At 45.2% G+C, this 65,235-nt stretch overlaps 1 long non-coding RNA gene across 1 annotated transcript; it reads right to left on the bottom strand.

Annotated features, from left to right (window-relative positions):
- Positions 1 to 9,714: 9,714 nt before the first annotated feature.
- On the bottom strand, positions 9,715 to 21,313 carry LOC125352431. Its single transcript, XR_007211169.1, has 3 exons — positions 21,304 to 21,313; positions 19,183 to 19,187; positions 9,715 to 9,768 (listed from the first exon to the last, which is right to left on the bottom strand). It is a non-coding gene; the product is annotated as an uncharacterized LOC125352431 (long non-coding RNA).
- Positions 21,314 to 65,235: the final 43,922 nt, after the last annotated feature.

Raw genomic sequence — 65,235 nt, 5'->3', positions numbered from 1 at the left:
GGATTGGAAGGGAGGGGGAGAAGGAGGAGAAATGGAGGAGGGGGAGGAGAGGGGTACAGGAAGGGAGGGGAATGGGAGAGCAGGGGAGGTAGGGAAGGAGCTGATAGGAGAGAGGCAGTTTTCAAGTGAAAAAGGGAATGTGATGTGTTATGATGTCACGTGATGTAAGGATGTGTTGTGAAGATGTACCTTGTTATGACGTGATTTGATGTCATGATGATGTATGTGATGGAGTCCTGTCACTTGGTGACAAGACTTGATGATGTGACGTGATCTGGTTATGTGAAATGATGGTGTGATGTGATAATGTGGTGTGATTATGTGACATGTGTAATTATATGGTGTGATATGTGTTGTGAGGCGATGCGTTGTGTGGTGATGTGATGATGTGACATGAGGATGTAATCTAATTTTCTAAAGGATACCCAAAAATTATAATTCCACCTAGTATCCTTAATAACACCCAACCTAGGGGCTGGGGATATAGCCTAGTGGCAAGAGTGCCTGCCTCGGATACACGAGGCCCTAGGTTCGATTCTCCAGCACCACATATACAGAAAACGGCCAGAAGCGGCGCTGTGGCTCAAGTGGCAGAGTGCTAGCCTTGAGCGGGAAGAAGCCAGGGACAGTGCTCAGGCCCTGAGTCCAAGGCCCAGGACTGGCCAAAAAAATAAATAAAGTAACACCCAACCTAAACCCTATCCTTAACATCGACAACCCCATACCTAAACCCTATTCTCAATCATAACAACCCAGAAAACCCCAACTCACTCCATGACTTACTAGACAGTGTTCTGTATCCCTGGAGGTAGGTGGCCTTCTTCTCTCAAGCATGCTTAAGGAGTGTCCAAGTTTACACACAGAGATACAAAGCACTTGATTCCCCCACCCATACCCTCACATGTGTGGGCATAGCAGGTACATGAGCACAGTGAAAGCACAGCTAACCATTTACTGAAATCTCCATTGTCAGCCAAAGTTAGGTACAGCGGGAGCACACCATCAAACATGGTAAGTCAAGCACTCTGATCAAGCAACCCCATAACAGCTGAAGGCCATCAAAGTGGCCTGACAAGCATTGTAAACCATACAGGTTTCGAATCATGAATACTAACAATTACCTCAAACATAAAATGTCTGGACAAAACAGAGAAGGGCTGGGGATATGGCCTAGTGGCAAGGGCGCTTGCCTCGTATACATGAGGCCATGGGTTCAATTCCCCAGCACCACATATACAGAAAATGGCCAGAAGTGGCGCTGTGGCTCAAGCGGCAGAGTGCTAGCCTTGAGCAAAAAGAAGCCAGGGACAATGCTCAGACCCTGAGTCCAAGCCCCAGGACTGGCCAAAAAAAACAAAACAACAAAAAAAGGGGGGGGGGAGGAGAGGGGAGGGGGGGGAGGATAGGATATAAAGACAGGAGAAGAGAAGACGACAGAATAAAGTTTTCAAATGAAAAGGGGAATTAAATCACATACTATTTTATTCTATAGGTCTCTTGCTCCTAAAACAGAACTAAAGAAGTGCCTTTTCAAGAACTAAATTTTAGGTCATAAATTTAAACCAGGTAGGGTAGCACATTCAGGTGAGGTTGGTGTGATGTGATGATGTGGTGTGATCTGAGAATGTGATGGGATATGAGGATGTTATGCAGTCAGTTGTTGGGATGATGTGATCTTTCTGGAGCATAACCAAAAACTTAATTGTAAATCACACCTGATTATCCTTAACACCAAACCTTAACCCTATCCTTAATATAGACAATCCTACACCTGAACACTAATCTCAATCATACCAAAACTGAAAACAGTAGTCCTAAGAGCTCCAACCGTTACCTCTAACCCCAGACACTAACAACCCAAGTACTTAAACTAAAGCCCAACCCACTCCATTGCTTAACAGTGTTCTGCATCCTTGGAGGTAGGTGGCCTTATTTTCTCAAACATGCTTAAGGGGTTTCCAAGTTTACACACAGATACATATCACTTCATCCCCCACCCATACCCTAACATGTGTATGCAGAGCAAGTGCATGATCACAGTGAAAGCACAGCTGACCATTTTTTCAAGTATGCATTGTCACCCAAAGTTAGGCGCAGCATGAGCACACCATCATGCATTGTATGTCAAGGACTCTGATCAACAACCCACACAACTCCACAATTGCTGATAGCCATCGGATTGGCCTGACACACGTTATGAACCACACGGACTTGGAATCATGAATGCAAACATGTACCACAAGCATAACACGTCTGGAGAAAAGAGAGAAGAGAAGGAGTGGTGGGGAGGAAGAGGAAAAGGAGTCATAGGCGGAAAGGAGAGAATACAGTTTCCAAATGAAAATGGGTGTTGGGATCGGTCTTTCTCCTTGATGTAAGGGGCTTGATGCCCCTCCCCCAGCCCAGACTTTCGTGGTAAGGAGACAGGCATACATTCTCGGCCAGGCCTCATGCGCGACAGGTCGGTGCTGACTCCCCCGCTTCACCCTAGCTTATCTTCGGGTCGGATGACTAGGGGAGAGGGCGTGAAAGGGAGGGTGGAAAGAAATAGGTAAGTGCCGGAGCCAGGAGAGGCTAACGAGCCCAACAAATGGGAATGAAATAACCTTCTATTTTATTCTATACGTAAGTTTCTTGCTACTGAAACAGAACTAAAAAAGTGCCTTTTCAAGAACTTTTAAATCACATTGAGCCAGGGAGGGTGGCAAATTCAGGTAAGCTCCACAGTTGGTAGGCAGAGGCAAGAAGATTGAAATTCAGACCCCACCTGGTCTAATGTAGAAATACATCGTATGGAGGAGAAAGAAAATAAAGACAGAAGATAGAAAAGAAAAGGGTGGGAGAGGAGGAATGGAAAAGGGGAAAGAGGGGAGGAGGGGGGAAGAGGAGAAAGAGGAGACGGGGAGAGGAAGGGAGGGGAATGGGAGAGCAGGGGAGGGGAGGAGGGAGCAGAGAGGACAGAGGCAGTTTTCAAGTGACAAGGGGAATGATGTGATGTATTATGATGACGGAGGATATGATGTGACCTGAAGTGATGGTGTGATGTGAGGTGACAAGATATGATGGTGTATTATGAAGATGTGATGTATTATATTGTGACGTGATGTGTTGTGACATGATTTGAGGATGTGATGTGATAGTGTGATGTTAAGATGTGACTTTATATGATGATGTTAAGTGATGTCATATGATGTGAGGGAGTCCTGTGACTTGGTGATATGATGTGATGTGACGTGATCTAATGAAATGAACTGATGGTGTGACATGATGTGATGTGACGTGAAATGATGTGATGAGATGATGTGATATGATGTTATGTGAGGATGTGACGTGTTGTGACATGACAAGGTATGATGAGAAATGTTGTGTTGATGTGATTGCAGGTTGTGAAATGATGTGATGATGTGACGTGACGTATGTAATCTAATTTACTGCAACATGAATAAAAATTGTAACTCCCGAGTATCCTTAACACCCAACCTTAACACTATCCTTAACATCGACAGCCCTACACCTGAACCCTAATCTCAATCATACCAATACTGAAAAGAGTAACCATAAGACCTGAAACCCCTACCTCTAACCACAGACACCGAACCCAATTCCTTACAAAAAAGCCCAACCCCAACCCACTCCGTGACTTAACAGTGTTCTGCATCCTTGGAGGTAGGTGGCCTTTTGTCAAGCATGCTTAAGGTGTGCCCAAATTTACACAGAGATAAACAGAACTCGATCCCCCACCCATACCCTCACGTTTGTAGGCATAGCAGGTGCATGACCACAGTGAAAGCACAGCTGACAATTTACTCAGGTCTCCATTGTCACCCAAAGTTGTGTGCAGCAGGAGCACAACATCAAACATAGTAGGTCAAGCACTCTGATCAAGCAACCCCATAAGTGCTGAAGACCATCGGAGTGGCGTGACACACATTTTACAATGGGTTTGGAATATGAGTTTGGAATCATTCAAACAAGTACCTCAGACATATAATGTCTGGAGAAAACAGGAGAGAAAACAGAGAAGAGAAGAAGAGGAGAGACGGAGGGGAGGGGAGAGGAGAGGACAAAAGGAAAGGAGAAGAGAAGGAGCAGAAGAGAGAATACAGTTTTCAAATGAAAAGGGTAATGAAATCCAATTCTGTTTTATTATACAGGTAAGTCTGTAGCTACTGAAACAGAACTGAAAAAGTGCCTTTTTAAGAACTTTTAGATCATAAAATTGAGCCAGGTCGGGTGGCACATTCAGATAAGGTTGCGTGATGTGATGTGATGTGATAATGTGACATGATGTGATGACTTGTGGTGATGTGATGTTTTTCTGCAGCATAACTAAAAACTTAATTGTAATTAACACCCTGAGTATCCTAAACACCCAACTTAACCCTATCCTTAACATCGACAACCATACACAAAACCCCTAATCTCAATCATAACCCTGAAAACAGTATCTCTAAGAACTCTTAACCCCAGACACCTAAAAAACCAATACCTTAAAGAAGACAAAGTTTTCATATGAAAAGGGTACTGAAATCAAATTTGATTTTATTCTTCAGGTGTCTCTAGATACTAAAACAGAACAAAAAAAAAAGTGCTATTTCAAGAACTTTTAGGTCAAAAAACTGAGCCAGGTAGGGTAGCACATTCAAGTAAGGTTGGCCTGATGTGATGGGATGATGTGGCGTGATCTGAGGATGTGATGTGCTTTGAGGATGTGCCATGATGTGGTGATGTGATGGGATGATGTGATCTGTTTTTCTGCAGCATAACCCCTACCTCTAACCACAGACACCTAACAACCCAATCCCTAAAAACAAAGCCCAACCCAACCCACTCCGTGACTTACCAGACAGTGCTCTGCATCCTTGGAGGTAGGTGGCCTTCTTTTGTCACGCATGCTTTAGGTGTGTCCAACATTACACACAGAGATACACAGCACTCCATCCCCTACCCATATCCTCACATGTGTGGGCATAGCAGGTGCATGAACACAGTGAAAGCATAGCTGACCACTTTTTCAAGTCGCCAATGGCACCCAAAGACAGACACAGCCAGAGCACACCATCAAGCACGGCAGGGCAAGGACTATGATCAAACAACCACACAACAACTGAAGACCATCAGAGTGGCCTGGCACACATTCTAAACCACATGCAATTGGAATCATGAATGCTAACATGTACCGCAAACATAAAATGTCTGCAAAAAAGAGAGAAGACAAGGAGCAGAGATGAGGAACTGGAGGAGGCCGGGGTGGAGGAGGTGGTGAGGAGAGAGCCAAGTTCTCAAATGAAAAGGGGAACGAAATCAAATTCTATTTTACTCTACAAGTAAATCTCTTGCTACTAAAACAGAACTAAAAAAGCACCTTTTCAGAACCTTTTAGATCATAAAATGGATACAGGTAGGGTGGCAAATTCATGTAAGCCCCACCGTTGAAAAGCTGAGGATGGAAGATTGAGGGTTCAAAACTGGCCTGGTCCTATATAGAAATACAATGTCTGGAGGAAAAAGAAAAGAAAGAGAAAAAATATAAAAGAAGGATGTGAGGGTAGGAGGAGGAATGGAGGCGGAGGAGGGGGGGGAGAGGGAGAGGAAAGAAAGGAGCGGAGAGGAGAGAGGCAGTTTTCAAGTGAAAAAAGTAATAATGTGATGTGTTGTGATGATGTGGCATGATGATGTGAAGTGATCTGGTGATGTGTGATCTGGTGATGTGATGGAATCTGGTGATGTGAAGTGATGGTGTGATGTGAAGTGATGATGTGATGACATGAAGTGATTATGTAATGTGTAATTATGTGACATAATGTGGAGATGTAATCTACTTTTCTGCAGCATAACTAAAAATTATAATTCAAACCAAGTATCCTTGACATCGCCTTAACCCTATCCTTAACATCGACAACCCTATACCTGAACCCTACTCTCAATTATACCAATCCTGAAAACAGCCGTAAACCCTGAAACCCCCACCTCTAACCCCAGACAACTAACAACCCAATTCCTTAAACTTAAGCCCTACTCCAACCCATTCCGTGACTTACCAGACAATGTTCTGCATCCCTGGAGGTAGTTGGCCTTGTTTTGTCAAACATGCTTAAGGGGTGTCCAAGTTTACACACAGAGACACAAAGCACTCGATTCCCCACCCATACCCTCACATGTGTAGGCAGAGCAGGTGCATGAACACAGTGAAAGCACAGCTGACCATTTATTCAAGTCTCCATTATCAGACAAAGTTAGGCACAACAGGAGCACACAATCAAGCGAGGTAGAGCAAGGACTCTGATCAAACAACACCACAACTGATGAATGCCATTGGAGTGGCCTGGCACACATTCTAAAACACATGGGTTTGGAATCATCAATAGTAACATGTACCGCAAACATGTCTGGAGAAAACAGAGGAGAAAAAAGAGAGAAGAGAAGGAGGGGAGTGGGTGGAGGAGGCAGGGACATAAGAGGAGAGGAGAAAGGAGAGAATAAATTATTCAAATGAAAAGGGGAATTAAATCCCATTCTACTTTGTCCTACAGGTAAGTCTCTTGTTACTAAAAATTGAGCCAGGTAAGGTGGCAAATTTAGGTAAGCCCCACAGTTGTAGACTGAGGCAGGAAGATTGAGAATTCAAAAGCGGCTGGGTCTAATGTAGAAATACAAATAGAATTTCTTGAGAAAAAAGAAAGGAATGAGAAAAGACAGAAAATAGGAGGAGGGGAGGGAGGCACAGGGAGGGGAGTGGGGAGGAGGAAGAGGAGGAACAGGAGAGGAGGCGGGGAGGGGGAGGAGGAGAAATGGAGGAGGGGGCGGGGCGGGGATTCAAAACAGGCCTGCTCTAGTGTGGAAATACAACCTGGAGGAAAAATAAAAGAAAGATAAAAGATACAAAATAGAAGGATGGGAAGACGTAGAAGAAGGATGAATGGAGCATGGGCGGTGACAACTACATTGTAGATTTGACCATCTGCTAATATAGCTCCTGGTTCACCTAGTTCAACTCAGATGACAATGCTTAGACCCATGCCTACTATTACGGCTCATTCCAAATATAAGGTATAGGGTTCAAATGTCTTTATGATGTGTTGCAAATAATCAATGATTAATAAACATAAGTATTGATAGAATGGCTGAGTAAGGCATTAGACTGTAAATCTAATTATAGGGGTAGACCCCTTTCTATCATAGTCCTGAGGTGAAATTTCATATTGAATTGACAATTCAAAGGAGCAGCTTCAATCCTGCTGGGACTTCTCCCGCCTTCTTTATTGAAGCTAGAGGAGCAGCTTCAATCCTGCTGGGACTTCTCCCGCCTTCTTTATTGAAGCTAGATGATTTAGGGTATTTCGCTGTTAACTAACATTTCGTAGGTTTGATTCCTATCAATCTAGTGAGGATTTAGCTTTAAAAAAGCAATTGGTTTGCGTCCATAAGATGTAGTATTAGTTCTGCAGTACTTAGAGACAGAAATTAAAATTGAGTGTTTACTTAAGGCTTTGAAGGCCCTTGGTCTTTGATTAACCTAAATTTCTAATATATTCAGTACAACAATGGAGATAGGGAGAGTGATACTGAGGATAGAAAAAGAAAAGTTGGGATGGGTCATAAGCTTTTGTAATTATTTAGTCGTCATATGAATTTGTTATTATTTGGAAGGGGAAATAATGTAAGGGCAGAGGAATACATTGGTAGAAGATAAAAGTAAAGGTTTAGTAGGGCTGATATGGCTATAAATATACTTGCTCTAATATTTTTGTTTGACACTATTTCTTGGATATTAAATCATTTAGGTAGAAATCCTGTTAGTGGGGGTAGTCCTCCTAATGATATGTATGACCAGCATAATTAATTAATGGGGTAGAATTTCATGCTATGGTTAGAGAGGTGGGAGATGAAGAGGTTAATTATAAGTATGATGTAAATAAGTTAAGGGTTATTGCAGTGGAATTATACATTATTACTACTGCTATCCATCCTCTATGGGCGATGGATGAATATGCTAGGATTTTTCGTATATGAGTCTGATTAAGACCTCCTCAGCCCCCAATAAGAATTGATGATATAGGGCTGGGAATATGGCCTAGTGGCAAGACTGCTTGCCTCCCCATACATGAAGCCCTAGGTTCGATTCCTCAGCACCACATATATAGAAAATGGCCAGAAGTGGCGCTGTGGCTCAAGTGGTAGATTGCTAGCCTTGAGCAAAAAGAGGCCAGGGACAGTGCTCAGGCCCTGAGTCCAAGGCCCAGGACTGGCAAAAAAAAAAAATGATGATATAGCTATAAACATTATGTTTACATTTAGGTTGTTGGCCATTTGGTATATAATTGAGATTGGGGCCAGTTTTTGTCATGTTAGTACGATAATACCAGAGAATAGTGGAATACCTTGAGTAACTTTTGGTACTCAAAGGTGGAATGGGGCTAAGCCAAGTTTTATGACTAGGGCAATTGGTAGTATATATTGACATAGGTTGTCTTTTAGGTCAACTATGTTTCATTGCCCAGATGAATCAAGGTTATTGAGGATATATCATATAAGGATTATTGATGCTGTTGCTTGTGTTAGGAAATATGTTGTGGCGGCTTCTGTTGAGCATGGGTTATTGTTGTAAATTATTATAGGAATAATTGCTAGTATGCTCATTTCTAGTACTATTCATATGAATATTCAGTGTGAGGTTGTGAGAACTAATATGGTTCCTATAAAGATTGTAAATATAATTAGTGAATATACAACAATATTAATTAGTATGGGAGGGCTAAAACCAACATTTTCAGGGTATAGGCCCGATAGTTTTAATTAGCTGACCTTACTAGAATTTAGTGTAATTGGTAGCATGAAGAATTTTGAGTTCTTAGGTAGGGTTTGAGTCCTAAAATTCTAGAAATAAAAGAAATATAACCTTTATGTTTTACTCTATCAAAGTAACTTTTGTCAGACATGTTTCTATATTGGCGGTGGTATGCTCGTTGTAAGATGCATAAGTTGGTCATATCGGAAATGTAGATATGATGCTCGGATCATTAGAAACAAAGTTGTTCCAATTAATGATTTTACAACTAGGTTTGAAGTTATCATTTTATTGAGTGTTGAGTAGGTTGGACCAAAATTAAATAGCACTTAGTCAATTTATTACGATGATATTTATATATTCTGCCATAAAGAATGAGGCGAATGGTCCTGCAGTATATTCAACGTTGAAGCCTGAAGCTAGTTCAGATTCACCATTGGTTATGTCAAAGAGAACTTGGTTTGTTTCAGATAGTGTGGAAATAAATCATATTATAGCTAGGGGTCATGCTGGGACAATTATTCAGATATATTCTTGAGACATTGATAGGGATAATATTGAGAATGGTCCAGCTAATAGTATTGTTGATAGTAGGATGATTGCTAGGCTTACTTCATATGAAATGGTTTGAGCTATAGCTCCAAATGTAGCGTATTTTGAATTGGATGCTCAGCCTGATCCTAAAATTGAATATACCGATATGGTTGATGCTCCTAAGATGAATAAAAATCCTATGTTTATGTTAATTAGTGGATGTGGTATTGCAAGGGGAATTCATAGGGATAGGGATAGGGATAATGCTAACATAGGGGAAATTGAAAATAGAATTAAGGATAAAGTGGCTGGGCATATAGGCTCTTTAATGAACAGTTTTAAAGCATCCGCGAATGGTTGAAAAACACCGTATGAACCTACGATATTAGGAACTTTTCGTAATTGTATATAGCCTAGGATCTTGCGTTCTAGTAGGGTTAAGAAGACTATTGGGGGGCTGGGGATATAGCCTAGTGGCAATAGTGCCTGCCTCGGATACACGAGGCCCTAGGTTCGATTCCCCAGCACCACATATACAGAAAACGGCCAGAAGCGGCACTGTGGCTCAAGTGGCGGAGTGCTAGCCTTGAGCGGGAAGAAGCCAGGGACAGTGCTCAGGCCCGGAGTCCAAGGCCCAGGACTGGCCAAAAAAAAAAAAAAAAAAAAAGAAGGCTATTGGGTAATAAAATTGGAGTAATAGAAGGAAATTTAAAATAACCATGCTGTTAAGAGGAGTTGAGCCTCTGATGATAAAGTTTTAAATATTTTGCAATTGCCGAGCTCTGCCATCTTAACAGTTCGTTATCTTAGAACTTATTTTGGGCATGCTAATTTAATTAAGAAATAAATCATTAATTAAGCATTAAGGCGCTTTGGGGAAAGTTGGCCTTATTTCTCTGGAAGTTGGCCTTATTTCTGGAGAAATAGTAAATAGATAGAAAAAGACATGGATTTCTCCGGTCTGAACTCAGATAACGTAGGACTTTAACCGTTGAACAAATGAACCTTTAATAGCTGCTGCAGTCCTGATACGAACATCGAGGTCGTAAACCTCATTATCGATAGGGACTCTTTAATGAGACTGCGCTGTTATCCCAAGGGTAACTTGGTCCACTGATCAGAAACTCTGGATCAAAGATGACGTAATTTAACCTCAACCTGTAAATCCAGGTCTAGGTCTTTCGGAGGATTTTTTTTTCTCCGAGGTCACCCCAACCAAAATTTTCTTCCTAGCTTGTTACTGTTTACCTGTTAGAGTGAGTTTGTTTTTAGTAGAAAGTAATTTAAGCTCCATAGGGTCTTCTCGTCTTATTAATTTCCGCCTCTTCACGGAAAGGTCAATTTCATGGATTAAATGTAAGAGACAGTTAAGCCCTCGTTATGCCGTTCATACAAGTCACTAATTAAGGAAGAAGTGATTATGCTACCTTTGCACAGTCAGGATACCGAGGCCATTTAACATTAGTCACTGGGGAGGCGGTGCCTCTAATACTTGTAATGCTAGAGGTGATGTTTTTGGTAAACAAGAGGGGCTTGTATTTGCTGAGTTCCTTTTACATTATTAAATCTTTCCATCGTGACATATCTGCGTTGGATTATCATTGATTTGTATGGGTTTAAGATTAATATGGAATTTGTTAAATGTTAATGTTAATTATCAGTGACTTATTTGTGCAGATATACACTTATGTCAAGAGAAACTATTCTTATTACTTATACTAACATTGGTGCATCTAATTAAACTGGCCCAGTGTATTTCTAGGAATTGTTATAGGTTTTAGCAATATTTATATTTAACTCATGTTGAGCTTCAACGCTTTCTTAATCGATGCTTGCTTTTAGGCAAACTATGATTAATTAAATATTTATTCACTAGAAAAGCTTGAATCCTAATTCTAAAGAGCTGTACCTCTTTAGATTAACGTTAAAATTTACATTTAATTTATTAATATTTTAGGTAAATTTTAAGTTGAACTAAAATTCTTTGGGGGCTGGGGATATAGCCTAGTGGCAAGAGTGCCTGCCTCGGATACACGAGGCCCTAGGTTCGATTCCCCAGCACCACATATACAGAAAACGGCCAGAAGCGGCGCTGTGCCTCAAGTGGCAGAGTGCTAGCCTTGAGCGGGAAGAAGCCAGGGACAGTGCTCAGGCCCTGAGTTCAAGCCCCAGGACTGGCCAAAAAATAAAATAAAATAAAATTCTTTGGCTGGGCAGCCAGCTATCATCAGGCTAGGTAGGCTTCTCACCTCTACCTTTAATTATCTCACTATTTTGTGACATAGACGAGTTGGCTCTGGTTAGCTATTTAAAGGTAGCTTGTCTGATTTCGGGGTGTTTGGGTAAAACACTTTTTGTCAAATTTATTCTAGTTAGTCCATTATGCTAAAGGTAAAGGGTTTTATCTTTGCGTTGTTATACTTTGTCTTTCCCTTGCGGTACTGTTTCTATAGCTCTAGTAATGAATTTTCTGTTTGTGGAAGGCTAGGCTAGCAATAGTTCAAAGCATTCAAGTATTTTAAAGTCTTCTGCGTGTAAGTCAGATGCTTTATTTCAGCTACACTTTGATTAATCCAAGCGCACTTTCCAGTACACTTACCTTTATCCAACTCATCTCCTCTTAATTCTTGTAGTTAAAAGTTATGTACTTATCTTTATCAAATACTGAGGAGGGAGACGGGCGGTGTGTGTGTGTTTCACTGCTCTATTCAACTAAACACTCTATTTTTAGTTTACTGCTAAATCCTCCTTTATCTTGTCCATTTCAGACAAGGTTTCGTATGTTCTGGACCAGAAAATGTAGCCCATTTCATGAGTTACACCTCGACCTAACTTTTTTATATAATTGGGCTTACTTGTGTGCCTTTTTAGGGTCTGCTGAAGATGGCGGTATATAGACTGAATTAGCAAGAAATGGTGAGGTATATCAGGGTTTATTGATTACAGGAAAAGCTTCTCTAGATGGATATAAAGCACCACCAAGTCCTTTGAGTTTTAAGCTGTGGCTAGTAGTTCTCTGGCAAACAGGCTTATTTTAAACCTATTTACGTTTACAACTATACATAGTTGGGTATCTAATCACAGTTTGTGTTATAGTTTGTGTTTTAATTAGACAAAATTTCTTTCGACATTGTTTTCCATAAAAGGTAGGACTTTTTACAGCTTAGCTGTACTTTAATTTTACTGAATATTTAATTCAACACTCTTCACGCCGAACGTTATTTACTTAGGTCATTCGTATGACCGCGGTGGCTGGCACGAAGTTTATCAATTCGTGCATAGCTTACTTTTTATCACTGCTGTAGCACGTGGGGGTGTGGTTAGACGTGGCGTTATAAGCTTCAATGGTTATATTGAGAGCTGAAAAGCTACTCCTTTCATTCTAACTGAATTTCAGGGTAAAATTCAACAGCGTACAGATATCTGCATGTATAATTTTACTTACAGCAAATAAAAAGGCCAGGACCAAATCTTTGTGTTTATGGAATTAAACAATTCTTCTAGACATTTTCAGTGCCTTGCTTTGCTTATAAGCTATATTAACACGGTGGCCTTCGGAGTTTGACTGTCAACTAGTCAGTTCAGATTAGGACTGTGTTGGTATTTGCATTTATTAATGTTTAGGGAAATGGGTGTTAATAATGTGCTAATCGGGGCTGGGGATATGGCCTAGTGGCAAGAGTGCCTGCCTCATATACATGAGGCCCTGGGTTCGATTCCCCAGCACCACATATACAGAAAATGGCCAGAAGTGGCGCTGTGGCTCAAGTGGCAGAGTGCTAGCCTTGAGCAAAAAGAAGCCAGGGACAGTGCTCAGGCCCTGAGTCCAAGGCCCAGGACTGGCCAAAAAAAAAAAAAAAAAAAAAAAAAAAAAATAATGTGCTAATCTCCTAAGGGGGGAAGAATAAATATTTCTGTGTATGCACTAGAGTACTATTTTAGTACAAAATTTTTTCATGTCCTCGAGCATTAATATGTCAATGGCTTGATTATTATGGGGTTGGAGAATGTTAGTTAATAAGTCCACCTAGATCAATTGACTGCGTCCATGCCTTGACAGCGTAGCTGAGTCACAGCATACCAAAAACAAAAAAATACCAGGGATATGACAGAACAGTTATGTTAGTCCTGGGCTGATTAGTCACTAACCCATCAAGATGTCTTATTCAAGGTAAACGTGTGGGTGATCTTAATTTTATGGCACTGAGGTAAGAACCAGATGTCAGGTATAGTATCACAATAGCTAACCCCAAGTTTTATGGGCCCGGAGGGAGAAGGGTAGGCCGAGTGGGTGGGTGGATGGTTTCACGGAGGATGATAGACTGAGAGACAAGTAGTAGGGGATATCCATGTGTTCAAGGACTAATGACATTTAATGGACTAATGTGGGTATGGTATTATTGTTGACAAGCATTAACTGTCATGTACAATATTCATATTGTGAAGCATTTAATGTGGATATAACATAGGATGTAAATGTACTTTACGGGGGTTATTACTTGCTTATAAGCATGTATGTATTAATAGAATGTGGAATAAGCATTTTATGGTTTATGAACGATTAATCATAAACGGTAATTCTTTTTTGGAGAGTTTAAGATTAAGCCTCATGAAACAGTTTAAATTTATTAAATCTCCCAAGTACAGTGAATAGTTTAATTAAGAATTCCAGCTTTGGGGGTTGGAGGTAGGATTGTATTCTTTCCCTGAATGCTTTAAGAAGATAAAATCTTTGTCTTAGGTTTACAAGACCTATATAATTCTTAAACTATTAAAGCAGTCTTCATTTAAGTATTTTCTTTTCAATTAATCCGGCAACAGGGAGAAAGAGAAGGAGAATGGATGTGATTCGACCAATAATGATAAAGGGTGGTTCTACTGGTTGTCCTCCAATTCAGGTTAGAATAAATAAATCTAAGGCTAAAATTAAAAATAGGATTTCACTAATAGGTCTGAATATTAATCCACGTTGGTTAGATGTATGGAGGAGTGGGAATAGGGCAAGGATTAGGATTGACAGGATCAGGGCAATTACTCCTCCTAGTTTATTTGGAATGGAGCATAGAATAGCGTGTGAAAATAGGAAATATCATACTGGTTTAATATGAGGTGGTGTATTCAGTGGGTTAGCTGGTATATAATTATCTGGGACTCCTAAGGCATCTGGGAAGAATAAAATGATCATAAAGAAGAAGGCTAGCAATGCTACACCTCGTACTAGATCTTTGAACGAGTAGTAAGGATGGAAAGGAATTTGATCTGAATCAGATAGGATGCCTAGTGATTAGATCCTGTTTCGTGAAGAAATAAAAGACAAACTATTGCCATTGTTGCAATAATGAATGATAAAATAAAGTGGAATGTGAAACCTCATCAACTGAAAACCCCCCTCAAATTCACTGTACTAGGTCTGAGCCAATATAAGGGATTGCAGATAATAGATTGGTAATTACGGTGGCTCCTCAAGATGACAACTTTCCTCATGGAAGTACATATCCTATAAAGGCTGTAGCTATTACTAGGAATAGAAGAATTAATTCTGATATTTCAGGTTTCTTTGTAGAGGTAGGAACCATGATAAATACCTTGTCTGATGTGCAGATAAAGGCAAATGAAGAATAATGATGCTCTGTTAGAGCGTATATATCGGATTAATCAACCATAGTTAACATCTCGGCAAATATTGGCAACTGAAGAAAATTATGTGAGTATATCCGATGTGTAGTGCCAAGTAGAAATTTGGATAATTAAGCATACTCCAAGAAGGGATCCAAAGTTTCATCATCCTGAGATGTTAGAGGCAGTTGGAAGGTCAATGAGAGCAGGGTTTACTATTTTTATGAGAGGGTGAGACTTTTGTATGATTGTCATTATAAGCTGTTTTTATAGTTGAATTAACAATGATTTTTCATGTCATTGGTCGTGGTTTAAGTCCATGTAAAAATTATGACAAATTTACTTTCCTTAACGTTAATCTTAATGGTTTTAGGTTTTGTTCGGGTGGCTGTTAAACCTTCACCTATTTTCACAGGTGCAGGATTGATTGTTAGTGGGGCTATTGGGTGTGGTCTAATAATTCTAAATGATAGCCCTTACATTGGTATGATTGTATTTTTTATTTTTTTAGGAGGAATGTTAGTAGTATTTGGCAATATAATTGCTGTATCACCTGATGAATATCCTGAAATTTGAGGCTCAAATTTATGACTATAATTTTTACTATTATCAGGAATCTTACTAAAAGTCGTTTTAGTAATTACTGTTCTGCATTTTGAGGGATTAGAAGGTGTAGATGGATTATATAATTTAGATAATATTTTAGCATTTGGTGAAGATGTTATTACTAGTTCAGAAAAAGATTCACTTGGAGCGGAGGCTATTTAAAGCTATGGGAGTTGAATTATAGTAGGTGGTGGTTGAACTCTATTTATAGCTGTTTATCTTATTATTGAAATTACTTGTGGCGTTTAGTTAATAGTTAGTAGAAGTAGGGTGGATAAGATGAATGATGAAAAATAAATTTTTAATAGGCCTTTATGATTTGACACGGAGCTAGAATCAGATGTATTAATGGTAGCTAGGGTATTAGGCATAATTTTTCCAGTTCATGTATAGTCTATAGTTGATGTTGCTAATTTTTGGCTAAATGTGACACCTGTATTAGGAACCAGTCGATGTGTGATGGGTGGAAAAAATCCTAGCAGGTTACAGGAGTTGAATGAATACCATTTTTTATATAATTTAAAATAAGATGATATAATGTTTAGTTCTATTGCAGTTACCCTACGATAGTTACTGTTAGAGCTGATAATTTGATTATAATAGGCATAGTTATACTTTGGGTGTTGGTAGGATTAATAAGGTTGGAAAATAGGAAACCAGTGAAGATGCTTTCTATTAGAAGGCGTTTGATTGGATTAATTAGGCTTGGATTATTTTCATGGATGGAATTAATTGGTAAAAATTGTGGATGTCCTATTAAAACGCAGAAAATAATTTGTGAGCTGTAGATAGCTGTAAAAGATGTTGCAATTAGGATGCTGATTAGGGCCCGAGAATTTGTACATGACAGATTTGTTGCTTCAAAGATTAGGTGCCAGTCAGTTAAAGCTAGGCTACCTACAATTAGAGCAGATGTTGTAAATGATAGACATGGGGCCATTCCTCCTATTTTTCAAATGTCTACTCCATCATTTAGGTTATGGATAATTGAGCCAGAACATATAAATAACATAGTCTTGAAGAATGCATGTGTACAGATGTGAACAAATAAGGCTGATCAATGCCTACAGTTACTATTATCAGACCTAGTATGCTTGAGATAGAAAATGCAATAATTTTCTTAATATCATTTTGGGTCAGGACACAGATTGCTGTGAATAAGGTTGTAATGGCCCCAATACACAGAATTAATGATATAATATCTGTGTGATTGGCTATAAAAGGATAAAAACGAATTGGCAGGAAGATTCCTGCTACAACTATAGTACTTGAGTGTAGTACAGAAGATACAGGTGTAGGACCTTCTATGGCAGATGGAAGCCATGGGTGTAAGCAGAATTGAGCAGATTTACCAGTAGCTGCTAGAATTAAACACAGTAAGGGTAAGGCAGTTTCATTACTTATTAAAAATTTTTGTTGAAGTTCTCATGAATTACAGTTGGAACATATTATTAGCTGTGACTAGGATGATCATAGTGATGAGAAATATAAGGAGGTAGGTCATAAATCAGTTTAGGTTTGGATATAATGTATATATCATGTAGAAAATTCTATGATGGACCAAGTGACGAATAGGGCTGTAGATAAAAAAAAATAACAGCATAAAGATCTAACTTAAAGCTTATGTATAATTCTATGGAGTGAATAGTTATTCGGTGATACAGATGACTGTCTCTTTATATTGATGCGTAGGAATATTGGAATCAGAATAAAAACATAGGCTCATTGTATAGTTTTAGTAATTTGATCAGGATAAGTTAGTGTTGGTTGACCAATTAAAACTTTTGTTAGGGGTTTTAGAAGAATAGCTAATATGAATATAAATGATAGGGTAAGCATTACAGGTTACTTTATTTTGAATTTACACCAAATTTCTGGCTCCTAAGGCCAATGGATTAATATGATCCTAAAAAAATTAATAAAAAAGCCATACTTTCATGTATGGGTGGAGGAGTTAGCAGCTCCTCTTTACTTTTTCAGGTACTTAAAAGAACTATAATGCTTTGTTTCTAGATTCACAGTCTAATGTTTTGATTAAACTATAATTATAGTATGTAGGGCCAAGAATAGGGCTTGGGTGAATTTTAAGAAGAATGATTGGCATTAAGTGAAGAAAAATTAAGGTATGTTCTTGTGTAAGCAATGGAAAGGGGGGGGGGGGCAGAGGTGGCAACGGAGGAGGCAGGGAAACAGGAGATAAGGAGAAGAGGGAGAATAATGATTTCAAATGAAAAGGGGAATGAACTCCCATTCTTTTTTATTATACAGGTAAGTCTGTTATTAAAACAGAACTAAAAGAGTGCCTTGGGCGGGGGGGGGGGGGGGGGGCCAGTCTTGAGGCTTGGACTCAGAGCCAGAGCACTGTCCATGGGTTGTCATTTTTCAGGAACTTTTAGATCATAAAATTGAGCCAGGTAGGGTGGCAAATTCAGGTAAGCCCTACAGTTGGTAAGATGAAGCAGGAAGATTGAGAGTTCAAAATCAGCTTGTTCTAATGTAGAAATACAATGTCTGGAGGAAAGAGAAAAGACAGAAAAAAGGAGGGGGAAAGGAGGGGGAGAGGAGGGAGGAGGAGGAGGAATGGAGGAGGAGGAGGGGGAGGAAAGAATAATATTGAGCCTGGTAGGGTGGTATATGCAGATAACCACAACAGTTGGGAGGCAGAGGCAAAAAGACTAATATGAGACCCGCCTGGTCTAAAGCAGCAATACAATGTCTGGAGAAAGAAAAGAGAGGAGAGGAGGGGAGGAGACAAAGACAGAAGAGAGGGAAATGGGAGAGGAGAGGACACTTAAGTGAGCCATTAGTTGGCACAAGTGCAGTTTTCTTCAGTGTACTAATATGTAAAAGCTGCTGGTCTCCAAGAATCCAACATCAACTGTATTCTGCATGGTAACAAATAACGCCAATCCTAGATATAATGAACCACCAAAAATGTACCTAAGAATCACCATCAACACAAGAGATTTGCACATGTTAATCAGAAAAAGAATGAACAGTCACGTGTACCACTGTTGAAAAATCAATAATATACAACTTATGAAGATTCAACAGTTACTTGCATCTCCTTCCATGTTCACATGTTTGGACCATGTGTCTCAGGTCATTCAGTGGTCTGTTCTTTTATTGTTGTCCCTCATGGGCTGTCGTTGAGCCAGTGGCACTTCTGGTTTTCTGGCATTTAATCAGATAAGTCTCAAGGACGGTCCTGCCAGGGCTGGCTTTGAGCCATGATCCTCAGATCTCAGCCTCCTGAGTAGCGAGGATTACTGGTGTGAGCCACTGGTGCATGGCTCTCTTCTTGATTTATTGACACTCTGTACTTAGAAATTAATGGGTACTTTGTCTCACGAGTTTTGCAGCTTACATTTGGAATCTTAGGAGGTGTGTACTGATTTCCTTTAAAGGATTTCAATTTATCAGACTTTTCTTTTAATGGCTTGTGGATTTTCTGTCACCCATGATAGAACCTGCTAATCTCCAGGCTTCAGCCTTATCCAGCCCAAGCATTATGGTGGCCTTTACAGCCTGAATCTACATTGCTCAGTGCATGCCTGGGACACCCCACACTCTCTACCATCACACAACACTCATGTTGATCAAATGAAGCCCATTGCTTCTGTTGCTTCAAAGGCAACAATGTCTGATCCTCAGATGTGCCTGAAGTGTCATCTCAAAACTCAAGACTGGGGCTGAGAATGTGGCGTAGTGGTAGAGTGATTGCCTAGCATTCATGAAGCCTTCAGTTCGACTCTTCAGTACACAGAAACAGAAAAGCCCGGAAATGGTGCTGTGGTTAAAGTGGTAGAGTACTAGCATGAAGCAAAAAGAAGCTCAGGGACAGCTCCCAGGCCAAGTTCAAGTACCAGGAGTAAACAAGCCAGTCCACATGGCATCCTTTATGGCTAAAGTGTGTGTTTTGCCAAGTCTCATTATGCATACTGCTTCATAGCAGCAATGGAGGCCCCAAGTATCTGTGTGGCTACTTAGGTGGAATGCGTGTCTTAAACTGCGCACTAATGAGCATAAGGGATAGCTCCCATGGTTTGAGAGGCCATTTGTCTGGTAACACCATGGCACTACTTCAGCACAGCTTTCAAGTCCCTCCATCGCCCAGTACTACCTTGGACCATGGCCAGCCAGGGTCTGGGTGCTTCAGTCCCAGCCACACTGATTGCTGAGCGCCTAAATTAAACCCAGTGGCCATCTTTTCATACCATGTCCTTGTTACCTTCTCCCTCATTCCTCCTCATATGATTGTGATTCAAAGATTAGAGGGGGCTGGGGATATAGCCTAGTGGCAAGAGCGCTTGCCTCGCATACATGAAGCCCTGGGTTCAATTCCCCAGCACCACATATACAGAAAATGGCCAGAAGTGGCGCTATGACTCAAGTGTCAGAGTGCTAGCCTTGAGCAAAAAGAAGCCAGGGACAGTGCTCAGGCCCTGAGTCCAAGGCCCAGAACTGGCCAAAAAAAAAAAAAAAAAAAAAAAAGATTAGAGGGTCTTAGAACCTTGACCTACAGTGATACCAACTTCAGAATGTTTTTGAATGGGTGTCACTTCTTCAGTGGAGGGGGTGTCATTCGAGCCACTTTTCTACATTGGGCCATAATTAAAGATACTACACTCAAAATTCCAAGTGTATTTACTCCATGTTTTCATCTGATACTAGACACATTTTGCCCTCAAAGTACTTACAGTCAGAAGAAATCAACAGGCACCAAAGGATGGCCATGCTGGAACTACTCCCCAGGGAAGCGGGATCCTATACAGGCAACAAAGGAAGATCAAAATGGAAAGTCACACAGAAGCTCCTTACTAGAAAACTTGAATAAAATCAGACTAAAGGAACTGACTGGGTTATATTAAAAGGGTGAGGGTCAGTGTTGAGTTACTTGCCTAGGTCATGGGAGGCCCGGAAACACAATAAATTTTAAATTCACCAAAATCAAATTTAAATACCTTGGTATGCTGAACAAAATGTGTGTAAGACCTAAGTAATAAAAATAAATTAAAAACAAAATATGCCTTTACCTCCTTCTCGAGGCCCCAAGATGGATATAAAAGTATAGATGAAAACTTGATGCAGATTTGAACAGAGGCCAGGGGCCTGGGCAAGGCATGAGTTCTCCAGAGCAGGTTCTAATGGGGGCCCATCCACACTGTTCTACCTTGGGATATAGAGCCAGAACCTCTATTCATGATTCCAAGCGTCCAGGCTCTACACATTTTATCCAGACACTCTGTACATTTTCTCTTCAAAATGCCTACAAAGGCTGGAAAACATGAAAACCAAAGGCAGTATAAAAACAACCAGGGCTAAGACCTGAGGTACTTGCCTAGCTTGTGGAAATCCCTGGAATACAATACCACTGGCACACACAAAAAAGAAAGTGAAGGACTGGGGATATTTCCTACCGGAAAGAGTGCTTGCCTCGCATACATGAAACCCTGGGTCCGATTCCCCAGCACCACATATACAGAAAACGGCCAGGAGTGGTGCTGTGGCTCAAGTAGCAGAGTACTAGCCTTGAACAAAAAAAGGAAGCTAGGGACAGTGCTCATGCCCTGAAGTCCAAGGCCCATGACTGGCAAAAAAGAAAAAAGAAAGTGAAATACTTTGTCATGCCTAATAAAATGTGGCTCACTCAACCTAGCTAACTCAGGAGGCTGAGACAAGAGGATCCAGGTTCAAAGCCAGCTCAGGCAAGAAAGTTAATAAGACTGTTATCTCCAATGGCCCACCAGAAGTGGCACTATGGCTCAGGTGGTATAGCACTAGTCTTCAGTTGAAGACCTCAAGGACAGAACCCAGGCACAGAGTTCACACCCCACATTCGTCAAAGAAAAAAATTTAAATGAATAAAAGTTTAAAAATAAATATGTGTAAGACATATGATAAAAAAAAATTAAAATCTTTTTTTGCCAATCCTGGAGCTTGAAGTCAGGGTCTAGGCACTGTCCCTGAGCTACTTTTGCTCAAGTGTAGTGAACTACCACTAAAGCCACAGCCCTACTTCCTTTTCCTGTGTATGTGGTACTGAGGAATCAAACCCAGGGTTACATGAATGCTAGAGGAGCACCTACCACTAAGCCACATTTCCACCCAAAAAAATATTTTTGTGCTGGTCCTGGGGCTTGAACTCAGGCATAAGCACTCTACCACTTGAGATACAGCTCTGCTTCTACTAGAGGTTTTTTTGTTGTTGCTGTTGATTGGAGATAAAGAGCCTCATGGACTTTCCTACCAGGCTGGATTCGAACTGCAGTCAACAGATTTTGGCCTCCTGAGTACATAGGATTACAGACATCTGGAAAAAACATTGTCCACACATCCCCTCCACCCTAACCTCTGTGCCCTATGCAAAACCTGAATTGGGACCTATGTACTCCTAACCAAGATTTGTTGGGGTCCACTGAGCACACCCTACATTGGACTGGACACCTAGATCCAACATCTACCATTCCAATGTTCAGCACTTAGGGCTCTCCTCTGTTGAGAGGGATCAGAGCCATGGCTGACGGAAGGAAAAACAGGAAAAGGCCATTTAGACCACACTTTCTGCTCCTGCCTTCTGCTACCTCCATCCAGCTCCTAACGAGACAGATCTCATGACAGGCATGCGGGGAAGTGATGGCCCACTGAGACCACCACAGGACACGACTCAGTATAAAGGTGCTTGCCTGGCTGACAAAGCATGCTCCAAAAACTAGACAAAATACCTTGGTATGCCAAGTAAAATGTGCAATAAATTAGAGAGGCAGGCTGAACTTCTCCACACACTTTCACAAGTACCCCCACAACCATGCCCTGTGCCTGCGTAGACTAAAAGCACCATCTAAAGTCTTTGCAGTGACTGGAAGCTGGATCCAGAAGCCTGGTTTGGGCCTGTTATCATATAAATTATCAGAGAAACCACATTTTGACCAAATTTTGGAGTCTTTATTAGAATACTAACAGTCTATAGGCTGCCAATGGTTACAAGAGCCAGCTGCCCACAAATAAATTTATCACTGTTAGGCCAGAGAGGAAAGAAAAAACAAAAACTATACTAACAAACCAATTCAGCTCCAAGAGCTGATTTGGGACACCATGATGACCAGAGATAAGCCAGGAGACAGGACACAGGATGCAAACATGGAGATGTGTGGAATGGTGTAATGGCACCAGTGCTTGTCTGGGCCTAAATAAGGTAAAGTCGGGGACAGGGTAATAGGAAGCTCCTAATACCAAGCATTGCACTGACATGTTCAGTAACCTACAAGGGAAGTGCTCACACCTGTCTCCAGGAATTCAGACACAACCATCAACAGGGGGTCAGAATTCCCTCCCTCCACCATGAAGAAGAAATGCCAGACCCTACAATTCAACATGTGTGTGGCCAAGATGGCGCCAGCCAGACCTGACCTCCTTACTTCAGGGCTTAGGCACCCTGAAGCCACTACAAGAAGGGCACAAATGAACAAACAAGAGAGGAAGGCCACACTTCTTCACACACAATCACACCACACACCCATGTTCTGGGACTGAAAGTGGCAGCTAAATTTGACAATGACGGGAGCAGGCTACGGAGGCCTGGTTTAGGGACTGGCCTCGCCCAAGCCACTTTAGGAGAAGCAGACCGTATTTCTCCACACTGTCCCTCACCTGTATCCATGTCCTGGGCCTACCTAGACTGAAAGTGCCAACTAAAAGCCACCTGTGGAAGCCTGGTTTGGGGACTAGCCTCACCAAAGCCACTTCAGGAAAGACACAAACCAACACAGAGAGGCAGGCAGGCAGACAATAAAAACCAAAACCCATGCCATGGGACTGCCAAGACTGATAGCAGTGTCTAAAAGCTCTGCACTGACTGGGAGCAATCTCCAGAAGACTGGTTTGACGCCTAGCCTAACCGAAGCCAACAGGGAGGCAGGCCACGCTCCTCCACACACTTTGACAAACAGCACACAACCATGGCCTGGGCATGCCAAGACTGAAAGCCAGCTAAATGCTCGGCACTGACTGGAACCCGGCTCTGGAGGCCTGGTTTGAGGAGTAGCCTTATCAAAGACATTTGAGGAAAGGCCCAAAGGAGCAAACAGGAGAGGCAGGCCATGCTTCTCCACACACATTCACAAGCACCCCACACCCATGCTGTGGGCCCCACCTGCCAGGAAGCTCAGCTTAGCTATGCTTGTCTTCTGGAGTTGCCTCAAGGTCATCTTGGTGCACCTGGGTCCAGCCTTCTCCACACACAAGCAGCATCTGCATATGCAGTCCTCCATGATTCCCCCACGCAGAAAAGTGGATGCTGCCTGATAGAACAGGTGTACGGAAGGCCAACCCACCACCAAACCACAGAAAGCATGACCAGCTTTGTAAGCCTGAACCTAACTAGAGGACCCTCAGAGAAAGGAGCTCTTCCTAGCCTCTTGGCATGTCAGTTTGTTCCAGGCAGAAGTGACCTAAACCAGTCCAGTGCCCAAGCCACACCCCTTGCCACTCCCCTCTCGTCCTGTGTTGCCCCATAAGCCCAATCCCTTCACCTCTCATTTTCTTGCCCTCACCCATCCACTCTCCTGCAGTGATGACCCACAAGCCTCACCCCTGCACCTCAGGCCCCACTCCTCCACCCACGTTCACAGTCAGCCACAACCAATGCCTGGGCCTAGCAAGACTGAAAACCACAGCTAAAAGGATGGGTACTAACGAAGCCAGCTCCGGAGGCCTGCTTTGAGTCCTAGCCTCACCAAAGCCACTTCAAGAAGGGCACAAACAAGCAAACAGGAGGGGCAGGCTGAACTCCTCCACATACTTTCACACCCACCCCACAACCGTGGCCTTGGCCTGCCGAGACTGAAAACCCCAGTTAAGGGCTGGGCACTGAGGAAGCCAGCTCCAGAGGCCTGGTTTGAGGCCTAGCCTCCCCGAAGTGACTTCAGGAAGGGAACAAATAAGCAAACAGGAGGGGAAGGCGGCAATTCTCCACACACTCTCACACCCACCCAACAACCATGGCCTGGGCCTGCCAAGACTAAAAGCACCAGATAAAAGCTCTGCACTAACTCCAAGCCGGCTCCAGAGGACTGGTTAGAGGCCTAGCCTCACCAAAGCCACATCAGGAAGGGCACAAACAAGCAAACGGGAGAGGCAGGCCCGGCTTCTCCACACACTTTTACAGCCACCCCAAACCCATGCCCAGGGCCCCACTGCCGCTTAGCATAGCCTGTCTTCCAGAGTTGCCTCAAGTCCGCTTGATGCACCTGGGTCAGACCTTCTCTACACACAAGCCGAAACTGCGCAGGGTCAGCGTTCCTCCAGGTGTCCACACACAAACAAGCGGATGGTGCCTGATGGGACTGGTGTACCGAAGCCCAGACACAAGGCGAAACCACAGAGAACCTGACCAGCTTTGTAGGCCCAAACCCAAAGATGGGGGCTACTGGCAGGACTGCCAGTCCCAGGCAGAACCGACCTAAAACAGTCCAGTGCCAGGGCCACGCTCCTTTACTTCTCACTTCCTTCCACTTTCTCCGCCCCTCTCCTGCTGTAAGGCCCCATAAGTCCCACCCCTGCACCTCTACCTTTCTTGCCCTTGCCCCTCCCCTCTCCAGCTGTGATGCCCCATAAGCTCCAGGCCTGCACCTCTAGCTTCCTGGCTCTTGCCTGGCCTTTCTCCTGCTATGACACCCCATAAGGCCCACCCCTGTACCTCTAGATTCCTGAGGCCCCACCAGCGGACCTCCTGCCCAGCTTGCCTAGCAGAAGGCCTTTGCTCCAACCCAGGGCCTGGTGCAGAACACTCCACAAGCCTTCAGGGTCTCTCCTGCACCTAGAACTATCAAACCCACTGGCACAAGCAGGCTTAAGGGGACGCCTGCTAGGGATGGCGGCTAGGTGCACCACATGGCCACTTCCATTCATCCCAGATTACTGTCACAATCAGACTTGGCAGATAAGATAAGGGGGCAAGGGGAGAAAAAACAAAGAGGAGGACAGACAAGACCACAGAGCAAAACAAAACAAGAATAAGCAGGCTGGGTTTTTATTCATGTTTATTCATTACTCTGTTTTCCAAGTAGAAGAGAGAAATACCTTTTTTATCACACGGGTCTCTACTAGACATTTACAGCAATCTACTTGGTCAAGGATGATTTTAAATTAAAACATTAAATCTTCTCCTGACTTCATCAACAAGTATTTCTTTCAAAAATTTAAAACAGGGAGACAGGCAAACAGACATGGGAAACAACGGCCAGGAATTCATAGACAACAAGCGCTATCTTCACAAAAAGGTTCCATCCAAGATTAGTTTATTTGGAGCTCCATGCTCCTTCATAAACTACAAAAACGAATGAAAAGCCTGTACTCTCCCTCTCCCTGCCTTCTTCCTTCCCTCACTATGACCTCATCCCTCCTTGCACAAATACTACTCTAGAAACAGAGTAAAGAGATCTTTAAAGATGAAATTCATGCTGGAAAACAGAGACAAAATAATACACACACACACACACACACACACACACACACACACACACTTAGACAAAGTAAGCCAGAATATGGGCTGAAGCACAAGCAGTGCAGCACAATCTTCAGTAGAAAAGCTAAAGAAAAGCACCCAAGTCCTAAATTCAATCTCTATTAACAGCACACACACACACACACACACACACACACACACACACACAAAACTAAAGAAAAGAAAAACACTTCGACACACATACATGTCACACCTGTCATTTCCCAAGCAAACAGCAGAGGGCACCCTACCACTTGGGACAGCACCACAGAGCCCAACTGACTCTGGACAATTTCCACAGGTTCCTACTGATGGTCACTTGGGTACCTTCTCATTGAAGCACTGAGGGAGTCATTGAGCATAGGGCAGAGTCCAACTATTAGAGAAATACCTAAAGGTAGAAATAATGGGTCACAGCATAAGATATCTGTTTTTATTTCTACAATGGCTTCACAAATTTTAGACTGAGAATGTGGAAAGGAACTAAATATGAAAGTCATTCAAGAAGACTTGGTTAGCACGTGTCAGTGCCCAGGATTCAATAGCCAACCCTAAAATGTAGTTTAGAATGTATTTTAGAAATGGTAGATGAACTCAGAACTACTGTGTACTTTCCTTACTAATGCCTAAAATACACTATGGGGATACAACATTCAGTTACATTTCTACCCATGTTCACATCTTTGGATTGTGTGTCTCTCAGGTCATTCAGTGGTTTATTATAAATTTATTGAATCACATTCCGTAAGTATTAACAGGTGCTTTGTCTCTGGAGAGTTTGGCAGCCTATCTTGGGTGCTTTGGAGATTTTGGCAGCTTGACTTGGAAATCTTAGGAGGTTTATACTGATTTCCTTTAAAGCAGTCCAGCTTATCGATGATTCTTTGATGGCTAGTAGATTTTCTGTCACCCACCATAGCACCTACTAATCTCCAGGCTTCAGCTTTGTCCAGCCCAAACATCACAGTGGCCTTTCCTGACATCTTCTGTTTAGCCATTGAAATTTCAGTGCTCAGTAGATACTGGTAGAGGCTAGACGCTCATGGATGCCCTTGTGCAGGTGTGCTTCAGATGGACAACATTACCTTAGAGCCAGATACTGTGAGCCTGCACCTCCATGGGACATGGCGAGCTTCTCTGCAGATTCAGTCACCCTCCAAAACCAGTGGCTTCCCACATGCCTTCATATACCCTAGCAACCCCACAGGTGAGCAAGACCCCTAAATCAAGTTGCACCATGCTGTTGGTTGATTGCAGCCATCTGGTGGGCCTTGAAAATAATTAATTCAAAGACACACAGTGAAACCCTCCCCCAAAAATTCAAACGACAAAACTTGTTCAAAATCATTACCAATAAGGGAAATAAGAATCAAAACCACAAGCCATCACTTCATAAACAGAAAAAAAAAAACATGTAAAAATGATCAAGTATTGGTGACCAAAAATAAAGAAGTGGATATTGTTCATAGAAATGTGACAATGTGCGGCAGCTGCGGAAAATAGTTGGGCACATGTGAAACAAGAGCTAACACTTGAATTTCCATAGGATCCAACAGTTCTATTCCTACATAAACTGACACAAGTGAAAACATTCACACAGAAATGTGTGAATAGATGAATGTTTAACAGCATTAAGCACAACAGCAATTCGATGGATACAAGCAATGTATCTAGGACAAATAGACACACAACATGGGCAGTGTGCATCACTAAAGTGTTCAAGTCCTTCTCTATTATGTGAACATTACTTAAATCTTTGAAAAGATTGAGTTCCCAGAATCCTCAGGATGAGTTCACTTCCCATTGTTACTCATATCTGAAACAATTGAGATTCTTTCTCCCTCTACAAATTATGGAACCAATAACAAATGCAGTGATGGAAAGTTTATATTTCAGCCAGAAATAAAAAAAAAAATCTGTGGTAGAAACAGAACCCCCATTTCTCATCTAAAAATGGGGTCCTTTTAAGACTAAGGTCAAAAGAGACTTTTTTTTTTTTTTTTTTTTTTGTGGCCAGTCCTGGGCCTTGGACTCAGGGCCTGAGCACTGTCCCTGGCTTCTTCCCGCTCAAGGCTAGCACTCTGCCACTTGAGCCACAGCGCCGCTTCTGGCCGTTTTCTGTATATGTGGTGCTGGGGAATCGAACCTAGGGCCTCGTGTATCCGAGGCAGGCACTCTTTCCACTAGGCTATATCCCCAGCCCAAAAGAGACATTTTAACTGAGTAGAATCATTCATAACTTTTTTCAGAAAATGATTAAACAGCCAGCCTAAGTGGCAACGTTTTTGGCTAAAATGGGTGTTGATTGACACATCTCCTTCTGCATCCTGCCTCATGAGAGCAAAGAAGGCCACAGTTGTCTGTGTGGCTGCATAGGTGGGGATCTTGTCTGAAACAGGGCACTGGCTAACACAGGATAACTCCTGAAGGTTAAGAAGTCATTTGCCTAGTGACACCATGGTGCCACCTCAGCATAGCTTCCAAGTTCTGCCACAGCCCAGTGCTACCTGGAGCATGGCCAGCCAGAGTCTGTGTTTTTGTGTCACAGACACCTTGCTTACTCAGTTCCTAACCTAAACCCAGTGGCCATCTTTTCATACCAGGTCCTTGCCTCCTTCTCCCTGATACCTCCTCAGATGACTGTGATTAAAGTGATCAGTGGGGGCTGGGAATATGGCATAGTGGCAACAGTGCTTGCCTCCCATACATGAAGCCCTGGGTTCGATTCCCCAGCACCACATATATAGAAAGTGGCCAGAAGTGGCGCTGTAGCTCAAGTGGCAGAGTGCTAGCCTTCAGCAAAAAAAAAAAAAAGAAGCCATGGACAGTGCTCAGGCCCTGAGTCCAAGCCCCAGACCTGGCAAAAAAAAAAAAGAAAAGAAAAAAAAAGTGATCAGTGTCCCTGACCTAAAGTGATGCCAACTTTAGAATGGTTTCTGACGGCTGTCATCTCTCAATAAATGGAAATCAGTGTTCTGTCAGCACGAACCATGGGCAAATATGCTGCTCAAAAAAATAAAAACCTCACAACAACCCGCTATGTGTGTTTAATCCCACGTGTAGAAGGGAAGATGAAGTACAGGTGAACTGACCACTGATACTGTAATTTCATAGCCTCTTAGTGCTTAACACTCAGATTCCCACCCAGGGTAAGAACCCCAAGAACTACTCAGGGCATCATCTAACAGCCCTGTGAACATAAGCCCAGGACACATGGGGTGGGTGGGGGCACTACAGATCTTGGGCGGGGGGGTCATGTGTGTCTGGCCCTGAAGTGGCACAGATTCTATGTGAAGCATCAGGAGCCTCACTAGCCAGAGGCTCCCAGAGGCTGGGCCCCGGAAGTGGATCCACACTGGTGTTTTACACTTGGTTACACATGAGGATGCCTGCTCCTCTCTTCTGCCCATACCACTCCAACTCTGGATGCTAAAGACCTATTCTAGCCATGCCTTGCTCCCACTGACCAGGATCTGGCCACCAAGGTTCACCAGGAAACTCTGTGGTCTCTGCAGATCACAAGAGCAATACCTACCTCAGCTAGGAAAGGCTCAAGAAGACATGGACAGTGTGGTCTACTTGGCATGTTGCATGCCTAGCACTGCCCAGTACACCTGCTTACCTTGTACCTTGCTGACCTGGGCTCTTATAGAGTCACAACAGCTCTACTGATAGCAGCTCCTCTGCTCTCAGAAATGTTTTAACTCAGTTTACTCATAGAGCACACTTGTATGTTTAAGACAGAAGCAAGGAATGGTGGTGCCTGTAAATCCAGCACTAGGGAGGCTGAGGCAGGAGGATCATAAGTTAAAGGCCAGCCTGGGCTATAACATGCCTCAAATTACAAAAAAAAAAAAAAAAAAAAAAAACACAAAATAAGAGGAAGACTGGTGGAATAAATCTTTAGTATTCTTACTACTTGTTGCTTTGTATTTGGTTTATTTCAAGGGGGTCAGCTTATTTGTTCCAATTTGAACCACTTTGCCTTTAAGAATTGAATTCTATATTGGAAGTACACTTGTATGCAAGTAACCTTCAGTCACTGGAGAGAATGTTTTCCATACACATGCAACTCTAGTATCCAATCAAAATTGACCAGCCATGAAGTTTTAAAAATTGCAGAGTGCCATTAGGTTGGTGTGCAGTAATGATATGTTGGTAACTATTCTTTCATCAGCATTTAGTAACTTCCAGGCAAAATGGTAACTTTGGTGTACCATCAATTAGATCACCTCAAATTATAAGGATATTTCAGAAAATATTATTTTCAAAATAAACAACTATGGAGTTACATAAGAGAAAAAAATAAATGTATGTAAGACATATATGATAAAAAATGAAAATCTTTTTTTTTTGCCAATCCTGGAGCTTGAAATCAGGGTCTAGGCACTGTCCCTGAGCTTCATTTGCTCAAGGGTAGTACTCTACCACTTGAGCCACAGCACCACTTCCTGCTTTTTCTGTGTATATGGTACTGAGGAATCAAACGCAGGGTTTCATGAATGCTAGGGGGAAATCCTACCATTAACCCACATTCCCACCCCCAAAAATCTTTCTGTGCTGGTCAGGGCTTGAACTCAGGCATGAGCACAGGCTGGTGACATCATGGGTGGCACCTGCGGGGAGGCGTGTGCATCTGCAGCGCCCTGACCCCTGACCCCAAACCCGCCAACCTCAACCGGACCCAATCCAACCGCCATCACCCAATCCAACCCCGACCCCTAACCCAGGCCCCAGGATGGACATGAAAGCAACAGAGGCCAGGGGCCTGGGCAAGGCATGAGTTCTCCAGAGCAGGTTATAATCGGGGCCATCCACACTGTTCTACCTTGGGCTACAGAGCCAGAACCTCTATTCATGATTCCAAGCTTCCAGGCTCTACACATTTTATCCAAACACTCTGTGCGTTCTCTTCACAATGCCTACAAAGGCTGGAAATCATGAAAACCAAAGGTGGCATAAAAACAACCAGGGCTATGAGCTGAGGTACTTGCCTAGCTTGTGGAAGGCCCTAGAACACAATACCACTGGAACTCACAAAAAAGAAAGTGAAATGCTTTTGCATGCCTAATAAAATGTGGCTCACTCCTGTCATCCTAGCTACTCAGGAGGCTGAGACAAGAGGATGCAGGTTCAAAGCCAGCTCAGGAAAAAAGTTCATAACACTTATCTCCAATGACCCACTAGAAAACCAGAAGTGGCACTGTGGCTGAATTGGTAGAGCACTAGCGTTCTGCTGAGGAGCTCAAAGACAGCACCAGGCCCAGAGTTCAAGCCCCACAGCCAGCAAAGAAAATATTTTAAATAAATAAAAAATAAATGTGTATAAGACCTATAAATATGATGATAAAATGAAAATCTTTTTTTGTTGTTGTAACTGTTTTTGCCAGTCATGGAGCTGGAACTCAGGGTCTGGGCACTGTTCCTGAGCTTCTTTTGCTGAAGGCTAATACTCTTACCACTAGAGTCACAGCCCTACTTCCTACTTTTTCTGTGTATGTGGTACTGAAGAATAAAACACAGGGTTTCAATGACTACTAGGGAAACACCCTACCACTAAGCCACATTCCCAGCCCCATAAAATCTTTTGGGGCTGGTCCCTGGGGCTTGTATGGGGCACTCTACCACTTGAGCCACAGCTCTGCTTCTACCAGAGGTATGTTGTTGTTGTTGACTGGTGATAAAGAGCCTCATGGACATTCCTACCAGGCTGGATTCAAACTGCAATCAACAGATTTTGGCCTCCTGAGTAGATAGGATTACAGGCATCTGGAAAAAAACATTTTCCACACATTCCCTCCACCCTAAACTCGGGCCATATGCAAGACCTGGGTTGTGGTCTATGTTCTCCAAACCAAGATTTATTGGGGTCCACTAAGGGCATCCTACATTGGACTGGACACCTAGATCCAACATCTACCATTCCAATGTTCAGCACTTAGGCCTCTCCTCTGTTGAGTGGGATCAGAACCATGGCTGATGGAAGGAAAAACAAGAAAAAGTCGTTTAGACCACACTTTCTGCTCCTGCCTTCTGCTACCTCCATCCAACTCCTAATGAGACAGATCTCACGCCAGGCCTGGGGGCAGTGATGGCCCACTTGGGACCACCATGAGACATGACTCAGTATAAAGGTGCTTGCCTGGCTGGCAAAGCATGCTCCAAAAACTAGACAAAATACCTTGGTATGCCAAGTAGAATGTGCAATAAACAAGAAGGCAGGCTGAACTTCACCACACACTTCCACCAATACCCCCACACCCATGCCCTGAGCATGCCTAGACTAGAATCAGACACTAAAGTCTCTGCAATGACTGGGAGCTGGATCCAGAAACCTGGTTTGGGCCTGTTATAATGTAAATTATCAGAAAAACCACATTTTGAAGGATCCAATCTTGGAGTCTTTATTAGAATGCTAGCAGTCTATAGGCAGCCAATGGTTACAAGAGCCAGCTGCCCCCAAATATACTTATCACTGTTAGGAAACAGGCCAGAGAGGAAAGAAAAAGCAAAAACTATACTAACAAACCAATTCAGCTCCAAGAGCTGATTTGGGACACCATGTTGACAAGAGATAAGCAAAGAGACAGGACACAGGATGCAAACACGGAGATGTGTGGCATGGTGTAATGGCACCAGTGCTTGTCTGGGCCTAAATAAGGTAAAGTCAGGGGACAGGGTAATAGGAAACTCCTAATACCAAGCATTGGACTGACAGGTTCAGTAACCTACAAGGGAAGTGCTCACACCTGTCTCCAGGAATTCAAACACAACCATCAATACACAGGGTAATAGGAAACTCCTAATACCAAGCATTGGACTGACAGGTTCAGTAACCTACAAGGGAAGTGCTCACACCTGTCTCCAGGAATTCAAACACAACCATCAATAGGGGGTCAGAATTCCCTCCCTCCACCATGAAGAAGAGATGCCAAACCCTAAAATTCAACATGTGTGTGGCCAAGATGGCGCCAGCCAGACCTGACCTCCTTACTTCAGGGCTTAGGCACCCTGAAGCCACTACAAGAAGGGCACAAATGAACAAACAAGAGAGGAAGGCCACACTTCTCCATACACAACCACAAACACCCCACACCCATGTTCTGGGCCTGCATACACTGAAAGTGCCAGCTAAAAGCTTGACAATGACTGGGAGCTGGCTCCGGAGGCCTGGTTTGTGGACTTGCTTCGCCCAAGCCACTTCAGGAGAAGCAGACCGTATTTCTCCACACTGTCCCTCACCTGTATCCATGCCCTGGGCCTGCATAGACTGAAATTGCCAGCTAAAAGCCACCTACAGAAGCCTGGTTTGGGGACTGGCCTCACCAAAGCCACTTCAGGAAGCACACAAACAAACACAGAGGGTCAGGCATGCAATAAAAACCAACACCCATGCCATGGGACTGCCAAGACTGATAGCACTGGCTAAAAGCTCTGCACTGACTGGGAGCCAGCTCCAGAAGACTGGTTTGAGGCCTTGACTCACTGAAGACAATAGGGAGGCAGGCCGCGCTCCACACACCCCACAACCATGTCTGGGCTGCCAAGACTGAAAGCCAGCTAAATGCTCGGCACTGACTGGAAGCCGGCTCTGGAGGCCTGGTTTGAGGCCTTAGGCTCACCGAGGCAACTTCAGGAAGGGCCCAAACGAGCAAACACGAGAGGCAGGCCACGCTTCTCCACACACTTTCACAGACACCCAATAACTGTGGCCTGGGCCTGCCAAGACTAAAAGCCCCAGCTAAAGGCTGGGCACTAACTGGAAGCTGGATCCAGAGGCCTAGTTTGAGGATTAGCCTCACCAGAGCCACAAACAAGCAAACAGGAGAGACAGGCCACGCTTCTCCACACACTTTCACAAACACCCCACCATCATGCCCAGGGCCACACCTGGCAGGAAGCTTAGCTAGCTCTGCTTGTCTTCCAGAGTTGCCTCCAGATCAGCCCAGTGCACCTGGGTCTGGCCTTATCCACACACAAGCAGCATCTACACAGAGTCAGCATTCCTCCAGGCTTCCCCACACAGAAAAGCTGCTGGTGCCAAATGGGATGGGTGTACAGAAGCCCAGCATAACCACCGACCACAGTAAGCCTGACCAGCTGTGTACGCCCAAAGCCAATGATGGAACTCCCAGTGAAAGGAGCTTCTGGCAGGCCTGTTTGTTCCCCCCAGAAGTGAGCTAAACCAGTTCAGTGCTCAGGCCACACCCCTTGACTTCTAACTTCCTCCTCCTTGCCCCTTCCCTTTTTTGCTGTGATGCCCCATAAGCACCTCTACCTTCCTGGCTCTTTCCCTGCCTCTCTCATGCTGGGATGCCCCCATAAGCTTAGCTCCTTGACCTCCTCCATTTTACCCCTCTCCTCTCGTACTGTGATGCCCAAATAAGCCCTGCAACTCTACCTTCCTAAATAAGGTAAAGTCAGGGGGCAGGGTAATAGGAAGCTGCTATTCCTAAGCCCTGGACTGACAGGTTCAGTCACCTATAAGGAAAGTGCTCACACCTGCCTCTAGGAACTCAGGCACAACCATCACCTGGGGGTCAGACTTCCCTCCCTCCACCATGAAGACTAGATGCCAGACCCTAAAATTAAACATGTCTGTGACCAAGATGGCGCCAGCCAGACCTGACCTCCTTCCTACGGGGCTTGGGCACCCTGAAGACACCACAGGAAGGGCACAAGTGAGCAAGCAGGGAGGCGGGCCGCGCTCCCCCACACACTGTCACACTTACCCCAAACCCGCGCCACACCTGACAGGAGGTTCCGCTTCCTTGGCTTCGCTCAGATCGTCTCCTGGAGTCGCCTCAAGGTCGGCAGGCGCAGTGCTCCCAGGCTGCTCTCCGCGGACCTCCGCTCCGCAGACCTCGGCTCTTCTCCCGCCCACATGTGGCTCGGCCGCCCGGCCTCCATTCTCCACAGGCCCGGGCCTCGGGCCTCCTCTGTCCGCAGGCCCCGGCTCACCTCCTGTCCTCCGTCCTCAGGCCCGGGGACTTGCTCTCCTCCCGCCCGCGGGCCTGCATCTCGCTCCTGTGGCAGCTCAGCTGCACGAGGCTCACCTGGCTGTGGCTTTCCCGCGCCTCTGCTCCCTTTCCGGCGCCTCTCCTCCCTTTCCCCGGAAGTCCCGCCCTCCCAGGGTGGAGGCGGAGGTTCCGGTCCCCTCCACGTGAGGCAGGGCCACTTCCCATGCTCTGCAGGGCCCCCCCACGACCCCCGCGACCGAGTAGGGCGGGGCTGTGACGCCATGAGGGGCGGGGCCGTGGCGATGGCATGGGGAGGGGCCGTGATGCCACCAGGGGCGGGGCAAGGAAGACCAGTGGGGCGGGGCTGTGCGGCCACTGTGGGGCAAGGCTGAGACACTGTCAGTGCAGGGATCTCCATTTGGGGTTAGGACTTTGGACCCTTGACCAGTGCAAATGCACTTGTCCATGCCATCACCATCGCCATTACTCTCAGGGCCGCATGCTCGGGGCCAGGCGCTCACCCCGCGGGGCCTCGCCCTCAGGCCGGGCCTGGCGCTCAAACCAGGCCTTCACTGTCCCCGCCCCGCTGCTGAGCTGCAGCTCTTCTCTGGCCTACAGTGCGCTTGCATGCACAGGAAGGTTAAGGACGGGACCCGGAGCTCCTGCGTGCGTGGGAGGCAGCGCTCCACCCCGAGCCAGTGCTCGCTGCCACCCACGCGAGTTCAGTGTTCCCGCGCATGTGTGAAGGAAGGGGCTGGTGACGTCATGGGTGGCACGTGTGGGGAGGAGGCATGTGCATCAGCAACATGCCAGCAGTGCCCTGACCCCTAACACAACCCCACCACCCTCCCTGCTACCCAATCCGACCCAAGACCCATGGCCCCAGAATGGACATGAAAGTATAAATGAAAACTTGATGCAGACTTGAACAGAGGCCAGGGGCCTGGGCAAGGCATGAGTTCTCCAGAGCAGGTTCTAATGGGAGCCATCCACTATGTCCTACCTTGAGCTATAGAGCCAGAACCTCTATTCAGGATTCCAAGCTTCCAGGCTCTACACATTTTATTCTGACACTCTGTGCACTCTGTGCATTTTCTCTTCAAAATGCCTACAAAGGCTAGAAATCATGGAAACCAAAGGCGGCATAAAAACAACCAGGGCTATGAGCTGAGGTACTTGCCTAGCTTGTGGAAGGCCCTGGAACACAATACCACTGGGACTCACAAAAAAGAAAGTGAAATACTTTTGCATGCCTCATAAAATGTGGCTCACTCCTGTCATCCTAGCTACTCAGGAGGCTGAGACCAGAGGATCCAGGTTCAAAGCCAGCTCAGTCAGGAAAGTTAATAAGACTGTTATCTCCAATGACCCACCAAAAAACCAGAAGTGGCGCTGTGGCTCAGGTGGTAGAGCACTAGTCTTCAGCTGAAGACATCAAGGACAGAACCCAGGCATAGAGTTCACGCCCCACACTCAGCAAAGAAAAAAATTCTAAATAAATAAAAGTTTAAAAATAAATGTGTGTAAGACCTATATGATAAAAATGAAAATCTTTTTTTTGCCAATCCTGGAGCTTGAACTCAGGGTCTAGGCACTGTTCCTGAGCTTCTTTTGCTCAAGGGTAGGATTCTACCACTTGAGCCACAGCACCACTTCCTGCTTTTTCTGTGTATGTGGTGCTGAGGAATCAAAAACAGGGTTTCAAGAATGCTAGGGGAGTGGGCTGGGGATATAGCCTAGCGGCAAGAGTGCCTGCCTCGGATACACGAGGCCCTAGGTTCGATTCCCCAGCACCACATATACAGAAAACGGTCAGAAGCGGCGCTGTGGCTCAAGTGGCAGAGTGCTAGCCTTGAGAGGGAAGAAGCCAGGGACAGTGCTCAGGCCCTGAGTCCAAGGCCCAGGACTGGCGCAAAAAAACAAAACAAAACAAAAAAAGAATGCTAGGGGAGCACCTTACCTCTAACCCACATTTCCACCCCAAAAATTCTTTTTGTGCTGGTCCTGGGGCTTGAACTCAGGCACTCCAACACTTGAGACACCGCTCTGCTTCTACTAGAGGTTTTTTTGTTGTTGCTGTTGATTGGTGATAAAGAGCCTCATGGACTTTCCTACCAGGCTGGATTCAAACTGCAATCAACAGATTTTGGCCTCCTGAGTAGATAGGATTACAGGCATCTGGAAAAAACATTTTCCACACATCCCCTCCACCCTAAACTCTGTGCTCTATGCAAGACCTAGATTGGGTCTATGTTCTCCTAACCAAGATTTCTTGGGGTCCACTGAGGCCATCCTACATTGGACTGGACACCTGGATCCAACACCTACCATTGCAACGCTCAACACTTAGGCCTCTCCTCTGTTGAGTGGGATCAGAACCATGGCTGATGGAAGGAAAAACAGGAAAAGGCCATTTAGACCACACTTTCTGCTCCTGCCTTCTGCTACCTCCATCCAGCTCCTAATGAGACAGATCTCACGCCAGGCCTGGGGGGCAGTGATGGCCCACTGAGACCACCACGGGACACAACTCAATAAAGGTACTTGCCTGGCTGGCAAGGAATGCTCCAAAAACTAGACAAAAGGGGCTGGGGATATGGCCTAGTGGCAAGAGTGCCTGCCTCATATACATGAGGCCCTGGGTTCGATTCCCCAGCACCACATATACAGAAAATGGCCAGAAGTGGCGCTGTGGCTCAAGTGGCAGAGTGCTAGCCTTGAGCAGAAAGAAGCCAGGGACAGTGCTCAGGCCCTGAATCCAAGCCCCAGGAATGGCAAAAAAAAAAAAAAAAAAAAAAAAAACTAGACAAAATACCCTGGTATGCCAAGTAAAATGTGCAATAAACAAGAGAGGCAGGCTGAACTTCACCACACACTTTCACAAATACACCCACACCCATGCCCTGTGTGTGCCTAGACTGAAAGCACCATCTAAAGTCTCTGCAGTGACTGGGAGCTGGATCCAGAAGCCTGGTTTGGGACTGTTGTAATGTAAATTATCAGAGAAACTGCATTTTGAAGGATCCAATCTTGGAGTCTTTATTAGAATGCTAGTAGTCTATAGGTAGCCAATTGTTACAATGGCCTGCTGCTGCCCCCAAATATATTTATCACTGTTAGGAAACAGGCCAGAGAGGAAAGAAAAAACAAAAACTATACTAACAAACCAATTGAGCTCCAAGAGCTGATTTGGGACACCATGTTGACCAGAGATAAGCAAAGAGACAGGACACAGGATGCAAACACGGAGATGTGAGGCATGGTGTAATGGCACCAGTGCTTGTCTGGGCCTAAATATGGTAAAGTCAGGGGACAGGGTAGGAATAGGAAGCTGCTATTCACAAGCACTGGACTGACAGGTTCAGTAACCTACAAGGGAAGTGCTCACACATGTCTCCATGAATTCAAACACAACCATCAACAGGGGGTCAGAATTCCATCCCTCCCTCCACCATGAAGACGAGATGCCAGACCCTACAATTCAACATGCGGCCAAGATGGCACCGGAGAAACCTGACCTCCTTACTTCAGGGCTTAGGCACCCTGAAGCCACTACAAGAAGGGCACAAATGAACAAACAAGAGAGGAAGACTGCACTTCTTCACACACAATCACAAACACCCCACACCCATGTTCTGGGCCTGCACAGACTGAAAGTGCCAGCTAAAAGCTTGACAATGACTGGGAGCTGGCTCCGGAGGCCTGGTTTGTGGACTTGCTTCGCCCAAGCCACTTTAGGAGAAGCAGACCGTATTTCTCCACACTGTCCCTCACCTGTATCCATGCCCTGGGCCTGCCTAGACTGAAAGTGCCAACTAAAAGCCAGCTCCAGAAGCCTGGGTTGGGAACTGGCCTCACCAAAGCTACTTCAGGAAGGACACAAACCAACACAGAGAGGCAAGCAGGCAATAAAAACCCACACCCATGCCATGGGCCTACCAAGACAAAGCACCACTACAAGCTCTGCACTGACTGGGAGCCAGCTCTGGAAGACTGGTTTGAGGCCTAGCCTCACCAAAGCCCACTTCAAGGACACAAATGAGCAAACACGAGAGGCAGGCCACGCTCCTCAACACACTTTCACAAACACCCCACAACCATGGCCTGGGCCTGCCAAAACTGAAAGCCCACTAAATGCTCAGCACTGACTGGAAGCCGGCTCTCGAGGACTTTTTTGAGGCATTAGACTCACCAAAGCCACTTCACGAAGTGTCCAAAGGAGCAAACAGGAGAGGCAATCCATGCTACTCCACACACATTCACAAGCACCCCACACCCATGCCCGGGGCCACACCAGCCAGGAGGCTCGGCTTAGCTCTGCATGTCTTCTGGAGTTGCCTCAAGGTGAGCTCTGTGCACCTGGGTCCAGCCTTCCCCACAAACAAGCTGCATCTGCGCACCGTTAGCGTTCCTCCATGCTGCCCCATACAGACAAGCAGCTGCTGCCTGATGGGATGAGTATACGGAAGCCCAGGCCCACCACCAAACCACAGTGAGCCTGACCAGCTTTGTAGGCCCGAATACAACTAGAGGACCCTCAGAGAAAGGAGCTGCTTCCTAGCCTTGTGGGCAAATCTGCTTGTTCCTGGCAGAAGCAACCTAAACCAGTCCAGCGCCCAAGCCCACACCCCTTGACCTCTTACTTCCTCCCCTTTACCCTCCACTCTTGTTCTGTGATGCCCCATAAGCCCTGCTCCTTCACCTCTCACTTCCTGTCTCTTGACCCACCTCTTTCATGTTGATGCCGCATAAGCCCCGCCCCTGCAGCTCTCACTTCCACCCCCTTGCCCCCTCCTTTCCTGTGCTGTGATACCCCATGAGCCTGGCCCCTTTACCTATAGCTTCAAGACTCTTGCCCCGCCTCTCTCATGCTGTGATGCACAAAGCCCCACCCCTGCATCTCAGGCCCCACTCCTCCACGCACTTTCACAGCCACCCAACAAGTGTGGCCCAGGCCTGCTGAGACTGAAAGCACCCGATAAAAGCTCAGCACTGGCTGGAAGCCAGCTCTGGAGGCCTGGTTTGAGACCTAGCCTCACCAAAGCCACTTCAGGAAGGGCCCAAACGAGCAAACACGAGAGGCGGGCCACGTTCCTACACACACTTTCACAAGCACCCCACACCCATGCCCTGGGCCCCACCTGGCAGGAAGCTCGGCTTAGCTCTGCTTGTCTTCCAGAGTTGCCTCAAGGTCAGCTGGGTGCACCTGGGTCCGGCCTTCTCCACAAACAGGCCGCATCTGTGCATGGTCAGCGTTCCTCCAGGCTTCCCCACACAGAAAAGCGGCTGCTGCCTGATGGGACGGGTGTACGGAAGCCCAGACCCTCCACCAAACCACATTGAGCCTGACCAGCTTTGTAGGCCAAAACCCAAAGATGGGACCTCACAGAAAGCAGCTGAGCGACTAGCTTGTCCAAGGCAGAATGGACATAGTGCCAGGGCCACACCCCTTGACTGCTCAATTCCTCCTGGTTTCCCCACCCCTATCATGCTGTAATGCCCAATATGCCCCGCCCCTGTACCTATCACTTCCTGGCCCTTGCCCCTCCCCTCTCCTGCACTGAAGCCCAATAAGACATGCCCCTTCACCTCTACTTTCCTTGCTTTTGCCCCACCTGTCTCCTGCTGTGACACCCATAAGCTCAACACCATAAGCGACCCCCTGACCATGGCCTGGGCCTGCCAAGACTGAAAGCACCAGCTAACAGCTCTTCACTGACTGGAAGGGGCTTTAGAGGCGTGGTTTGAGGCCTAGCCACACCACCTAAGCCACTTCAGGAAGGTCACAAACAAGCAAACAGGAGGGGCAGGCCGCAATTCTCCACACGCTCTCACACCCACCCAACAACCGTGGCCTGGGCCTGCCAAGACTAAAAGCACCAGATAAAAGCTCTGCACTGACTCGAAGCGGGCTCCAGAGGCCTGGTTTGAGGCCTAGCCTCACCAAAGCCACATCAGGAAGGGCACAAACAAGCAAACGGGAGAGGCAGGCCGCGCTTCTCCACACACTTTCACAGCCACCCCACACCCATGCCCTGGGCCCCACCTGCCAGGAAACACCGCTTAGCTCTGCTTGTCTTCTGGAGTTGCCTCAAAGTCAGCTTGGTGCACCTGGGTCAGGCCTTCACACACAAGCCACAACTGGGCAGGGTCAGCATTCCTCCAGGCTTCCCCACACAGACAAGCAAATGGTGCCTGATGGGATGGGTGTGCAGAGGCCCAGATCCACCACCAAATCACAGTGAGCCTGACCAGCTTGTAGGCCCAAACCCAAAGATGGGGGCTACTGGCAGGACAGCCAGTCCCAGGCAGAACCGACCTATACCAGTCCAGTGCCAAGGCCACGCCCCTTAACTTCTCACTTCCTCCTGTTTTCTCTGCAACTCTTGTGCTGTAAGGCCCCATAAGGCCCACCCCTGCACCTCTAGCTTCCTTGCCCTTGCCCCTCCCCCTCTCCAGCTGTGATGCACCATAAGCTCCAGGCCTGCACCTCTAGCTTCCTGGCTCTTGCCCAGACTCTCTTGTGCTCTGAATCCCCATAAGCCTCACCCCTCAACCTCTAGCTTCCTGACGCCCCACCTGCGAACCTGCTGCCCTGCATGACTAGCAGAAGGCCTTTGCTCCAACCCAGGGCCTGGTGCAGCACACTCCACAAGCCTACAGGGTCTCTCCTGCACCTACAAGTATCGAACCCACTGGCACAAGCAGGCTTAAGGGGACACCTGCTAGGGACAGCGGCTAGGGGCATCACATGGCCACTTCCATTCATCCCAGATTACTGTCACAATCAGACTTGGCAGATAAGGGGGCCAGGGGAGGGAGAACAGAGAGGACAGACAAGACCAGAGATCAAAACAAAACAAGAATAAGCAGGCTGGGTTTTTATTCATGTTTACTCATTATTCCGTTTTCCAGGTAGAAGGAGGAAATTCCTTTGCTATCACATGGGTCTCTGTTAGACCTTTACAGCAATCTACTTGGTGAAGGATGAATTTAAATTAAAACATTCAAACTTCTCCTGACTTCATCAACCAATATTTCTTTCAAAAATTTAAAACAGAGAGACAGGCAAACAGCCATGGAAAACAATGGCCAGGAATTCATAGGCAACAAGTGCCATCTTCACACAAAGCTTCCATCCAAGATTAGTTTATTTGTAGCTTCATGCTCCCTCATAAACTACAAAAATGAATGAAAAACCTGGACTCTCCCTCTCCCTCCCCACCTTCTTCCTTCCCTCACTCTGACCTCATCCCTGCTTGCCCAAATAATACTCTAGAAACAGAGTAAGGAGATCTTTAAAGATGAAATTCGTGATGGAAAACACAGAGACAAAATAAATACACACACACACATACACACACACACACACACTTAGACAAAATGAAGCCAGAAGACGAGCTGTGGCTCAAGCAGTGCAGCACAATCTTAAGTAGAAAAGCTAAAGAACAACACCCAAGACCTAAATTCAATCCCTATTAACAGCACACACACACACAAAGAATTTTTAAAAAGTTTCACACGTTCACATATCACACCTGTCATTTCCCAAGTAAAAAGCAGAGGGCGTCCTAGCACTTGGGACAGTGCCATAGAGCCCCACTGACTCTGTATGGACAATTTCCAAAGGTTCCTACTGATATCTTCTCTTGGGTGCCTTCTCATTACCACAAGCAGTGCAGCACAATCTTAAGTGGAAAAGCTAAAGAACAGCACCCAAGTCATAATTCAATCCCTATCAACAGCACCCACACAGAGAATTAAGAGAAAAAAAGAAACACTGTTCCACACATCACACCTGTCATTTCCCAAGTAAACAGCAGAGGGCACCCTAGAACTTGGGACAGCCCCAGAGAGCCCCACTCTGACTCTGTATGGACAATTTGCACAGGTTCCAACTGATATTCTCTTGGGTGCCTTCTCATTGGAGCACTAGAGAGTCACTGAGCAGAGGGCATAGTCCAACTATTGGGGAAATAACGAAAGGCAGAACGAATGGATCACAGCATGATATGTTTTAATTCTACAATGGCTTCCCAAATTTTGCACTGAGAATATGGAAATTAACAAAATATAAAAGTCATTCAAGAAGACTTGGCTAGCACGTGAGTGGCCATGATTCAATAGCCAACCCTAAAATGTGGTTTAGAATGTAGAAATGGTAGATGAACTCAGAACTACTGTACAGTTTCCATAGTAATGCCTAAAATACACTATGGAGATTCAACAATCAGTTACATTTCTTTCTTTTTTTTTTCTTGCCAGTCCTGGACCTTGGACTCAGGGCCTGAGCACTGTCCCTGGCTTCTTTTTGCTCAAGGCTAGCACTGGGGAATCGAACCCAGGGCTTCATGTATGCGAGGCGAGCACTCTTGCCACTGGGCCATATTCCCAGCCATCAGTTACATTTCTTTCCTTATTCACATCTTTGGATTGTGTCTCTCAGGTCATTCAGTGGTTTATTATAAATTTATTGAATCTCCATTCTTAGGAATTAACAGGTGCTTTGTCTCTGGAGAGTTTGGCAGCCTATCTTGGGTGCTTTGGAGATTTTGGCAGCTTGACTTGGAAATCTTAGGAGGTTTGTACTGATTTCCTTTAAAGCAGTTCAACTAATGGGACTTTTCTTTGATGGCTAGTGGATTTTCTGCCACCCACCATAATAGCACCTACTCATCTCCAGGCTTCAGCTTTGTCCAACCAAAAAATCACAGCGACCTTTCCTGACATCTTCTGTTTAGCCTCTGAAGCTTCAGTGCTCAGTAGATACTGGTAGAGGCTAGACGCTCATGGATGCCCTTGTGCAGGTGTGCTCCAGATGGACAGCATCTCCTTAGAGCCAGATACTGTGAGCCTGCACCTCCATGTCTCCTGGGATGGACATGGCGAGCCTCTCTGCACAGAGTCAGTTGCCCTCCAACACCAGTGGCTTCACACATGCCTTCATATACCCTAGCAACCCCACAGGTGAGCAGGACCCCACGATCAAGTTGCCCCATGCTCTGTTGGTTGGCTGCAGCCATCTGGTGTGCCTTGAAGATCATGAGTTAAAGGCCACACAGTGAAACCCTTCCCCCAAAAAACAAAAGAAAGAACTTGTTCAACATCCATTACCCTCATTACCCATGAGGGAAATAAGAATCAAAACCACAAGACAACACTTCAGAAACAGAAAAAACATGTAAAAATGATCAAATATTGGTGACCAAAAATAAAGAAGTAGACATTGTTCATAGAAATGTGAAATTGTGCAGCAGCTGCGGAAAAGTTTGGCACATGTGAAACAAAAGCTAACACTTGAATTTCTATAGGATCCAACAATTCTATTCCTTCAAATACTGACACAAGTGAAAACATTCACACAGAAATGTGTAAATAGATAAATGTGTAGCAGCATTATGCACAACAGCAATTCAATGGAAAAAAAGCCAAGTATCTAGGACAAACAGACACACAACATGGGCAGTGAGCATCACTAAAGTGTTCAAGTCCTTCTGTATCAAGTGAACTTTACTTCAATCTTTAAAAAGATTGCGTTCCCAGAATACTCTTAGGATGAATTCGCTTCCCATTGTTACTCATATCTGACACAAATGAGATTCTTTCTCCCTCTACAAATTATGGAACCAATAACAAAACCAAGAGATGGAGAATTTATACTTCAGCTAGGAAATAGGAAAAATCTGTGGTAGAAACAGAGCCCCCATTTCTCATCTAAGAAATGGGGTCCTTTTAAGACTAAGGTCAAAAGAGACATTTTAACTGAGTAGGATCATTCATAACTTTTTTCAGGAAATGAGTAAACAGCCAGTCCACGTGGCATCCTTTATGGCTAAAATGTGTGTTGCCACATCTCCTGCATCCTGCCTCATGGGAGCAAAGGAGGCCACAGGTGTCTGTGTGGCTGCCTAGGTGGGGATCTTGTCGGAAACAGAGCACTGGCTAACACATGATAACTCCTGGAAGTTAAGAAGTCATTTGCCTGATGAAACCATGGTTCCTCCTCAGCATAGCTTCCAAATCCCTCCACAGCCCAGTGCTACCTGGAGCATGGCCAGCCAGAGTCTGCATTTTTGTGTCCCAGACACCTTGTTTACTCAGCTCCTAACATAAATCCAGTGTCCATCTTTTCATACCAGGTCCTTGCCTCCTTCTCCCTGATACCTCCTCAGATGACTGTGATTACAATGCTCAGTGTCCCTGACCTACAGTGATACCAACTTCAGAATGGTTTCTGATGGTTGTCATCTCTCAATAAATGGCAATCAGTGTTCTCTCAGCACCAACCATGGGCAAGTGTCCTGCTCAAAATAATGAAAGCCTCACAACAACCCACTATGTGTGTTTAATCCCACATGTAGAAGGGAAGATGAAGTACAGGTGAACTGACCACTGATCCTGTAATTGCATAGCCTCTTAGTGCTTAACATTCAGATTCCCACCCAGGGTAAGAACCCTAAGAACCACTCAGGGCATCTAACAGTCCACTGAACATAAACCCAGGCCACATGGGTAGGTGGGGGCACTCCAGCTGTGGGGGGTCACGTGTGTCTGGCCCTGAAGTGGCACAGATTCTATGTGAAGCATCAGGAGCCTCACTAGCCAGAGTCTCCCAGAGGCTGGGCCCTGGAAGTGGATCCACACTGGTGTTTTACACTTGGTTACACATGAAGATGCCTGCTCCTCTCTTCTGCCCATACCTCCCCCACTCTGGATGCTAAAGACCTATTCTGGGCATGCCTTGCTCCTACTGACCAGGATCTAGCCACCAAGGTTCACCAGGAAACTCTGTGGTCTCTGCAGATCACAAGAGCAATTCCTACCTCAGCTAGGAAAGGCTTGAGCCTTAGGGAGCCTGTAGCTGCAACTACTTTCTGCTTAGGTCACAGGGAACCTTGAAGCCCCAAGGAGGTATCCCAATGTCTCAGTGCCCAGAGACAGACTAGGCTCTGTCTGATCCTGCTACAAACCTTACTGCCCCTTAAAAGGTGGAAACTCGGGCTGGGAGTATGGCCTAGTAGCAAGAGTGTTTGCCTCATATACATGAAACCCTGAGTTCGAATCCTCAGCACCACATACATACAATACGGCCAGAAGAGACACTGTGGATCAACTGGCAGAGTGCTAGCCTTGAGCAAAAAGAAGCCAGGGACAGTGCTCAGGCTCTGAGTTCAAGGCATAAGACTGGAAAAAAAAAAGGGGGGGGGTGGAAACCCAGTCACAGAAATGCACACGGGGAGTTACTCTACAAACTACGCTATTCCCTCACAGGTTTAGAAACCAGGACAAGACCTGGAACACACCATGCCCTTGCACCTATCAAGGGAATGTGGCCTATAATACACCTTGCTTTCACTGTTGGACCTTGTTCCACCTGTTGGACTTCAAAGCTGTGATAGATCTCCATAGCTCCCAGTGTGCAGTGCCTTGTCATAGCAACACTAGGGAAATAACACATAAATGTTTTGTCTACACTCTCTCCAGACCATGGGTGCCTCCCTCAAGGTCACCCAATATGGTTTTATAGGAAGCAGGCCCCTTCACAGGCCATGGCTACTGCCAGGGGGTCATTTCAGTCTGTCTGCCATCCCTGGCCTCAGCTCTCAATCATAAGGGGCAATGGAAAATTAAGACAAGTAAGAGGTTTAACTTTCTGAATCTGGTGGGCCTCTACCCTGATGATGCTGCATCAGAAGGACCCAGAGCTTGGTCATCTACACTTTGGAAGAGCCAAGACATCCCTTGTAAACTCAGTTTGGAATGGGACTCAGGAAGATGCATGAAAAGGCTGTTCCACCTGGTCATGGCATCTCACCTGTGTCCACCGAGCCTGGGCTGGGCCTTTAAAGGGGGAAGCATAGAACAGGATGTGTATCCACACCCTTCTCAGAGAGGCCTGGGGCGAAACCAGAAGGGGGAAAGGGAGGAAAGAGGCTGGGTATCAGGATGTTAAGGGTAGGGACCTTTCCCCACAGAACTGAGGATTGATGAAGGGCTTCTGTATAGTGTGCAAGTGACCTTCTCAGGAGGCCAAGGCCCACCAACACTCAGCAACAGGGGCATTAATTCACTTTCTTCAATGTGGACATGAAGCAGCTGGCCAGGTCAGAGAGAACCTGCTGCCTGCCCAGAATGGGAGAGAGCAAAATGTGGTTTGAGTCCTCAAGGAGTCTGTACCTCTGACTGTGGGCAGCTTCCTTATAAGTAGCCCTTTGCTGGGTATCTGGGCTCTGTTGGATATAGGAAAGACCACAGGCCTGGAATGGGCCTGGGTTTCTCCATGTGGAACACAGACAGATGGAACTCACCACAGCAGCCTAAAATGCAGTAGTCACTGCCGCATCCCTCTGATTCTGGAGGAGCCAGCCTGGTGGCAGAAAGGATCCAGTCCTCCTGGGGCAGGCAGACAGAGAGCTTCCCACCTCCCTGCTCCCCCCCCCCCCCATACCTGCTCTCTGCTGCCAACACATCATCCTTGGAGCTAAGGAACCCCTGGGTGGGGAAGCCCAGTGCCTTCTTCTTCATCCAGGCCCGAGGACTGCCAGGGGTGCACTGGCTATAGGTAAGCAGTGTGATGGCCTCCCAGGTTCCTGGACAGGAGTTCCTGGCAGGCTGTAGAGAGGCTCTATCAGCCCCTGCCCAGGCCTGAAGCAGATGACAGGGTGCAGGTAAGGATTCAGGCAGCATGCTGTGACCCACTCTGACAACAGCAGCCTGCTCTTCTCTAGGAAGCTATTTTCATGTCCAAATCCACTGCTGAAGTGTCACCAATACCCACAAGACTCTATATCTCTCAGAAGATATCAGCCTGGTCTCAGTCAAGGAACTGGAGTCCCTTCAAGTCCCTCTCTGCTCCCCAGCCCTAGCTCAGTAGTCTGTAGCTAGGTGCAAACGTTTACAGGTACCAAAGACAAGGAAGACCTCGGATGAAGAACTGCCCTCGGCCTTCTAAGCAGCAACAGAAAGTGGATACCTATCCCAGGATACACACAGGACAGGAAACAAAGTCAGGATACTTCTATGGAGGCACATGAGGTCCTGCCACTGTAAGGGCTAATCTGAGAACCTGAATGACTAAATATAAGTTTTAGTGTTAAAATTTTAACAGCTTCTAAACTCTGGTGATGACTCTATGATAGAGGGCTGGACCCCCACCCATGAGACTAGTTTTTTGTAGTTGACATTTAAAAATATAGGGAGCCCTTGTTCCCCTCTGTACGTAGGTAGTAACCATGGTAAAAAGACAGTAAAAAATGATCATAGTCATAGACTATAGAAATAACCATAATAGAAGTAGAAATGCCATGGTAACTGTTGGGTTAGTTTACTTATGATTGAGTACTGGATTGTTTTAGCCCTCTCAAGCTTGCTTAGTGGTAATGGGAAAACACGATAGCAATTGTTAAAGTTGGTACTAGGACAGCCTGACCACAGAATTCTGTTTCTGTAAACGGCTTGCATAACCCATTTGTGACTTGCTCTACCCCATGCATTAACCCTGCTATGTGACCACCTGATGTCAGTTCCTGATATCAAGGCCAGTTCCCATTATCAAAGCCAAAATAGATAACTGAAAGGGTAGATAGCCAACAGAAATAGGACAAGACTTGCTTGCTAAATGCCATCCAATAAAGTATCTGCCAAGTTGGAAATACCCTGCCCCTGTAGTAATCACAATAAAAACTCTGCTTATCTGAGGGTCGGCGGGTCTCAATGCAAATCTGCTGTGTCGGTGGCAGTTTAGAGTCCAGGCTCCAACTTGCTTTGACTTGCATTTGCATTGGAATCGGCTCCTTGGTGGTCTTTGGGGACCTGAAATCTGGGCATAACACCACAAAAAAAGGAAACTGGTACCTTGGGGTACCAGCAACTCTACCAAATGTTCTCCACAGACCGAACCCTCCATCACTGTACTGCTCCTGAGAGGTGAATCATAGAGAAACAGATCACCCAAGGGCCTGGGTCACCCAGGTGCCATATTACCATAGGGAAGAGTACAGGGCCTTTAAACACAATGACACAGGCCAGGGGAAACCACAACCTATCCTCACAGCTTCATCCTCACCTATCTAGGTTCTTCCGAGGTATTTCTGAGAGTACAGATGGGCTTTATTCAAAGCTAGGACCCTTGTCTTAAGCTTTAAATTGTATGCTTACACAAAAGTCCTCAAATGCAGGCCTTCCAGTAGGAGGAAATGAACTTTTTTGCATAATAAGTGGGAGACAAAAGGTGAAGACAAATACATGGGGAAGACAAACCCTGGGACAACAGAAAGGAGGGCATGGGAAAGAGCAAGGCTACTAAACCAAGACGCTGGGGAGGATCTTGAGGCCACTCAGACTCTAACCCCTACCCTATCTCCTACCACATACCAAAAGACATTTCCTAACCGTAACCATAACCCTACACTCACATGTACCCTAATTGTAATACAGCTTCAAACCAACCTTAATCCTACCCCTACCCTAACATGGATCCCCACTGTGCACACTAACTCTAGCCAGTACTCACACCCTAACATGCTCCAACCCAAACCCACACCGTAAGCTACTCACCAACCTTATGCCTCACCCTAAGCCATTCACAAACCAAAATCCATACAATTGTGGCCATTCACTAACCAAAATCCATATAATTGTGTGCCTAACACATTCATATTGAACACATTGCCTAACTCTCACCCTAGCCCCTTCCTTAATGCGTTCTTAATGCTTACCTGTTCTTTAACTTGTTTTGTAAACCACTCCATAACACATCTCATAACTCAAACTCATTCCACAAAGTTAATTCTCACCCACTCCCTAACCCTCAACCCTTCCTAAACCCTGATCCTAAAATCTTCCCTAACAGGCTCCCTAACCTCATCCTTTGTCTACCACATTTCCTATCCCCTTCCCTAACCTTACACTCCCTAAGCCTGACACATTCCTCAACCATCATTTACTATCTTTCTGTGATAGTGAGCCTAACCCTTAGTCCCTAAAACTAACCTGCTTTGTAAAGTTAATCGAAAACCCAACACCTGCCTAATCTATTTCCAAGCCATAACTAAATCTTTATGCTAACACCCACTCTGAGTAGCCCTACAACCACCAGTCCTTATTGACATCAACAACCAAACCCTAACCCCAGTCATACTGTTAGATATGTGCAAATTATCTGAGAAGCCACATACTGAAAAATGGAATCTTGGAGTGTTTATCAGCATTAGCAGTCTGCAGGCAGCCAGCTGTTACAAAGGCCTGCAGCCCACACATACCCTCAACACTGTCAGGAAACAAGTCAGAGAGGGAGGAAAGAACAAAAACCATACAGTTATTGAGTGGGTTTAGTTAATGAAAAGTTTCAAATAAGGCATAGGATTCCTGAGTGGCTTAGGGTATGTATGGTTACCATATCAAACTTTAATCCTACCATTAACACAGCCCTCTGCCTGAAGCCTACACAAATATCGCCTATCTTGCCAAAGTTCATTTTCAACAGCATGTGGTTTAGGCAGCGTGTTGACTCACCAAAAGCAGACGTGCAGTTCGCCCCCTTTCCGTCTCATTCTCCGTTTTCCGAGCACACCGAGGGCCCGGAGTCCCTCGGGCGCCTCCGCTCCTCCCCGGCGCGGTGCGTGGTTCGGTGGTGTTGCCTTCGGGGCGGCGCTGGGACCCCCGCGCCAGGCCAGGGCCGCGGGCTGCGCGGGCAGAAGGGAGAAGAGCTGCGGCCGGCGCTGGAAGCGAGCAGCGCGGCTCGGGGCGGCGCCGGCTCTGGGCTCGGCTCCAGGAGAGCCAGGCGGGTGGAAGAGGCGCGCGCGCACCTGCGGGGCCCAGGGCGGGGAGGGGCGGCGCCTGGCGCCCAGAGGCCTCCAATCCCGGGGCGGTGCGCCCTCGGCCCCGCGCCGCCCGTCCCCGAGCGGGCGTTTCGGGCGGGCAGGGCCAGCACCCCCGAGCCTGCGCCCCGGAACCGGGAGGACCCGGACTCGGTGCGGCGCGCGCCGTCCCACAGGTCCGTGCCGGCGGCTCGGGGCCGCGCGGCGGCAGGGAGCAGGGAGCGGGGCAGGAAGCACGGCGAGGGGAGGGCAGATCTCCCCGGGTCCGGGTGGGGATGGGGGCGGGGGACGCCCCTTCCAGACCCGGGTCCCCGCGCCCCACCCGGCGCGGAGTTAAGAACCTCCCTTTAAACTAAGTTCACTCCAGCGCCCCGACACTAACCGCCCGAAAGTTCAAGATCCATCTAAGGAGGATGAGAACCTCCGCCTTCCGTCACGGCCCATTCATTACCTGATGGCTGCTGGATGTGTGGAGCAGGGAGCGGGAAAGGAGGGCGCCACGCGCCACGCAGTCTCAGGCTGGCAGGAGAGCTCGTTCCGCTGACCGGCGCCCACGCTCACGGCGCACGCGCAGGACAGAGAGCGAGCGAGCCGCCCCGGGCGAGGCCTTCCGTAGGGCGGGGATGGGGAGGTGGGGCCCGGATGTGACCTGGGGTGGGGGGAGGAGGCAACCGCCACGAGATGTGCGGGTCACCTAGGTAATCGGGTGGAGACAACAAGGTGGGGCATTTATCAGCCTGTAGCCCTCGGGGGAGGACCTTACAGCAGTGAACTGTGCATTGATTACCCCAAAGTACCTTTGTCCTACCTTTTATGCAAAACAGGTGAAAACAAATATTAATACCGTGGTAAAGAAGATGGGTTTGTAACAGAAAGAATTAAGAATCCCCCTGGAGAGCAAAGTCTCTTTCCATGTTCAGTGCGAGCCCAGAAAGCCTCAGGCAGGCATTGCTCTTCCAACTGTAGGAGGGCTTGGCCTTCAGAAGACATTTCTAGTTTAGAAACATCCACAGCGTCTCTCCATACTGTTCAGTACATTTGTGGTGGGAAATGTTAGGACGAGGTGTTCGTGTTAGTTCTCCAACTGTTAATGGTTTCAAATGATCTTTTCAAGTCCAGAAAACCATCTGAGCTGTGGAAATCCTTTTTCATTGGTAATGTGTATAAGAAGGAAAGACAATTAGGTTACTTCCATTTAAGAGCTGTCAGCTGAACCTTGCCGTTTTCTACAGTTGTTTTTGTTTTGTTTTACAGTTGTTTACCCAATTCCAGACCCTTCAAGACAGCCACTACCACATAAAATAACATATCACCAGGCACACAACTACATTCCCAAGGACAATCCCCTTGCACTGAGAGATTCTGTTTCAGGAAAATTCCAAGAAGCAGTACTAGGAATTCATTCACAGAACAACGGTGGTAAAGCTGGGAAGGATCTTTCCTTTAAATTATCAAGACCCTGCTGAAACAATGTATTCATATTTTTCATGTTTTAAATGTCTAATGTCAAAAATATTCCAACTTGATGAGCAGTACAAGGTTTCAAAACAAAAACACAAACCTATCTGAATAAACCAGAGCAAAAGAATGCTTACACTGAGAGGATACTCAATATTACAAATAACTGCTACAAATAACTGCTCCTGTATACTATACGCACCAGTGGAAACTGTATTTTTATTATTATAAAAGTGATGTGTAGAGGGGTTCCATTTGCATAAGTCAGGTAAAGAGTACATTAACTGATTTCTTTTTAACAGTACACACAAATCTTTTTGTTTGGGCATTGCATTGTTTTGCGTTACTCACTTTATTGTTTAATATTTTCACAAACGCTTCTTTAAAACTTGACTCGGCTTTTATGAGACTTATATCCAATAAACTACTAGAAAACAGGAAATAGTGATGTGGCTCATGTGGTAGAACACTAGCCTTGAGTGAAAAAGCTCAGGGACAGTGCCCAGGCCCTGAGTTCAAGACCCATGACCACCACCAACAACAATAAAAAGTGATGTTTGTCTCTCTGAACCGGACTTATTTCACTTACCATAATTTTTCTAGGTCTATCTGTTTCCCTGCAAATGATAAAACATTTTTCTTTTTAGCAAGTGAGTAAAATTTCTATCTATCTGTATCCAAATATCTTATTTTCTTGACTCATTGACCCATTGTAGGGCATCTGGTCTAGTTTCATGCCTTGGCTGTCATGAATGGTGCCATAAGGAGTATGCATGTTCAAGTGTCTTTCCCATATCCTGACTTGCAATGTTCTACGTAGATGCATTAGGTCATAGGGAAGTTCTATATTTGGTGTTTTGAGGAATCTTCAAAGTGCCTTCCAGTGGGGTTTCATTAGTTTATATCCCCTCCAACAGTGCTCCAGGATTCATTTTCCCCCAAGATTCCCAGCCAAGATTTTTTTAGTGCTCATTTTCTCTATGCTGCCCAGTCTAAGTGGGGTGAGATGAAATCTAAATCTAGTTTTTTTTATTAAATTATATTGTAAAGGTGATGTACAGAGGGGTTACAATTACATAAGGTAATAATTACATTTCTTGTCGAACAGTGTTACTCCCTCTTCATTTTTTCCCCACTAAATACAGTTTTGATTTGCATTTTCTTTATGGGTAGGGATGTTGAACATTTTCTCTTGTGTTAAGAGGCCATTCTTACTTTTTCTTCTGATAAGTCTCTGTTTAGTACTCTTTCCCATTATTCTTGGGCAATTAATGGGGGGGGGTAGCTCCTTGTATATTCTGAATATTAGGCTCTTATCAAAAGGTAAAGATCTCCCATGCTGTAGGCTGCCTTTTTAGCTTAGTAACTATGTCTTTTGCTGCACAGAAACTTTTTAGTTTGATGCAATCTCATTTTCATGTTTCATTGCCAATTTGTTGAGCCCCAAAACTCTGCCCAGAAAGTTCCTGTCGTGTGTGTGTGTGTGTGTGTGTGTGTGTGTGTGTGTGTGGTGTGCCAGTGCTGAGGGTTATACTCAGGTCCTAGGCACTGTCTCTGAGCTTCTCTGCTCAAGGCTAGCACTCTACCACCTGAGCCACAGCTCCCTCCCCACCTTTTAGGTGATTAATTGGAGCTAAGATTCTCATAGCCTTTCCTGCTGCTTGGCTCAGATCCAAGTATCCTGAGTAGCTAGGATTAAAGGCCCCTCCTCAGGGCACTAGCCCTGTCATGGCTTACTTTTAAAATTATTTTTCCAAAACTTTCATGCTTTCCTTGTAAAACATGCCTTGTAAGTTACCCACAAGTTTTTGGCAAATGTATTAAAGAGACCAGTAGCATTGGACTATAGAAAATTAATAGAAAAAAATGAGAATTCTATTTTATTTTTACATTTTTAAAGGGTAACTTTTCTGAGTACCCATTCTTAATTACTTATATTCTTTGTTGCAAATACGTTTTTAACTTTGTAAAGCATTAAATTTCTGTACTTTTGAAAGAGATCAGTCAAAATGAAGTTGATGTACATTTACAAATATTTCTGTCCATACATTTAACTTAAAAATGTTAATACTAAAATGAGACTTTATCAACAAAAGCAAAAAAGTAGACAAAAATTTGCTGAGGTCTGTTTCAGGCCAAAATTTTCATATTACATTTCTGTTACTTTTTCTTAAATAATTTAACACTTCTGTGACATTTTAATTATAAAAAGTAATCATCATAACAAAAATATCTTAAAACCTGATGCACGCAGTTACTGCAATGTCACCCTTCCCTCTGAATCTTGTTTATGTAGTACATGACTCTTATGACTCAGAAACACTTTTAACTTCTGTACATTTTCCTGTTCTTTTTTATGTGATAATACATATCTCGCATAGTAGGAGTTCCAGTACTTGATGACATAGAAGTGTTTTTATAAGATTACAGTTTTGTTAATTATAAGTGATTATGCTAACTATCCTGTACTAAAACTACATACACTATCATAGTGAGCCTAAGAGATGCTGAGAAGACTCAGTTGAGTGACTTTGTTGAAGGCCTGCTGGCTAATAAAAAGCCATGGTCTGGGACAAAATGCTAATTATTTTTTGACACCTACATTTAATTCCACTTTGCTAGAAGTAATTCCCTGAAAATGTTTGAGGATATAAATTTCATACTCTTCCACACAGTAAAATTTAATATATTCCAGTACTTCAAATATTATCTAGAACTTTCAATAGCAAAAGTATACCTGATTAAGTAACAACATGGGAGTATAAAATAGCTCTTTAAACTCTAAAAGTAAAAATAAATAACAACAAAACAAAAACATTTTGATAATATATCATGAAGTGTACACTGGTCCACCCCCCCCCCCTCCAACCCCCAGGTCCTTGGGCTTTGTTTTTTGTTGGTTGTGGGCTCAAACTCAGGGCCTGGTCACAGTCCCTGAGCCTCTTTGTGCTCAAAGCTAGCCTTCTCCACTTGAGCCACAGCACCACTTCTGGATTTTTCTGAGTAGTTTATTGGAGATAAGAATATCAGGGGCTAATCTTCAACAAGCTGGCTTCCCAAGAAGATCCTCAGATCTCAGCCTATTGAGTAACTAAGATTACAGGCATGAGTCACCAGCACTGGACTTACACTGTAAGTGCAGTGTAAGGCAATAGATACAAGAGTAATTGCATTTGAATTTTAGCAGCCCTGTACAGTGAGCAGAGAGATTATTATTTCTGTTTACTGCTGAGGAAACTAGCTCACTGTTTAATTAGACAGTCACTCTGATCCTCTTTCTGGGGAATTCATTTCTATTATGGATTATCAAGCACTGTGACTATTATTGTCAAATTATTATTTGATTTGATAGTGATTGCAATTTTTCTTTTTGTTTTTGGTTTTTTGGGGGTGTTGTTGTTGTTGGTCACTGCACTTGAACTCTGGCCTTGGGTGCTGTCCCTAAACTCTTCAGCTCAAGGCTAGTGCTCTACCACTTAAGCCACAGTGACACTTCTGGCTTTCTGGTAGTTAATTGGAGATAACAGTCTCCAGGACTTTCCTACCAGAGCTGGCTTTGAACTGTGGTCCTCAGATCTCAGCTTCCTGAGGAGCTAGGATTACAGGCGGGACCCACCAGCAACAGCTCCAGTTTCTCTTAATTCTTTTGTTTGCACTTTGTTCCCTACTCTTCCTCCTCCTCCTCCTCCTCCTACTCCAAGCCTGTCCTTTGGCTTGAACTCAAGGCTTGGGTTCTGTCGCTGAGCTTCTTTTGCTCAAGACTACTGACCACTTGAGCCACAGCTCCACATCTGGCTTTTTGTGAGTAGTTTATTGGAGAAGAGTCTCAAGGGCTTTCCTGCCCTGGCTGGCTTCAAACCACAATCCTCAGATCTCATTTTCCTGAGTAGCTAGGATTAGAGATGAGTCACCAGCCACCCAGGCTCTACTTGCCTCTTTATCAGCAGAGTATGAGCCATCAACAACAGTCTGAGGTTGTTATTATTATGGGGTTGGAGGGAGGAGATTCCACTTCTCCCCAAGAGTTTCCATAATCAAGGTGGAGTCAGCTGCTCCCTACAACAGTTATCTTTTGCTTTTAAGGGAATATCTTTCCTCCCAACAACTAATGTCAGTAGAACAAGTCACTGAATTTGTTATAATATGAAAATGAAGAACTACAATGAAAACTTTGGGCAATCTACTTTACTTACATGTGTGCCCATTTCTGGATCTTCATCTGTAGTCCACTACTATTCAAATGTAGATTTCATGGTGTTATAATAGTTAAGTCCCCTACATTTTGACAAGTGACTCAATATTTGTACACAAAAATTAGAATTTTAGGGCACAATTTAGCTATATAAATTTATGACTACCTTAAATTAGAAAAAAATCTACAATAGAAAAATTAAATTAGAAAAAAATCTACAAAGTTGTAGGTTTGGGGCTGGGACTATGGCCTAGTGGCAAGAGTGCTTGCCTCACATACATGATGCCCTGGGCTCAATTCCTGAGTACCACATATATAGAAAACGGCCAGAAGTGGCACCGTGGATCAAGTGGCAGAGAGCAAAAAGAAGCCGGGGACAGTGCTCAGGCCCTGAGCCCAAGGCCCAGGACTGGCAATAAATTAATTAATTAATTAAAAATAAAATTACAGGTTTTGTGTGTGTGTGTGTGTGTGTGTGTGTGTGTGTGTGTGTGTGTGTGTGTGTGTGTTACCAGTTTTGGGACTTGATCCCAGGCCCTGATCATCTATCCTTGACCTTTTGTACTCAAGGCTAGCACTCTATCACCTGAATCACAGCTCTACATCCAACTTTTTGGTAGTTTATTGGAGATAAAACTCTCACAGACTTTCCTGTTCTGGCTGACTTTGAACTAAAATACTCAGATCTCAGCTTCCTAGGAAGCTAGGATCACAGGCATGAGGCACTGGCAGCTGGTTTAAAATTAATAGTTTTAAAATTATATTTTGATGTTTTACAGTCATTTATCCACAATTTAAAAAATTGTAGTTGTCATAGTACATAGTTCATAAACTACAAGTTCTGTGTTTATAGTTAAAGCACTATTAACTAGAGTCTAATGAAACTGCATTTTATGAAGTTTTTTCTGTGTGGGTTAAAGCTTTAAATGAACGCAACCTCCTATGGCACAGTATATTGCTCATCCCTGGCTTCTGTTACTACTAAAGAGCTCTTGAAGCTACTACAGATGGTTAATATTTATGTCTTATGTCTGGTATATTTTATGTCTGAATTCTATTGTTTCCTGAGATTATAATCTATAGAAATTAGGACCTTATGTCTCTTTTGAGCTAAGTGAAGTATATGGACTTCAGAAGATGGTGGCTCATTTGTGTAGTGAAAAATAGAAAATAAGACTATGTCCCAGTCTAAACGTTTTAAGTCTTGCTGTAATTGCCAGTTAAGAAATGGAGTATTTTATAAAGGCTCTAAGGGTCTCTGCTGCCCCTAGAACTGTCACACCCACTGGCACAAGCAGGCCTGGAGATTCAGCGGACACTTGTTAGGGACGGTGGCTTGGGGCATCACATGGCCACTTCCAGGCATCCCAGATTACTGTCACAGTCAGGCTTGGCAGATGAGGGGGCCAGGGGAGGGAGAACAGGGAGGAGGACAGACCAGGCCAGAGAGCAAAACTAAACAAGAATAAACAGGCTGGGTTTTTACTGATGTTTATTGGTTTTCCATTTTCCAGGTAGAAGCGGGGAAAACCTTCTTTATCACATGGGTCTCTGTTAGACCTTTACAGCAATCTACTTGGTGAAGGATGAATTTAAATTAAAACATTCAATCTTCTCCTTACTTCATCAACCAATATTTCTTTCAAAAATTTAAAACCAGGAAGCAGGCAAACAGCCATGGAATACAATGGCCAGGAATTCATACAGCAAGCGCTATCTTCACAAAAAGCTTCCATCAAAGATTAGTTTATTTGGAGCTTCATGCTCCCTCATAAACTGCAAAACTGAATGGAAAACTTGTACTCTCCCTCTCCCTCCCTGCCTCCTTCCTTCCCTCACGCTGACCTCATCCCTGCTTGCCCAAATAATACTCTAGAAACAGAGTAAAGAGATCTTAAAAGATGAATTTTTTGCTGGAAAACACAGAGACAAAATAAAAAATACACACACAGACAGACAGACACACACACACACACACACACACACACACACACTTAGACAAAATGAAGCCAGAAGACGGGCTATGCTTCAAGCAGTGCAGCACAATCTTATGTGGAAAAGCTAAAGAACAGCACCCAAGTCCTAAATTCAATCCCTATTAACAGCATCCACCCAGAGAATTAAGAAAAAAACAAACCACATTTCCACACATATTCATATGTCACACCTTTCATTTCCCAAGTAAACAGCAGAGGGCACCCTAGCACTTGGGACAGCGCCATAGAGCCCCACTCTGACTCTGTATGGACAATTTCCACAGGTTCCTACTGATATTCTCTTGGGTGCCTTCTCAGTGAAGCACTGAGGTAGTCACTGAGCATAGGGCAGAGTACAACTATTGGGGAAATACCTAAAGGTAGAGCAAATGGGTCACAGCATAAGACATCTGTTTTAATTCTACAATGGCTTCCCAAATTTTGCACTGAGAATGTGGAAATGAATTAAATGCAAAAGTCATTCAAGAAGACATAGCTAGCACGTGTGAGTGGCCAGGATTCAATAGCCAACCCTAAAATGTATTTTAGAATGTAGAAATGGTAGATGAACTCAGAACTACTGTGCATTTTCCTTACTAATGCCTAGAATAAACTATGGAGCTTCAACATCTTTAGACTGTGTGTCTCTCAGGTCATTCAGTGGTTTATTATAAATTTATTGAATCTCTGTACTTAAGAATTAACAGGTGCTTTAAAAGTCCAGTAGTCAAGGTCAGCAGGGATCTGCCTGGGTGCCCAGGAAGGGAATGAGAGGTAGGGACCACCAGCAGTGGCATTGTAATGGGTGTGTCCCCTAAATTCATATGTTGAAGTTTTCACCACTGAGTAACTATGAATGTGACCATATACAGAAATAGGCTCTTGGCAGGTGTTGTTAGGGTCATCCCTAAGCCACTTTTTGTGTACAATGTCTTCTGTTCCCTCACTCCCACTCCATAAACCACTATTATTGTGACGACCCTTAAAAGGTGGAAACTGGGGGTGGGAGTATGGCCTAGTGGCAAGAGTGCTTGTCTCATATACATGAGGCCCTGGGTTCGATTCCACGGCACCACATATATAGAAAAGGGCCAGAAGTGGTACTGTGGATCAAGTGGCAGAGTGCTAACCTTGAAGAAATAGAAGCCAGGGACAGTGCTCAGGCCCTCAGTCCAAGGCCCAGGACTGGGAAAAAAATGGAAAATCAGTCACAGAACTGCACACAGGAGAGTTACCCTACAAACTACAATATTCCCTCACAGGTTTGGAAACCTGGACAAGACCTGTAACACACCATGCCCTTGCACTTATCAAGGGAATGTGGCCTATAATACACCTTGCTTCCACTCTGCTGGACTTAAGAGCTGTGAAAGAAGATCTCCATAGCTCCCAGTGTGCAGTGCCTTGTCATAGCAACACTAGGGAAATAACACATCAATGTTCTGTTCTTTCTACACTCTCTCCAGACCATGGGTGCCTCCCTCAAGGTCACCCAATATGGTTTTGTGGGAAGTAGGGCCCTTCAAAGGACATGGCTACTGCCAGGGGGTCATTTCAGTCTGTCTGCCATCCCTGGCCTCAGCTCTCAATCTCAGAGGCTGTGGGAAATTAAGACAAGTAAGAGGTATAACTTTCTGAATCTGGTAAGCCTCTACCCTGATTATGCTGCATCAGAAGGACCCAGAGCTTGGTCATCTATACTTTGGAAGAGCCAAGACATCTCCTGAAAAGTCAGTTTGGAATGTGACTCAGGAAGATGCATAAAGAGGCTGTTCCACCTGGTCATGGCATCTCACCTATGTCCACTGAGCCTGGGCTGGGCGTTAAAAGGGGGAAGCATAGAACAGGATGTGTATCCACACCCTTCTCAGAGAGGCCTGGGGCAAAACCAGAAGGGGGAAAGGGAGGAAAGAGGCTGGGTGTCAGGATGTGAAGGGTAGGGACCTTTCCCCGCAGAACTAAGGATTGATGAAGGGCTCCTACTCCATCAACATGAGGGCTTCTGTACAGTGTGCAAGTGACCTTGTCAGGTGGCTCAGGCCCACCAACACTCAGCAACAGGGGCATTAGTTCACTTTCCTCAATGTGTACATGAAGCAGCTGGCCACGTCAGAGTTCTGGAACTTTCAGGAGAACCTGCTGCCTGCCCAGAATGGGAGAGAGCAAAATGTGCTTTGATCAGCTGATATTCGACAAAGGAGCTAAAGACATACAATGGAATAAACATAGCCTCTTCAACTACTGGTGCTGGGAGAACTGGACAGCCATATGCAGAAAACTCAAAGTAGACCCAAGCCTATCACCATGCACCAAGATCAACTCAAAATGGATCAAGGACCTCAATATCAGACCTGAAACCCTGATACTACTGAAGAACAGAGTAGGAAAGATGCTAGAACTTACAGGCACAGGAAGGAATTTCCTGAATAGAGTCCCAGGGGCACAACAAATAGGGGAAAGACTCGATAAATGGGACTACTACAAATTAAAAAGTTTCTGCACAGCTAAGGACATAGCCACCAAAACAGAAAGACAACCAACGATATGGGAAAGGATATTTACCAGCACAGCAACAGACAAAGGCCTAATATCTGTCATCTACAGAGAACTCAAAAAACTAAGCCCCTCCAAGCCCAATAAACCAATTAGGAAATGGTCAAAGGAGCTAAAGAGAGACTTCACAAGAGAAGAAATAAAAATGGCAAAGAAACATATGAGGAAATGTTCAACATCCCTGGTAGTAAAGGAAATGCAAATAAAAACAACCCTGAGATACCACCTCACCCCAGTTAGAATGACCTATACTCTGAACTCAGGAAACAACAAATGCTGGAGGGGGTGCGGGGAAAGAGGAACCCTTCTCCATTGTTGGTGGGAGTGCAAATTAGTACAACCACTTTGGAGAACAATATGGAGGTTTCTCAAAAAGCTCAATATAGACCTACCCTATGACCCAGCCATACCACTCCTAGGCATCTATCCTAACCAGCAAACACCAAGATATCAAAAAGAAATTTGTAGGGCTGGGGATATAGCCTAGTGGCAAGAGTGCCTGCCTCGGATACACGAGGCCCTAGGTTCGATTCCCCAGCACCACATATACAGAAAACGGCCAGAAGCGGCGCTGTGGCTCAAGTGGCGGAGTGCTAGCCTTGAGCAGGAAGAAGCCAGGGACAGTGCTCAGGCCCTGAGTCCAAGGCCCAGGACTGGCCAAAAAAAAAAAAAAAAAAAAAGAAATTTGTACTTCCATGTTTATCGCTGCACAATTCACAATAGCAAAAATATGGAAACAACCCAGATGCCCCTACACAGACAGATGGATCCAAAAAATATGGTACCTATACACAATGGAATACTACATAGCTATTAGGAATGGTGAAATATTGTTATTCGCAGGGAAATGGTCAGAACTCTAACAAATAATGTTGAGCGAGACAAGCCTAGAACACAGAAAACAAAGGGGCATGATCTCCCTGATATATGACTGTTAAGAAAGGGAGACGGAGATACAGTAGAGACCAAGTCTGTGAAACCAAAAACTGCTTGTCAAATAGTATTTCCCACAGGACTGGGGCAGTGACCCAACAGTATGTAACTAAAACCAAACAATTACTCAACACATAAAGGTCAAAAATTGACCTCTCAGTGGAATACATTAGCTCAAAATCTATGTATGTACGTTCATATAAGACTACTGTCGACATATTGTCTAATATCTACATTGCATTTAAAGCCCTAGGCAAATTTTCTTGGGCGCGGCCACATGCCTACTGTATATGTTCTTGATACATTGTATATTGTATATATGTCTACCAGACCTAGAGAAGGGAAAGAAAAACAGGGCATAAGATATCACAAGAAATGTACACACTCCCCTACTATGTAACTGTACCCTTTTTGCACAACACCCTGTCCAAAAAATTTGTGTTCAAGTAATAAATTAAATTTTTAAAAAATGTGCTTTGAGTCCTCAAGCAATCTACACCTCTGACCATGGCCAGCTTCCTCACAAGTCGCTCTTTGCTGGGTTGTCTGGGCTCTGCTGGATATAGGAAAGACCACAGGCCTGGAATGGGCCTGGGGTTCTCCATGTTTCTGAGGAACACAGACAGATGGAACTTACCACAGCAGCCTAAAATGCAGTAGTCACTGCTGCCTCCTTCTGATTCTGGAGGAGCCAGCCTGGTGGCAGAAAGGATCCAGTCCTCCTGGGGCAGGCAGACAGAGAGCTTCCCACCTCCCTTGCCCCCCCCCCCATACCTGCCCTCTGCTGCCAACACATCATCCTCGGAGTTCACAAACCCCTGGGTGGGCAGGCCCAGTGCCTTCTTCTTCATCCAGGCCCAAGAACTGCCAGGGGTGCACTGGCTATAGGTAAGCAGTATGATGGCCTCCCAGGTTCCTGGACAGGTGTTCCTGGCAGGCTGTAGAGAGGCTCTATCAGCCCCTGCCCAGGCATGAAGCAGATGACAGGTCTCAGGTAAGGACTCAGGCAGCATGCTGGGACCCACTCTGACAACAGCAGCCTGCTCTTCTCTAGGGAGCTTTTTTCATGTCCAAATCCACTGCTGAAGTGTGGGGCACACCCGCCCAGACGCCTTGCATCATTAAGAGGCGGTTCTAGCTGGCCCCGCCTCTTTTCCCAGCCTTGGGACCACGTGTAGCCAAGATGGCGCCTGGTGGTGAACACGGAGGCGATCCACGTAGATGTAGGCCGCCCCTTAGGGAGGTCCCTTGGAGCTCCACCCTGATGGACAGCTCAGGCATCAAATCCCAGCCCCTATGTAGGTGCACGTAGCCCTCCCCTTCCGCCGCCCTCCGACCCCTTTAAAAGAACAGCTCATTGCCACTACTAAACGAGTCTTAGCACTGGCTGGCTCCGGGACTGTCTGTGTGTCCTCCGTCGAGAGGGGGGCTGAGTGGCAGTCTGTCAGCCCTCATATCCTCTTCCTGGACCCGCCTGTGTGGGGTATGGTTTCCTGTCTCTCCTGCAGGACAGGAGAGTGCAGGAGGCTAAAAACCCTGGCACTGAAGTGTCACCAATACCCACAGGATATTATATACCCAAGATGTCGGCCTGGTCTCAGTCCAGGACCTGGAGTCCCTTCAAGTCCCTCTCTGATTCCCAGCCCTAGCTCAGTAGTCTGTACCTGGGTGCAGACATTTACAGGTGCCAAAGACAAGGAAGACCATGGATGGAGAGCTGCTCATGGCCTTCTCGAAGCAGCAACAGAAAGTAGATACCTATCGCAGTATACACACAGGACAGGAAACAAAGTCAGGATGCTTCTGTGGGGGCACATGATGCCCTGCCACAAAAGGGAAACTGGTCCCTCGGGGTACCAGCTATTCCACCAAATATTCTTCACAGACTGAACACCCCATCACTGTACTGCTCTTGAGAGTGGTCCACACAGAACCAGACCACCCAAGGGTCTGGGTCACCCTAGCAGGTGCCATATTACCGTTGAGAAGAGTACAGGGCCTTTAAACAGGATGACACAGTCCGGGGCAATCACAACCCTATTCCCACAGACCCCTGGGAGGGAGGTGTGCTGAGTCAGCCAGTCCCCAAGGAAGGAGACCCCTGGGAGGGAGGTGTGCCAGGTCAGTGAGTACCCAGGGAAGGACACCCATGCAGGAGGTGTCGCGGTCAGCCAGTCCCTCAGGGAAAAAGACCAGAGAGTCCTGCAGGGAAAGAGATCACCACCCTTCCCCCACCCCCACCCCCGAGGAAGAGGCCAAGCCTCCACCATGCAAGGTGACAGAGAGCAGGAGCTGCCCCCCCCCCCCGCCCCAGCCTGTAGGCACCAGGATGTTCAGCCAGCAGCACCACTGTTCTCTGTTTAGTGGGGTGATGATTTACCTTCTCTCAGTTGATAGGGAGCTTTCCAAATATTTAAGCATATACAAAGTAGAGAACAAGCTATAATGACTCCAGCTTTCACAGTTCTGAACTATCATCAAATCTTTTTATTCTTTAACATCTACTCTCTCATTAAAGTATGAAGAATCTCATAATTACCTATAAATATTTCCATGTGTATCTCCAAAGGTAAGTTCTCTTCAAAAATAGATACTGTTGCTACATTTACATAGTAGCAGCAATAATTCCTTTATTTCATCAAATAGTCAATTTAAAAAGTTTGTTCATTATGACAGTAAATTTTAAAATACTTTTTTTTCTCTCCAACACCCAATTGCAAAGACTGCTTCTATCTCCTAAGGCATCTTTTTTCTTTGGGTATCTTCTTTTCTCCCTTTCCCCTGCAGAGTTGTTAAAGTTATCTCTCCAATCTGATTTTTCAGTTGATGTTGCTAAATACCCCTTCATGTGCCATTCACTGTTGTTCTATCTCTGACTACCTCGGGAGTTTAGGTAAGTTTTCATAGTACCAGTATCATTTTCAGCAAGTTGTTAATAGGTAATCTTTCCTTGTTTCTATTTTGGTGCTGGTCCTGGGACTTGAACTCAGGGCCTGGGCTCTGTCCCTATGCTTTTGTGCTCAAGGCAGTGTTTTACCACTTGAGCCACAGCTCTACTGCGGCTTTTGGCTGGTGAGCTCGGTGCCCGGGGCCGGGCCTTCTCCACACACAAGCCACGACTGCGCAGGGTCAGCGTCCCTCCAGGCTTCCCGACGCAGAACAGCTGACGGTGCCGGACAGGACGGGTATAGGAAGCCCAGCTCCACCACCAAACCACAGTGCGCCTGACCAGCTCTGTGGGCCCGAACCCAACAAAGTGCCCTCTCAAAGGAAGGAGCTGGGCCCAGGCAAAACCGA

This window comes from Perognathus longimembris, chromosome 6 (genome assembly GCF_023159225.1).
Source record: "Perognathus longimembris pacificus isolate PPM17 chromosome 6, ASM2315922v1, whole genome shotgun sequence".
In the NCBI taxonomy this organism is placed as follows: domain Eukaryota; kingdom Metazoa; phylum Chordata; class Mammalia; order Rodentia; family Heteromyidae; genus Perognathus; species Perognathus longimembris.
This window is presented reverse-complemented; position numbering and strand designations above follow the sequence as displayed.